General features: G+C 36.4%; 3 protein-coding genes, 1 long non-coding RNA gene and 2 pseudogenes across 5 annotated transcripts in view; 3 read left to right on the forward strand and 3 right to left on the reverse strand.

The window, feature by feature from the left end:
• Positions 1–1,709, forward strand: part of LOC113322406 (ABC transporter C family member 10-like) — a 5,140-nt gene extending 3,431 nt beyond the window's left edge. The window contains exons 6-10 of one of the 2 annotated variants that reach the window (XM_026570486.1): positions 1–262; positions 349–654; positions 770–833; positions 921–1,160; positions 1,251–1,709. The exon at positions 1–262 is cut by the window's left edge and continues 332 nt beyond it. In XM_026570486.1, coding sequence (XP_026426271.1) covers positions 1–262; positions 349–654; positions 770–833; positions 921–1,160; positions 1,251–1,360 — 982 coding nt within the window. In that variant the 3' untranslated portion in view covers positions 1,361–1,709. The remainder of the gene's footprint in view (positions 263–348; positions 655–769; positions 834–920; positions 1,161–1,250) is intronic. The other variant, XM_026570487.1, reaches the window with a different exon arrangement.
• Positions 1,677–5,878, reverse strand: LOC113322410 (annotated as a pseudogene).
• Positions 5,879–28,132: 22,254 nt separating this feature from the next.
• On the forward strand, positions 28,133–28,801 carry LOC113325225. Its single transcript, XM_026573435.1, has one exon. It carries the CDS (start codon positions 28,133–28,135, stop codon positions 28,799–28,801), a length of 669 nt encoding a protein of 222 aa, XP_026429220.1.
• Positions 28,802–29,111: 310 nt separating this feature from the next.
• Positions 29,112–30,446, reverse strand: LOC113325226 (indole-3-acetic acid-amido synthetase GH3.5-like). The gene is made up of 2 exons (XM_026573436.1): positions 29,801–30,446; positions 29,112–29,479 (listed from the first exon to the last, which is right to left on the reverse strand). Exons 1-2 carry the CDS (start codon positions 30,444–30,446, stop codon positions 29,112–29,114), a joined length of 1,014 nt encoding a protein of 337 aa, XP_026429221.1.
• Positions 30,447–56,008: 25,562 nt separating this feature from the next.
• Positions 56,009–60,682, reverse strand: LOC113322407 (annotated as a pseudogene).
• Positions 60,683–67,613: 6,931 nt separating this feature from the next.
• Positions 67,614–70,086, forward strand: part of LOC113322415 — a 3,109-nt gene continuing 636 nt past the window's right edge. The window contains exons 1-4 of the long non-coding RNA XR_003347135.1: positions 67,614–68,215; positions 68,347–68,410; positions 68,496–68,735; positions 68,889–69,458. This is a non-coding gene — a long non-coding RNA (uncharacterized LOC113322415). The remainder of the gene's footprint in view (positions 68,216–68,346; positions 68,411–68,495; positions 68,736–68,888; positions 69,459–70,086) is intronic.

The following is a 70,086-nucleotide window of genomic DNA, read 5'->3' on the forward strand; positions in this document are numbered from 1 at the left end:
TGGATTGACTAACGGACCTTATGATTACCAATCTTATGATATGGCAGGGTTTGTCGGAATGGCGTTGTCATATGGTCTCTCGTTGAATATGACTCTTGTATTCTCAACTCAAATCCAGTGTATATTAGCAAATAATATCATTTCAGTGGAAAGGCTAAGCCAGTACATGAACGTCCCTAGTGAAGCTCCTGAAGTCATAGAAGGAAATCGGCCCGTACCAAGTTGGCCTGCTTTGGGGAGAGTTGAGATCCACGATTTAAAGGTAAAATATGCGAAGTTTGTATAGAACTTTATAGAAGTCTTGTTTAAAGAAGATTAATATTCTAAGAAATTTGATGATTTAAGCAGATACGTTATAGGGCGGATACTCCACTTGTTCTTCAGGGGATTACTTGCACATTTGAAGGAGGACACAAGATTGGAATTGTTGGCAGAACTGGCAGTGGGAAGACAACTCTAATAAGTGCTTTATTTCGTATAGTAGAACCATCCGGAGGAAAAATTGTCATAGACGGCATTGACATCTCAATGATTGGACTGCATGATTTAAGAACACGGTTGGGGATTATACCTCAAGATCCTACTCTCTTCAAGGGAACGGTGAGATATAATTTGGATCCCCTGTCTCAACATAGTGATCAGGAAATTTGGGAGGTATGTTTGCTGTTATCTTTTTGTTGTTATTTCCTATTAGTTCCTAGAAAAATTGCACATTTTAGGATCAGCACGCTACGTCGCTAAACTTCTCATATTTCATAAATGTGTTAAGGTTCTCGAGAAATGTCAGCTTCGAGATACCGTGCAAGAGAAAAAAGAAGGGTTGTCTAGTCTAGGTACGAAATTGTCAGTACGTATATTTTCTACACTTTCTTTACACTACCCCTGAACATTTCTCTTATATGTAACTTTTGATATCGCAGTCGAACAGGATGGTGTAAACTGGAGCATGGGACAACGGCAACTATTTTGCTTGGGCAGAGCTCTTTTGAGGAGAAGTCAGATATTGGTGCTTGATGAAGCTACTGCTTCAATTGACAATGCGACAGATTCTATACTTCAAAGAACTATACGTACTGAGTTCGAGAGTTGTACAGTTATTACAGTAGCTCATAGGATACCCACCGTGATGGATAGCACAATGGTTCTTGCAATAAGTGACGGTGAGTTTTATACATACTCATAGAACTTCATTCTAGTTCTTGTGTTGTTATTTAGTCTGACAGAAGGTAATGTTGTCTTTATATCTGCAGGAAAGATAGTGGAATATGATGAACCAACGAAATTGATGAACGAAGAGGGATCGTTGTTTGGTGAGCTTGTAAAGGAATACTGGTCACACATCAACTCTGCAGATTCATAATAAGATCTTAGTTACTGACTACTAATAATATATGAAACACGTGTGATGCTCGAAAAAATTAAGTTAACTTGATCCATCAAGCTATGTTGTATTAAGCGCTAGGCGAGGCGAGGCGCCAAGCCTAGCGCCTAGCGCGCGGCTGAAAAATAAGAAAACTCATCTTGCAGGCTTACTTTGGCGCCTGGACGCCTTTTTTTTCCAGGGCGCCAACCCCGCGCTTAGTGCGCCCTTGGCGCTTAAGTTCTAAAGGCGCTCGCCTTTTACAACATAGCCATCAAGTACACTAATATTTAGTCGTTGCAGATTGTACATACAGTTGATGCAATAATGGCTAAAGCAAGTTTATTTAGAGCTGAAAAAACTAAGCATCTGTGGAACAATAATGACATACTCCCTCCGCTTCTGGAGAAGAGTTATTTATAATTTTTTTCATTTTAACCGAAAAATAGGTCAAATTGGAATAGCGATGGTTGAAAAATAGGTCAATAATGGCTAAAGCAAGTATATACTACAAAGGGAGTTTACACCATGGATCATGTTAGTTTTCCGTTGAGGACTAATGATGCATGTGTTATGGCTCTAGAGGCTCTCCAAATTTCATGTTGCACCAGGCGCCATGATTCCAAAGTGTTCAAGGTCTTTGCCTTTTCAATAGCATCATCTACCCCAAGAAACGATTTGGATCCATAATCATTGTACTTTGACGGTCCATAAATCTGTGAAAAATCGATCAAACCCGACAAGAAAAAAGCAAAATGAGAAAAATTATACTAACAAGAACCGTGAGTTTGAAAATTTGTTGTTAAAAAAATGAGACACGACATGGATACCAAATGCTTGTACCATGGCCTCCCAGGGAGACCGTCTCTGTCAGTGAATGCTCGTTCTGCCATCATTAATCGATCATTCAACTCTCTTGCTTTCAAAGGATCTCTTGGCAACAACGATGCCCAACCTTTCCTGTCTTCCAACACCTAAAATTTGTTCTGGTATGTATAATTAAGTTGGATATTCTCTTAATAAAAGACTTTTTGTGAATTCAAATGAGTACCTTTTTCTGTTTATCAATTTTAATAGCTGCTTTTTTAAGCTCTTGGATTGATCTGTACAATGGTTGGAAGCTCACACTCTTGCCCTAGATTCTCTCTTCTAGATCCCTTGTGCTTGCCTGCCATAGAAAATAAATTGGTTGATGATCGATAGTGCGAAATAAAAGATATGAAGCGGATTCTTTCCTTAATGTGACAATGGTTATGAATGTAGATATATATTATACCTGCAGTTCATTTGCATAGAACATATAATTAAAAGGTAACAACTCATCATCGGCAAGACGAAGAGCAACTAGTCCCCAAATGCTAGCAGCTGAGTGAAAAATGCGAGTTATTCAAAGCAAGTTTAAGTGAACAGAAAATGCATCCAGAAAGGAAGTAACATCGATCTACAAGCCGAATGGCATACATACCAGCTACATGTCTTTTGAACATAGGATCCCCAAATTCACTCATCCACGTGAAGTCATCATACATAGAGTGGTAGACAGGGTACCCTATACGTACATTTGAAGCATTTTCCGTTGTAAGAAAATTCCAAAAGACATAATTACAAGTTTGTAGGCCAAGATGCAACGCATGCAACAGCTTATGAATTGATCGAAACTAGTACTAGCTGGATTCCACCTAAAACTTGCCGTTTTATCTCTCAATCCGAATGGTTTAAACAATACGAGAAAAGAGGAGTGAAAAAATACCTCCTCCAAAGGACATGTCAATGGTAGAGACTCCAACATGTTGAACAAACGCTGTGTAATCAGACCCTCCACCTCCTAACCTCCCAAACTTCAAAAAGATCGAAAACATTGGGACTGACTGATTCATTCTTAAGCAAGTTCATAATTCGGCAAGATATTTCGATTACCCAAAATGAAATTAGTCATACAGAAACCAGTCAATCGTTTAGAGCAGCCTTACAGTAGGGATGCCTTTGGAACCACTCCATGAATCATATATGGTTTGCGAGGAATTATCCGGGTTTTGAACCTTAAAAAAGAGGGACAAATTACTTATTTCTTGGACCAAATTCTTTCTTTGAGGACTCAATTTACTACTATTTCTGTAAAATTGCCCAGCAGTATGGATGTCTAGCTGCAATCTATGTTGTAAAAGGCGCTAGGTGAGGCGCCAAGCCCATCGCCTGGCCTGGCCTAGGGCTTAAGCGCTCCCTAGGCGCCCAGAAAAAATTAATTTTTTTTTTTTGGGTCATATCATCTCGCCTTGACGCTCTTTTTTGCTAGGCGCTGGTACTATGCCTAGTGGGCCTTTGGGGATTAAGCGCCAAAGGCGCACGCCTTTTACAACATAGGCTGCAATTACCTGTTGAGCGACTTGTTTGAGTAGCCCATCAAGCTGAGGAGTTGTGGAAGCATGAAATCCTGGTCCGGAGACAGCAGTGCCAATATTCAAGTATGCAACAGCTCTTGATGCTAGCATTTCCCTGTTCTCTTCAACCCATTCAGTTGAACCTATCTGCAAGAAGATCAATATTATTTCCCATGCATGCATGCGAAAAGTTGAAGAAACATTTGTTGAAATCAAAGTTGGAGATCGTTAGAGTGACAGACCAAGCCATACTCCTCAGCATCCCAATTGCACAACATAATCGTTCGCCTTGGTCTCCATCCATTCTTTTGCAATTTACCAAGTCTTCGAGCAACCTGTATGTAAATGACATTTTATTTCCTTCTTAATGATAGGCCTTAAGACTAGTACATATTCTTTCCAATTAATACAAAATTACAGCAAACCAATCAAAGAAAAATCAAAATTACGTCTAGTAGTACTGCAGTTCCACTGTTAGGATCCACTCCCCCGAAGGTCCATGCATCTCGGTTATTACCCAAAATCACAAATCTGCAAGAAAGTCGCCCAAAAAAAAACACGGAAATTCGTCAAAATGTATATATATTATACCATTATACACTGTTTCTAGTATGTCAAATTAAGCTCAAGTGCAGTACTACTCGGCCACGATCGAAGAGGCATCATTTCGAATACAAAGTACAGATGATGAAGTTTGTTACGTACATTACCTATCAGGCTCTTCAACCCCTTCAATGACAGCAATTACATTCTCTATTTTGCTAATAACATAATTTCCCTGCCATATAACAAAAAAATCAAATTCAACCTGAAAAAGGATACTACCAGTCTACTACCGTGAAGCCACAAATAAGTTATAACAAGTAACATCTTATTATCAATGGGAAAGGATATATTGATTTGGTCATTCTCACATTATCTCATAGTTTCGGCGCCAAATTTCTTATAAAATCTAAACGAACAATGAATTTAAATTTAGCCTTCTGGTGATATGTTCTTGTCAGAAAGCTACACGTTTCTACGAAAAATGAGTTCAAGTAAAGTTTTTATTTACTCGTACTTACATTATAAGTGAGGTTTAAAATCCCAGGGCCAGGACCAACTCTATAAACTGGAGCAGAAGAATCACCTTGCCAATCATCATTTGCCACTTGCCCATCCAGCGACCTTAGGATTAACTCACCGTCATCAGCTGATATAGGTAAAGATGGAATCAAAGGAACTTCACCTCCTCGTTCAATCTCATCCGTCGATAATCTCTCACAGGAAGAATCTGTACTAGCCCATCCTGGTGTTGATGGGTCACCGGCCCCTCTGTATACTGTACCAACCTGGACCCCACTTGGCGGCATCCACTTGTCATCTGGAAAATTCTTGAGATCGACGTAATCTTTCCTATCTGTATACAGCAAAACTCCCAATGCTCCTTCCTCGTAAGCGTTGCTTATAATATCCCCACGGTAAATCCTCCCATACCTCGCCAACACAACCGTACCCAACACTCCGACACCCATCCGTCTCAGCGTTTCAAAATCCCCGACGCTCCCATAATTCGCATAGACGACGCATCCAACTGCAGTACCGGACTTGGCGTATGCGTGGAACGTGGGTGCCACCTCGTGAGCATAGGGGTTATTGGAGTAATTTTGTGGGGCGAGATTGAAATATGTTGGTGGGTTGGGGTGTGGACGTATCAACGTCAGTGTACGTGATGTGGGTACGTTAAGGATACGTGGTAAGATACGATGTGGGAATTTATATAAGGGGAGTAGGAATTGAAAGCAGAGAGAACGTAAGAAGCCGCATCGGCGTTTTGTAATGAACCAGCTATGTGAGGCCTAGTAGTTAGGATTTGAAGGTTGTTTGAAATGGATGAGTTGTCTGAGAGTGAAGTGTAGAGGTAGTGATGATGATGGGTAGTGTAATTTTGTAAACATGGGGAGAAGAAGAATAGGAGTAGGGAAAAGGTAAGGGAAATACTACAAGTGATTAAGAGAATAGTTGTAGGTACTTTTGGATTGGAGAACATGATTATCTGGAATCATAAGGATTTCTTGATGATTTTGATTTCGGATAGAAAACGAGAACTCATAGGAGAATAATGTTAGGTGGAGGTGTTTTTATCAAATATATCCGTACCCCATCTATAATCCGAACCTAAGAATTCAACTGAGCTAATAATGCTTACCATAATGAATAATATATTGCATAGTGGAGGTGGAGATGTCATGTCATGATGTGCTGCTCTTTTATTTAATTAGTAACTTTTTTTACTTTGAAAAATAAAAAGGAAAAACAAATCAAGATTAAACTAATTGATATGCATCTTGTGAAGATGAAAATGATCATAAGATTTGTGAAAATTATTTAGAAAGAAAGTTTTATTTTCATAGAATCGTAATGTCATGAACAGACCGTAGTTATTGTAGGGTATATACAGAAACTGTATAATAAGTACACACGTGACAGAGAAATGTGTGACAGTAAGACTTTACTCAAACAGACTTGACCTGATTATTCTAACATACCCCTCAAGCTGATACTGACTAATTAGTAAAGCTTGAAAAACAAAAAATAAAGAAAAACCAAGTTTTTGAAAGAAAACACAAAGAACAACTACACAAACTGAGTTGTAGAAGTACTAGCTACACCAGAGGAGCTAGAGCCAAGTAACTTTGCCAGCAACTTGGAGAAGATTAGATAGCAAATACCCTTTGTGAATAAATCTGCCAACTGCTGTTCACTTGCAATATGATGAACCTGCAAGAACCCATCCTCCACCAATTCTCGGACTGTATGAAGTTAACAGAAGACAATGCTGAACCATCTCCAAATACAACGCAAGTAAGGCAAACACCAATGAATAAGAAGGTAACATAACCAAGTGCTGCAGTTTCTCCAACTAAATGTGCAACAATAACTCCAAAGCGTCGTCGACAACCTAAAAGTGCTAAGTTGTCGTCACCAACTACAAAGAGACAAGCGACTAAGAAGAAGAATGTGTTAGAGCAATCTGAAAGTGCTCAACCTTCACATTTAACAACTACAAAGTCTCAATATAAAATCTCTAAAGGAGATACTGAAATTATGAAGTGGGGAAAAAGAAAGTAAAGCGAAAACTGGACACAAGCAGCACAGGCCCATGTCTGAATGTTCAACTTAGGAATCCAAACGACACGGTTGCAGATTTGCAAGAGGAAGAGGAAAGTCTACGGGCCCGTATAGATGTGGAAGAGGACAACTCTAATCCAGAAAATGTGGAAAAAGAGTTGGATAATGATAATCGTAATTATGATGAGCCTGAATTGGAGAATGATTATACTTCTGATAATGAGGAAGGTGAAGAAGGAAAAGAAGCGAAGAAAAGAAGGTATGTTCCACTTGGCCCAACAAAGATACATGCTTTGAAGTTAGATTCCGTTGATCCGAAGTAAACAGTTCCCTTCAACACAAATGAACAGCCGATTGGTGATCATTTTTTTCAACTGGCCAGCGTGCTAGGGTTGCTTGTTCGGAAACTTCCGTTAACATTCAGGGATTGGAGAGTTGTCCCCAATCAATCCAAAGAAATCATATGGAAGATCGTCACTGTAATTCATAACTCTTTAACTCTTTTCGTTAGTCAATAACTATTTAACTCATAGCGTATTCTAATTCAAATTATTTACTTTTATTTGCTGAGCCGATTCATGGTGCATGAGTATTACAAAGACTACTATTTTAGAAAAATGGGAGCTTATCTCAGAGAAGCTAGGTCTAGGAAAGCTATAAGTATACTACTGACTCTAAAATCTCTACAAGTTGGATGTTTTATACAAATCTGTACAAAAATTTTGAAAAAATTCTACTTAAAAAGACTAACAACTTTGTATGCAAAATACTTTCCCACACTTAAATTTTACATTGTTCTTAATGTAAGTGATTCATCCGAAGTAATATTAAGGTGGGAAATCAAAAATATGATATGAAAAATAATAAAAACAAAAGATAGAGATAGAAATACAAAGCTGATGGGTTGCCTCCCATGTTTAACGTCCTCAGCCTGACCTTCTTGTTATCGTCTATATACCAACAATCTGGAAATCTGGTAGTCCAATCAGAAAATAATATGTGATTTTAGTAACAACTTCACACAATAATTAACATAATATATTAATATTGAAGTTGTTATATTATACAAGTTTCCCCCACACTTAGTCATTTATACACTCGGAATTGGATAGCAACATAGATCACGTGAACTTCAAAAGTTTCCTCATTGTGAACCTACACAATGCTGGAATCAAACACATCAAGTGGTGGATACTTAGAAACAAAATAATTCGTTAAAACTTTGGAAGCACACAACTCTAATCATAAGTGATGTGGATCAAAAGATTTAGAAATATGCATAGGATTAGAGAAACCTTCCACAATCTCGTGTATTACAGGATCCTCGTTATTCTTAAAGAATTGCAATGAATTGTTTTCCTCATGTATATCATGGTCCTCTATCAATCTATTTAACCATTCTTCTTCAGTTTCCGTTTTGATTAAAATCTCAGCATAATTATAATCCTTGGCTAGCTCAATTGGGTCTTCCACGAAATCGGTCAGTTTGGTTTCATTTTCAATCACCATTTGTACAACACTTTCATCATCAGAATCGGAATCCTCTCCCACAAAGTCTAGTTCATTAGTACAAATCCTAAAATCTTCGTTCGAGTACGTTACACCATTTATAACAACGAAGATGTTCATATCCATTCTCCTCCTTTTGAATAGGCGAGTGGTCGTTATAATGATCCGGAGTTGGAGTAAGTTTATCATTAGTACAAGGAATTTCCAAAATTTGTTGATATTCATCAGAGTCTTCGTCAACCTTATAATCTTAAATATCCTAACGACGTTGAAGTTCCGTTCGTATGACCTTGTCAAGAGTATTTTCTGATGCTCCATCTTCTTCTAACTGATTATATTGTTTAATTTTTTTTCCTGATATATATATATATATATATATATATATATATATATATATATATATGTTTTCCGCCATTACTCACGATAGAATCTCTTAATCGTATCTCTTCTTTTGGAATGTGTGCAAAAGAACATGATAAAAATGAGTAGGTCTTAATTCAGTATCATAAGTTTTGAGTCCAAACTCTCTCACATTTGCACATTACTAAAAACACAATTGATCAAATGTATAACCATCCTCATATACGTGGTTGCTCACTTACATACCCTTCACAAGGTTGTTGATATGCATGAGAATAACCAAAATGTTTTACTGTGGATTGATCATGGCCAAAAATTTGGTTTTGATTGTACCTCTGGTATGGTTGGTAATTATCATAGTACTGAGATTGAAAACCATATTGACTAGTGTTAAATTGGTTACCACTATGATATGATTGATTTTGTACACCGTACATGTTATTTCCAAACAGAAACATGACAACGATACAAAATTATAAGAACTAAAATTAATTAAAATAAAAATAAAAATTGTGCACACAAATCGTTTATGAAATTTACCTCTCGTTCTAGAAAGGCTATAAATAATCCATTGTGGACAAAATAAAAATTATAAAAAATTATAATCTATGATACATAAAAACAAGTCTCGAAAAATAATTAAAAACAAAAATCTAGAACCCAAAATTATAAACAAACTAAAAAAAGTAACAACTAAAAGCTACCGACTGCTCCCCGACAGCGACGCCAAAATTTGATGCGTGTCGTTTACACAACAAATTAGTTACTTCTTTCCACACAATTAACTAGTAATATAATGGAAAGGAGTTCGTTCCCACGAAGAACATGGAGATTTTAGTTGTTATAAAGTAACCAAAAGGGGGGTTTAAATTGTAGTTTAAAATAAATAATAATATGAAATAATAAATAATGATTTAAAATAATGAAAAGAAAGATGACTAGGGAATTCTTCGTCGTCACTGAACCGAAACTTAATTAAATGCAAGTTTATTTATTGTTGAATTCATATTGTTACCAACCGTAGAATAACAATGAACTATGTTATCACCGGAATTCCTGTTGTCACTGGATACAAAAGCGCTCGACTACAAGATTCTATCCAGCTAACTCACCAAGAATAAGCTCTCTAGGTGTAAATCAGTCGGATGATCTATGTTTTGTGAATAGGTCGATCCTAGCATCAGACGCATAAGCTCGATCTGCTTACTAGTGTCATCTCTATACACAATTACTTAACGGAATCCCTCTGTCAGCTTTTCCGATTTACTACTTGTGTAAAGAGCTGATGTAACAATTACACGTTTCACACAACCCTAAACTAGTAGAAGAAATTTATATTGGTTTATTTGGTTGATCACTTTAAACAACCCCTCAATATTCTTAGATGATAAAAACAATAAAGATAATCAACAATAAAAATAAAATTCAAAATAAACTTGATTTTAGAAATTAAAGCTTCATTATTCAGGACTTTGAAATCATCCCTGATCAAAGAAATAATTACCTAGACATAATACAAAGAAAGGGGAAAAATAAGAAGAAGTTGTAGAGAAAATTGAATGTGAAAGTTGTAACTAGTCTCCCTTTATATAGGTTTTTGTAACCTCCCCTTGATGTCTATCTAACTAGGAAAAAGTATTTCCTTCCGCCTACTCTTGATTCTTATCCAATTAGGGTACTTAACCTACTCAAAATCCACCAAAAACCCTAATTTTCACGTCCATAGCAAGCCCAAAGCGTATCCCTTTTCTTTTTTTCGCGCAGGCCCAATAAGGCCCAACAGACTAATCCAAGTTGGTTTCACTATTTTGCTCATAACTCCTTCATCCGAATTCGGAATGACCTCATTCTTTTTGCGTTGCCTTCGTATATAAATTCCCTTCAAGATAGAGCTTTAAAATTATTGATTTGAGAGGGTTGAATTTGGTCTTGACCCTTCTTCTTTTATAGAACTTGACTTCTTTCACTACACCATTTTTTCCAATTCGAAACGGTTTTTGAGCGTTACGAATCGGGGTTGTAACGGTTCTTGGCCGTTACGAAAAGGGGTGCTATAATTTTTTCGCAACGGCCCAGCAGCCGTTACGAATTCTTTTCGTAACGGCCCTTGTAACAGCTTGTAGCCGTTACTACGTGGCATTGTCGTAACACGCCCTAGCCGTTACGAATTTATTTAGTAACAGGATGTTGTAACAAGTTCAAGCCGTTACGAATATTTTTGTAACTGTAAAAAAATTACTGCCGGTCAACCTTGACCTGGTCAAAATCAGTCAGCAATGGCTAATTTTGACCAGATCAAGGTTGACCGGCAGCTCATTCTCGGCTGGAATTCGCCGGAATTCCAAATAACCACTTGCATACACCTTTCATTTGTCCTTCACAATAAACAATATTTTCTTCAATCAAATTCATCTTCATTCAATCAATTCTTATCACATTCAAATTGATTCATACACAAAAGAACTTGAATTCTTCTAAGTACCAAATTTTGTTCTTCTAATTACTCAAATTTTCTTCTAAGTATCAAAAACTAAGGGAATACACAGGAATCCTAAGTTCAGTTCATAAAAATTCCTATGTTCACAAATTCATCTAACTGAAGTTTGTTCTATCATCGAATAAAATTTCAACCTAAGTTCAGTTCTTACAAACCAAATTTGCAGCTGCTTTTCAACCTAAGGACTTCCTTGTTCTCCAACCTTTCTGCTCCAAACTTGCTGCAGCAGAGCATCATCCAATTAACCTGCCAACCTACACCTCGGCTGAGAACAAAAGGTGGAAAAAGAGTTGCGCACGGGACCTCGAGACTGCGATGTAGGCTCAAGTGAACTGCAATTTATCAAAAAAAAAAAAATTGTATAAGAATACAAGCTCTATATTCTGTAAAACTTAGATGAGCATCTAGATTCTGATGGCCATGATAACCATATATGAAGAGCAAAACTAACCTCTACGAGATCGATAGATATGTTCCCTCAACATGAGTTTTCATTACTACTAAATATACTCCCTTATCTTTTGATACCTCCCATGCTGCTCATTCTGCCACTTCTTTTCCATAGCAACACCAATTCTGCAATAATATCACAGATAGTACTTGTTAGAGATTGCGTAACGATTCACCTTACAAATCAACTGGTCCAAAGATAATTTTTCATAACATAAAGCTACCTTGTGCACCTGGGTGAAAGGAACGATGTTAAAGTTTCATTTCAACACTCATAAATGAAAAACAATCAGAAAAAGCAAAACATATCACTACTTACATGCTCTTTTAACAACGACCGAAAGCCTGTAGTTGACTGAGACATAAACGCATTGCAGAAGTGTTCTATTTTCCATTGGATGTGGCCACAAACTGTGAAGTGCACATTTAGAAGTTGAAAAAAGATACCCAGATGTCAGTGACTGAGTTTTATTTGCAGTACATATTAAATATGAGTGAGAATGAAAGAAGTAAATAAAGTTGGCGCCGATGCCACTGAATCATTGGAACTAAAAAAGTTAGAGAAATCAAATCATTACAAATTAAATATTTCATAGCAACACACTCATCTACTAACCTGCGGCCAAAGAACACTTAAAAGTAGGAAATAAAGTAAGCTATCATCTGTGAGAAGACACACACAGAAGCACTAGAAGTTAAAGATTTTCAATTATAAATCACAACTATAAACAATTTAGTGATTTACCATTTTCAAGATAAGTATTAAAACACTTACCTCTCTGTTCGCTCTATCCTCTGCCAATGCTTCAGCCTACTTGGAAGCATTTAAACCACTAGTGTAAAATTATTTTTGAGCTGCAAGTTCAGATTGATGTTTCTCTATGATTTCTTGCAGATACAACCACAGAAAAACAGAAAACAATGAACAAACAAGATAAAACAACATTATTACCTGAGCTCCGTTGCCTGCTTATGAAAGAGTAATGTAAGTTCCCACCTTAGTTTGCAAAACAAACCTTAACCTCCGTTGCCTGCCTATCGAATCCAAAGATACCTTAATCGTGTAGAAGCTAAGTTAGAAAACAGAACAACTTCACTGGAATATAACTACATGAAAAAAATCAATTGCGGTCAGTAAGACTAAACCAAATTGTACGTGTCGGTAAAGAACTTAAGGCTAATTTAAGGTACTGAAATGTCAAGTTTGTAGAGAGCAGAACTGCCAAGGTTATAGAACGGTTTTCATACAAGCTGACTAACTCATAAGGCAAAAAGATGTCACAGCAACAATGTAGTCACGCTGGAAGTTGTTGTTCACAGAGGTATGATTCTCAAGAAGACATATTAACCTAGTTCAGTACCGAAAATGCCTATAATCAGGCCCAAAATGTCACCAGACGATACATAATAATTCTGAAAAGATGTTGATTATTTCAATTCAACAAATCTGCTTAGTAATACCCTGTACAGTAACCACAAAAATCACAACAAACCCTAAAGTTCCAATTCATAACCTGTCTCAGTAATAAAGAGGTTTGAACATCAATTCCAAATGAAACCCTAGGTTCCTTATTCCTAAATTGACCAAAGTTGATAATAGTTGAGTAATTGAATCAAAGAGGACAATCAATCAGTTGGAACCATAAAAATTAAGGTTGAAATCATACCTTCAATCACCAAATAAGGAGGACACGGAGAACCCCTTCTCAATTAGTTTCAAATCCCCATGAAGGTCAACCAAAAATGAACATTAAACCCACCACTTTCAATCACTCTAGGAGAAAACACAGTTGGGAAGGGTTTTTTTTCTAAACCTTGGTTGAATTTCTTTTCAGTTGAGTCTTCTCAATTTTCTTCTCTTGCTACTGATGGTGTTTGGAAGAAGACGTGAACTAGATAAGTACGTTTCTTTTTTTTCTTTTTTATTTCCTTTACAACATTCCCTTTCAAACATATCATAACATGGTAAAATCAAACCAGGAGGTGGACCCTAGGTGTCAATGAAAAATCCCACCACATGTCTACCAGTTCTGCAAACTAGGTCCCTAATTTTCTGATTTGCACTATCTCATACTATTAAGCTAATCTAAGATCACCAAACACAAGGAATACAATGTAAACAAATTCTTATCACCCTAATTCCAAATTACAGACAACCACTCAAGAGTTACCCAACCGTATGGTTGGTTTAATGTAAAACATGAGCATAAACAACACAATTACTACTAATTGTGCTTTGATAAATCAATAATCAAAAGATAAATTATTGGGATGCTACAAATTGAAATCCTAAAATTGAAATTAAATAAATCAATTTATACTAATTAAAATTAAAAAAAATCAATTCATATACCTTCAACTTCAGAGTTCTTCAAATACCTTCAGTTTTTCAAACCCTAACATGAAATCAGATTAGATTAGTTAGTATATATCCTTCAAACCCTAAAATTTAATTTAACATACGATGAAACAAATACCTTCTTCTTCAAAGTTCTTCTCCAGAGACAAAACCCTAAAATCAAACCAAAAAAAAAAATCGTATTAGATTTATCCGAACAAAAAAAACCTAAAATGAAATCAGAGATAGAAATGAGTTGGTGAGATTTATCAGATGAAAAAAAAAACTAATGAAAAAACAGACGATCAAATGAAAAACCAACTAACAAATCGAAACTAACAGATCGAAAAAAACTTATGACTGAAACTAACATATCGATCGATGCAACTCTCTAATCTCTAATCTCTTTGATCGAAACTAACAGATCGATATAATTGATAAAACCCTAATATCTGCAGAGGCGAAGAGAAAAGAAAGAGAAATGAAGAATAGAAATTGTTGATGAGTTTACTCGATAGGTATACTTCTCTTCAGGGGAGGAATAATCCTCTAGCATTAGTAAACTTGGGCGGAAAAAAGTTGCACACGGATGAATGGCACACGCGCAATAATATCCTGTTACCAGCTCTAGTATGACCAAGCGTGTGATTAGCACACGTAAAAAATTAGCATGTTACGATTCGTAACAGCTACCTCCTGTTACGAATCTGGAAAAAATTTCGTAACGGCTTTCGCCTGTTACGTCTAGGTTGTAACGGTCTTTTGTAACAGAAAAATTTGTAACGGCTGCTAGGCCGTTACGAATTTTAGTTGCGATTAGGGAAAAATGGTGTAGTGTTTGTCCATTTCATGTCGCAATGAACTCTTTTCTTAGATTTAGACACTCACACTTGGATACTTGGATACTTGGATTACTTCACTTCTTAAATCTTTTATAGTTTTTTTTAAATTATTTTTGCATGATTCACCTCACAAAATACATAAACTAGAAAACAATCATAATACAAGGTAATATGCAAGAAATATATCTAAAACAAGTATGGAATTGACACTCAAAACATGCAAATAAAGCACTTATTATCAGTTTGAAAATACTTGATATTTGTAGAAAGAATGTATTCATTAAGCGACTTGAAATGTTGAAATCATATGACACTCTCATCTCAGGTGGTCATCCAACAAAAATTTGCTAAAGTTATCCACAAAAAGTGTATAATATCTATCTATATCCGAAAGTAGATACAGTTGGTGTTGGACACCAGATATCATAGTGGAGGAGCCCAAGAGGTGCAGATGTAGTTCTTGTAGAAGCAGTAAATGACAATCTTTTACTCTTTCCCGGCTGGCAAGAATGACAAAAGTGAAGCAAGATCTGAAGTTGTAACCTGAATCTGTGAAGTAAAAAATATATAACCTCTTAAGTATATATGGCATTTGTTGGATGACCAAATCTAATTGTGCCAAGTGGCGGAGGTGGCGTGAAGAAAACATTTGCTTCAACTGTAGAAGTTGGTGAAATAACGATTTAGATAAATATTTCTGTGAACTTTTCCTTCAGCTAGAATCTGCTTAGTCTCAAGATCATTAATTTGATAACCCCATGGAAAAAACTCAAAAGAGCAAGACTGCTTCTTAATGAATTTACCAACAGATATAAGATTTATATGTGGTGTAGGAATACATAAAGCATCAGGTAGATGAAAAGATGCAGTATTAGTGTGTAGAGTTGAAGTACCAATCATTGTAACTGAGAGTTGTTCTTCATTACCCACCAAAACTCTTTCAGATCCAGTGTAAGAAGGACGATTTTGAATTATTGAGATACATTAGTCATGTATGGAGTAGCTCTTGAGTCAGGAAGCCAGTCACAAGCAGCAGGGTAAGTAGATTCTGTAGGATCAGATTCTCGCAACAATTGTGTCTCAGCGAAATTATCAATGGAATTGCACAATAGCGTCGCAGAACAGTTTCAGAAAACAACGTCAGCAAATATCATGGGAAAGATGTGATAGTCTTGCGAAAATTAGAGACCTTGCGAAGTTCACATTTGTAAGGTTGCGAGAATATCGCGAACCATATCCGAAAATAAAGGACAGATTAGCTGTCATCCACTATGTATTTCCTTATAAATAGTCATTCGAGTTGTAAAGGAAGGGGGGATCTTTTTTGAGTGAGAAATAAGTAAATAGGAGAGAGAAAGTTGAAAGCAGAAATCATTCTTGATTTCTTTATTTTCCTTGTAAGAATATTCAGAAATTAATCAATAAAATTAAGAGTGTAAACCTATTAATAGGCTGATCAACGATAAAATCATATGAGGGGTGTATTGTAGGATTTCTTGCAACTACATAATGGCGCTAGAAACAGGGACGATTGAAGATTGAAGATTGAAGACTATTCTAGAAAAAATCGAAGATTAACATTGAGATTTGTGAAAATTTAAAGTAGTTGATTAAGAATTTTTCATAATTTCTTGAAACACTGTTAGCATTGAAGAAATGGCTAGAAGAAGAAATACATCCGAACAACCAACTACTTTTAGAAGAAGCAAAAGAATTGCTGGAAGAGAAAGAAGTGAAATGGGAGAATCTACTAGAAGGACAAATAATAGAGAAAATATAATTCAATCACCAATTCAACAAACACTAGTTCAAGAGAGGAATACATATTATGACAGAGTGAGCGTACACACTTGGCGATCAAATTCAGCAGAAGAAATAGAAGAAGAGCAACAAAATAGAAATTACAGACAGGAAGAGAGAAATCAAGAAGCAGATGAAGGAACAATTCATGGAGATGAAGAAATTGGAGCGTTAGAAACATTGAGATGAAGAATACATGAGGAAAGAAGAGTTGAGGCGGAAGAGCGTGCAAATTTAACAAGACAAAATCACGAATTAAGGATGGAGAATATCAGATTGGAGAATAGAAGATCGAGAAGTATTACAAAATCATATTCCAGATCAACTAGAAGAGAAATGAGGCAAAATTCACCTACAATCAATGTTGGAAAAAATATTTAGGAAGAAATGTCAAATCCTAATGAAGAATATCGCGAAAATAGAGAAAGCATTGATGATCGTTACATTCCACAAAATGAAACTTTTGATGATATGCAAATTAAAGGAAATCAAGAGAACGGGAAAATTCAGAGACAAAGTAACCAAGATGGCGAAGGATATCAAGAGGAGGGAAGAAGAATTTTACATGTGAGAGAAAATCAAAGAAATCAACAGACAATTGAAGAAGAAATTGAAAGACATAATGCTGAACAAGCACGTTTAATCTGCGAACGTGAAAAGTTGAGAGCGGAAATGGAAGAGCAAGAGATTCAGGAGACAATTCACCAGAACAATCATGACAACCGAGAAAGAAGGCGTATACAAAACTGGAATAATGATAATATCAATGAGGAGTATGATAGAGTGAAGAGAATGGCTGAAAGACAGCGAATTGAGTTGATAAGAAATGAACAAAATCATGGAGGGGAAAATGACGACATCATCACTTGCAAATTCAAGATAGGGATGAGGAAGAGAATCGCAGAATAAGACGAGATGAGGATAATGAAGAAGAGATACAAAATTTCGCAAGAGAAGATAAATGTGAACACAGAAGAAGATAAGCAAAATTAAAGAGACCAATGGATCAAGATTCAGGAGTAAATCAACAAATCTTGAAAGAATTAGAAGAAATGAGAGGAATGATAAATAACAGATGAGAAGTAGGTAGAAGACAATTGGATGAAGCAATAGAAGAAGCTGCAAAAACTCCATTTACCAGAGAAGTACAATTAGGAGGAATACCACCGAAATGCAATTTGCCCGCATTAACCAGCATTTTCGATGGAACAACTTGTGCAATTCAACACATTAAAGCTTATGTGAGGTGCATGTTACAATGGGAAAATCATGATGCGGTATTGTGCAAATATTTCGCATCCAGCTTAACAGGAGAGGCGTTAAAATGGTTTGAATGTATACCAAAGAACACAATAACCTCCTTCAATCATTTGCAGACCACATTCTTGGGAGCATATATAAGTAATAATTCCTCACGACCTGGTATAGAAGATGTGTTTGGATTAAAACAAAGGATTGGTGAAAGTTTGAAACACTTGACTAAAAGATGGAGAACCATGTGTAGCGAAATGGCTGGCCGTGTAGATGAGATATATCTCATATTATCATTTATCAATGCTATGTTTGCAACAAACCTGTTGTATGTCCAAATTTTCAGAGTCAAGAATACAATTACAATGACTGAATTGCGAGAACTTCAAGAAGAATACATTGCTTTGGAGGAAAGACAAAATGAAATGGAATCATATCCAGTTGTGAATACCATCTCACAAGAAGCGAATGCAAGCTTATTACCCAAGCTAATAAATACAGTGGCGAATACTTCGCAAGTACAACAAGAAAAGGTGACAGGTAACAATCAGCAGAAGTTGGTAGCTATGGGAAGTCGAGATCAAGAAGAGTATGAAAGACAAAGAAATTTCTACAGTCGTGGAGGAAATAACAAGATTCAAAGACTCGATCAACCGCAAGAAACTTATGGAGGTCAAAGACCAAACTCAAATAGAGGACAAGGAGGTCATAAGGTAGTATGGGAAGAAATCAAGATGCCACCTCTAAATGCAAGTGTGGAGAAGATATGGGAAGCTATAATCTTGATGGAAAACATACCAACACCGTGGAACATGGGAACGGAACCACCTCCACATCACAGAAGTCATGAATTTTGTTCTTATCATCATTTTCATGGGCATACCACAAACGATTGCAGAAATATAAAGAGGATTATTTTGAGAATGATAGATCAAGGGAAATTAAACGACTTTCTGGTAGGGCATCCACAACCTCAACCATTACCACCACCACCAGAACATCACAAAGTGAATACAATGAAAAAGAAAGAAACGTTCTTCATAGAAGTGGGTGCAAAAGCAAAAAAATCTATTCTGTCACTCTATCGTACATTCATATAAGACAATTAAAGACTTTCATGATAATGTTTTAAGTCGAGTGTTCACAAGAGATAATAATGGAAAAGAAATTATGAATATTGCGAAAATTTCACAACTAGAGGAATGGCAGAAACAGATAATTTCCTTTACCGCAGAACAAGTTCCCGAAGGAGAAAAGATGCATGACAATCCATTGGTAATAAAGTTAAAGATTAATCCAAAACCAAAAGAAGATGAGGATGATGAAGCTGAAGATTCATGGGCAATCAATAGAATCCTAGTCGATACTGGAAGCTCTGTGAACATCTTATTTTATCATACTTATAAAACCATGGGTGAAAGAGATGATGATCTTATACCATCAACATATAAGATATATGGTTTTAATGGTACTGCAAACAATCCTAAAGGGGAGGTAACTATGCAAATTCCATTGAAGGGAATATCTTCAGAAATCTCATTCTGTGTTGTTGATGTAGAATCACCCTACAATGCATTAATTGGTCGACCTTGGCTACATGGGATTCTGGGTGTAGCTACAACTTTCCATCAATGCATCAAATTCCCTCACCCCAATGGTGTAAGAATCATAAAGGGAGATTGGGTTGAAGGAAAGAAATGTTACAAAACTGAGATAGAATCTTGCGAAGGAAGAGCAAATAAGAAGGAAAACTGGCGACATAAAGTCAAGGATGTACAAAGAAGTGAGAAGTTGATGGTGGATACAATCGAAAAGAAAGGAGAAGAGATGTTACAAAATCAATGCTAGCTCAGGGTAAAAAGGATGAACATACCATTACCAAGGAAGCAGTAGCAGAAAATCATAAAGAAGCAGAGGAGGGCAAAAGTAATAAAAGCAAGAAATGTATGAATGATTAAGTTGTTGCGATAATCTCGCAGTAAGTAAAATTCTCAAAAATACATTTGATTGAACAACAAAATTGAGATTGTGAAATTAAGATACAATATTATGAATTGCGAGACTCTCGCAGAGATAATGAATTTTACAGAAAATAATCAGAAAAGAATGACAAAAGAGAAAGAGGCGAACCTTTATGGCGTACACCCTAGTTCGCGAATAAAATTTCGCAAGAGGTAAATGTAAGACCTAAAGTATGTCATATTAGGGGGTACCTGTTACGTGACTCAGGGAAAAGCTACACCGCCACCGGAACCTGAGTCATGGAGATTTGGGGTCAATAAAGCCCATCCGGGAGAGGCACCTTGGATTCTCAACTTAAGAATATGACTTAGGTTGGGAGACTAAGGTAATAAGAACTCTCCCAAGGAGTGCAGATCTGATCAAGGCGCCGAGGTACACGGTTGAGTCAAGAGTGCCGAGGGCGTTTGAAGCGTCCTTGCCATTCTTGACAAGTCTTGGCTTATACTGAACTCGTCCCGAAGAAAACCCCACTTAGGGTGCAGTCTCGTAACCATAATCCCTATAGGGAAAAGGGATAAGAGGTTGCGAAAAAAACTGGTTGTTGTTAAGACTGGATGGGAGGATCTAACCTTGTATGGTAGAAGTATGCCTCCTTGAAGGGGCAACCATGGGGAAGATAAGGGCGGCACCCTCCATTAGGGAGCTGATAAGTGTCTTAAGACGCAAATGTCATGAGGCTTATTATTCGCAAGGATAATTAAGGCTTGTCATATTTGTGCAACATTCCTGAAGAGGCAATAATACAAAAGGAAAAGATAAGATGAGATCAATGGGTTTTCGCATGAAAGTGCGAAGACGTCCTGCGATTTCATCGCAAAACGGCAATGTCATGGGGATTTATTTTTTCAAGAATATTTAGTCCTGTCATATTGTCGCAATATTCCTGAAGAGGCCATAATATAGAAGAAAAAGTTAAGGCAAGATCAATGGGTTATTGCATGAAAGTGCAAGGACGTCCTGCGATTTTGTCGCAATGACAAGAGGTGGCATAATAAGACCTTTAATTAGGAAGTAAAAATAAGACCACACAGGAATGAGATTTTGAAAATAAACAAAATTCACTTCGCAAGAGCTTGCGAAATTGTACAATAAGAAAAAGTTTATGAAATCTCTCATTTGGAATCAAATAACAGAGGCAAGTATGGGAATGTATGAAATTAGAAAATGCTATTTGTCTCCATATGAGAGATTTACTCAAAAATTCAAGAATTAATGATTATATTGATTAACCGTATTGCAAAGAAGAATTGTTTTAATTTACGCATGCCAAAATGAAAGAAACACAAATATACAGAAAGAAGAAACAAATATACAAGTGCTACAAAGAATCAAAGAAGAAATAAAGACTATTTCTTGGTTAATCCTTCATTATCTTCATCAGACTTATTTCCTTCTTCATCTGCGTCAGAATCCTCATCACCATCAGAACTTCCATCACTATCAGATTCTTCATCGTCAGCTTCACTATCAGAGATAATCAAAATGGGAGTATTCTGTGGGATTTCCTCTAAAAGACAAGGGTAATCAGAATGTGGGATATTATGATCATTATAAACCATCTGGATGGTTTGATTGCGAAAATGCGTAGCATCATTCTTAAAATTTTCAATGGTGATTTTGATTTGATTCTTCAATCTAGATTACTTGTCGTTGCGAGAAGAAAGATTCTTTGAGAGTTCCTCCTTTTCAGCTTCAAGTTCTTAAATCTTTTCACGATATCTATTTTCAGAATCTGCGAACAAAAGACAATCAATTATTAACTTGATGAAAATTTATAAGAAGCAAAAGATTAGTAAAGAAGAGCAATTAGCAACCTTCTCTGTCAGAAATCATGTCTCTAATCAAGGCTGTGTGTTCAACTTGGAGACTAACATTTACGCCTAAATCTTTTCTAGCATCATCTAAAATTTTCGCAGCCCAGACAAATTCTTCCTCACTACTTATGAGAAGACGAGAACGAATTTGATTTTCCCTTTCACAGAGTTCAATATTCTTGCGGTTAGCTTCATCTCGCTCAAGTTGAACTTCAAGGAGAGCCTCTTGGAATTTCGCCAGAGCCTTGGCACCTTGATCATAGATACGATCTTTATCATCTATGAGACCGCTAATCTTGGTTCTCAACTCATTGGTTTTCTCTTTGGAATCAATAATGAGACGTTTAAATCTGTTAGCTAAGCCTAAACTGGATCTATGATCAATTTCTAAGAGGCGAAATTGTGATCTAAGTTCGTTTAGAGAAAGAGATGAAATTCTATAATTAGAAAATCTATTTAAGGAATTGTTAAGACATTCAAGAAGGGTATCATTATCCAAGGAATTAGGAAATGAATGAAGAAGGGTAGCTTCATCAGAAAGACCATAAATGTCTGCAAAAAGGATCATTTAAATAAGATAAAACAACAAGATGAATGAATAAGGAGAAAAGAGAAAATTAATATACCGTAAAGATGATTATTAGCTTGTTAAAGACTATAAATTTTGTTCTTATAAGAGGAAGAATCAATTTCTAATTGTCTATTCTTCTCGCGAAGACCTTTAACTTCAACTTCCAATTCTTCATTCCTTTTGCGAAACTGAAGATTCTTCTTTTCAAGAATTTCGCGTCTTCTCTCTAGATCTGAGGCAACCGCAAAAGAAGCTTTTCCAGCCTGCGAAAAGAAATAAAAAATATTAATATAGAAAGAGATTTTGAGTTATAACAATGAAGAAGTAAAAAGATGAAAGTATACCAAACTATTGAGAGAATGCAAGAAGTCGGGAGTCACTGATCTAGAACCTCCGCGAAGAGAGTTATCACCATCTAGTAAAGGGACATCACAAAGGGTAGCGAGAGATTTGCAGGTATTTGCGAGCTGGCTATCTCCCATTCCTTGTAGAGAATCAGATAAGAGGCCAGAAAGCTTAGTCATAGAAGATTCGGGGGGAGGATTTTCAGTTCCAGCGAGATCATCATTATCCTCATCATCCTTGTCACTTTCAGAATTCTCGTTAGGAAGAACATTTGAAGGAGAAGAAGAACGCACTTTTCTTTTCTTTGGAGGAGGACCAGTTGATTTTTCTCTTCGAAGAGCACCTTTACCTTTATCGCCAATCTTCGCAGCATCAACAGATTCTTCTACTTCGCATACAGATAGAAGTAAGAAATGGGAGCATGGGAATGACAATAATATTTAAAGTCATAAGACAAAATTTCTTACCTCATCTGTATATGAGCGAAGAGCTAACAGAGTACTAGATTTCCCAGTCCTGTTATAACTATCTTTTAGTTTTTGGATCTGCGGAATATCGCAAGAGTTAGCGAACATAATAGTAAAAATCAAATAAAGAAGTATAAAATGAGTTAAATGGGAGAAGTATACCTCCTTATCCTTTTCGGGCCAGGAGAAAACCCAAGGTTGATATGGTGCGAGATTCGCAGGAAGAACGTTTGATCCAGCAATGTAAGGACCCTTTAACATTATAGGAAACACGCACCATTTGTCATATTTGGATTGGCGAGGAGTTGTGTTCTTACCAGAATGCCAGTCAATATCTTGCATAAGAATTTTGGATTCATCAATGTTATCTTTTCTTCTTAATCGAATACCCCAGCGAGTATTCTCTTTCTTCATGGAGATAAGTTCGTAATTTTCAAAGAAATTCGCCACTATATACTTCTCAGCAACTATTTCTAGGTCTGCGAATTTTGGATCCCTAAGTTCACTGGAGTAAAGAGATCCTCTACCAGCACCACGATTGGCGAACTCTAGCATTAGACGGATGCAATCCCCACTTAGTTGGAAAATGGCTCGCGAAAATCCCGGATGAGCGAGAATTTCATAAAATAAAGGAATGTCTGGGTTATAAAGAGGAAGAGGGAGACCTGCGAGAATTTGACCTAACGAAATTATGATTGATTGATCATCACAATTTTGATTGGAGAAAAGCTTGACAGAAAGAATTGATTTGGCATTCACATCAGGAATGGGGGAGAGTGTAAGATCTTTATTAGCAAGATCTTTTTGGACATCTTGAAGATTCTTCTCATATCTATGACCACTTGGAGCCATGATTGAATAAAGGGTATGAGAATGTATGAAAAGTAAAAGAATTGAAGGAAGAAAAAATTACAGCAGCAGAATTTGCAGAAGAATGACAGAGTTGCAGAGATGAGAGAATAAAAATTGAAGAGAAAATAAAAAGAAAAGTGGAAAGAGGGAGGGAGAAGAGTATATAAAGAAAATTTACTTCTCGAAGAAATAAACACCATTAAGACGAAGAGACGTGAGCGGTTGAAAAGTAGCGGTTACAGAAGACGTGTCAAGTATGAAAAGATAAGGAGTTGCGACATTTCTCAAATCATTCTCTACTTTGCAGAGAAGATTTGAGAAGAGGCAAGATGTAGGATCAGATTCTCGCAACAATTGTGTCTCAGCGAAATTATCAATGGAATTGCACAATAGCGTCGCAAAACAGTTTCAGAAAACAACGTCAGCAAATATCATGGGAAAGATGTGATAGTCTTGCGAAAATTAGAGAGCTTGCGAAGTTAACATTTGTAAGGTTGCGAGAATGTCGCGAACTATATCCGAAAATAAAGGACAGATTAGCTGTCATCCACTATGTATTTCATTATAAATAGTCATTCGAGTTGGAAAGGAAGGGGGATCTTTTTTGAGTGAGAAATAAGTAAATAGGAGAGAGAAAGTTGAGAGCAGAAATCATTCTTGATTTCTTTATTTTTCTTGTAAGAATATTCAGAAATTAATCAATAAAATTAATAGTGTAAACCTAAAAATAGGCTGATCAACGATAAAATCATACGAGAGGTGTATTGTAGGATTTCCTGCAACTACAGATTCCTCAGAAACTGAAGCTATTTGACAGTAATTAGCTTGAGGTGCAGGGTTATTGGATGGGTTATTTGGTGATTTTGAAGTTGTATATTTGTAATCGAATTTATTAACTGTGTGACCCTTCTTTTTGAGGATTTGACAAATACTGACATTAGTGATTTTAGTAGGGTAAGAAGTATTGGTATTGTTGACAGTAGTGTTTTTGGAAGGGGTATTGTGAAATTGGGTTTTAGATGAAGAAGATGGAAGAAAGGTATTTTTAGTAAATAAAGCTAAAGACATTAAAATATCTAGATTTTTGTTAATCTTAGTTTCTTGTCATGACAACCATTGTTCATGTTGAGCAAGTCGAGATCTGAAAGCACCAAATATAAAGGGGATATCTCTGTTTTGTATGGATATAATAAAATTATCATATTCACAGCCCAGTCCACTGATAGTGTACATGAAAATATCTGGTTCAGAATCATGTTCATATTTTTGAACAACTTTAACAATAACACCAGGTTTTTGTGTCGTTGTTGGAACAAGTAGAGTGTGAGACTTGACAACTGCACTGTCAGATCTACTTTACCAAGATATGGTAGCAGGACCTGCAAGTGCCTGTGTCCCTTATGCATAGAGAATTTCTCTGTGCTCTATGCACGTTCTTATGTTGTTTTATTCAGAGAAATGGCATATGCCATATGGCTATATAAATTGAAATTCTTTGTACCTTTAAACTTACTATTTAAATATCAAATTGGAAGAATTTTTCTATTTTTATTTTTTCTTGCAAAAGTTATTAATTATATTTTATATAGTTCTCGGAATACTTTTGTCAGAATTGAATACATGGAGACGAAGGAGCACACTAGAGCTGGCAAATGGGCGTGCCGGGTTGACTTGTTACCAACCCGCGGGTTACGGGTCATAACGGGTCCAAACTTGTCGGTTGTTATTTTTCATGGATGGTCATTTCTTCAACCCGCATCCGTAGCGGGTAAAGCTTGCGGGTAACGGGTTAGCCCGTAAAATTAATGTTAAAAATTAAAACTTAATTAATTTAATTATAAGGATTAGTTTATGAGTATATGACATAATTTCCAAATTAATGGAAGGGGTTTAGCCCAAAATCAATTACATTTAGTTTATGACTTAAACTCAAAATACTGAAATCAGGTCTTTGCTTTCCCAAATCCAACCATAGCACGACAACCTTCTTGTTCTGTGAATAACTGAGCATCACCTCCACTGAATTCTCAACTAAACCCACTTTTTGTCCCCATCCAACTCCATCTTTGTTGTGCAAATAATCAACAGAACCAAGAGTTCATGGTGACTAATTTATACCTATTCAAGGTACCAGTAACATCATCACTACCTTCCATTAAATCATCCAGAACATCCAACCCCATGTCTTGTTGTTGCCAAATAAAAATGCCCAGAACAGTACAGCTTCGCATCAAATAACTCCCAATTAAATCCCATCGTTGTTGCCTTAAAAACCCATCTCAGGCCACAATTTCATCTCCCTCTATGCCTGAAATAATGCCATTAAATCCGATACACAAAACCCATTTGTGTAATACACTCATCTACACTTCACTTATGCCCTATTTCAAACCATACGAGACCCCCATATCCATTTTTGCACTAGAGAGGCCACCACAGTCACTAACATTTCAGACATCTGATTCTTCCATCGCGAACAATTAACCCATCACGAACCTGATGCCGTTGATGATGTTTCTCAATTGAGAAATACCAATCAAATCGAACCCATTTGTAGATGTTTCTGTTAAAAAATGTCCTCAAATGCAACAAAAAACTCCATGACGTCAATGATTTAAAAAATCTTCATTGTCTTCTCTACCAACACAAAGAAAACCCTAACTTCTTTCTTTTTCAGTTCACGACTTCTTCATCTTCTTTTTACTTAATTAACTTCAATAACACCATTACTAACACCAACTGAACCTTTCCCCTAAACTATGGGTCTCAATCTCTCGTTATAATCTCTAATTCTCCACCAGCCGAAGAACATAAAAGAAGAAAAGAGAGACGAAAAAAGAAAGATGTCTCTTCATTTAGTTTTAGGGCTTAATAATTTATACCTTAAACATAGGGATATTATTAACCCTAGATAATCCGAAGGTCAGGATTAAATATATATTACTAATTAGTTATTGTAGACGGGTTGTACCCGCTGGTTTACAGTCCGGGACGGGTTTATCCGTTTTCCCACAAGACGACATTTCTCCAACCCTAACCCGGCTTGTTTAGACAACCAGCCAAGACGGGTGCGGGTTTTTATGGGCCGGGCCGGATAAACCCGCGGGTTTTGGCTTGTTTGCCAGCTCTAGAGCATACCCAAATAAAGTACACCGACCTCTTTGACGCTACAAAAATGAAAAAGTAGACTTCAAATTTATTTTACATTTTTATCAGGCCGTTAAGATTCCCACACGAATGTCATTATGGAATTGTCATAATATTATAAGTTTTTTTTTCTCCCTTGCTCGATTGAATCTCTTCGTCGAACTACCATTCACAAGAACAGACAAGTGAGAAGGAGTTACACACCATCGAATCCATGAAATCCATTTGTCACCAAAATCATCAATGGTGCAGTGGCAAGAGGATAATTATCAGGATTTCAAGTAGTGGATCACGAAACCGTTATTTCCCACTTACAGTTTGCGGATGATACATTGACTTTTTATTGATGCAAGTGTGGAAGAAGTGAGGAGGCTTCTAATAATTTTGTCCGTATTTGAGACGATTACAGGGTTGAAGTTAAATTTAGAAAAATCCACTATGATTAGTGTGGGAGAAGATACTGTAATTGATGTTCTTACCAGGGAACTTGGTTGCAAGTCGGAGAAGATACAATTTACTTATCTTGATATGCCTATAGGGGAACACTGGCGCAATACCTCAGTTTGGGAGCATGTTTTTGATAGTATGGAGCAAAAGTTGGCAACATGGAAGAAGAGAAAATTGAATAAAAAAGGTAGACTTTTTTTTTAGCAAGAGTTGTCTTGCTAGTCTTCCAATTTATTGTTTGTCTTTGTTTCATTTATCGGTCAGTGTGGAAAAACGAATGGTTAGAATCATGCATAATTTCTGATGGGGAGCGGTCGAAGGACGAAGGAAGCTAGTGTGGGTTGCTTGGACAAAGATATGTTTGCCAAAAGAGAACGGTGGTTTATAAATGAGGAATCTGAGGAGAACTAATCAGGAGTTGTTGTTTAAATGGATTTGGAGGTACTCCAAAAACAAAAGTGGTCTATGTAAGAAAACTGTGCAAGATAAGTTCAAGAGGATCAACGGTTTATTAATGTCGGACGTAGACTCTAAACCCGAGTCTAGAAATCTGTGGAGAAATGTGGTAAACATGGTTCCTACGGTTCAGAACATGGTACAATTTACAATTAATGACGGTAACGGAATCGGATTTTGGAATGATAAATGGCTTGATGAAGGATGTTTGCAAGACTTATTCCCGGAGGTGTTTAAAGTAGTAAAGGAGAAGGACGTTTCTATAGCAGCGATGATTGAGAAACCCAATATGGGAATTAGTGATTTTAAGAGACCTTTGAATGCCAATGAGAAGCTTGAATGTGACTTGCTTAGGCGTGATGTGCGTATCCCTGCCCTTAGAGAAAATGGAGATGTTATGTCTATTATGGATAACTTTATAACTAGCAAGTACTATGAGGATCTTGTTAGACAGCTTGAATCACGTAACTTTGCGAAGCACCTATGGAAGAACAACATTCCTCACAAGGTTAATTTTATTATTTGGGTTTCTTTTCATAATTCCCATCCAAATAGAGACATGTTGAGGCATAGAGGAGTAGAGATGGACAGTGATTTGTGTGCTTTTTGCAACTCTGAAAGAGAAACGACAGATCATATGTTCTTGCATTGTTCTTATTCTTTTGAGGTACGAAATTATTTCATAAAAGCATTTAGAATATCGTGGCCAATGCCAAAGACTTTATTTGATTTGTTTGAAGCTTGGTCTACAAACCTCTTACAAGGAAGAGGAAAATTAGTATGAAGGGATTATCCATTATGCTATTTGTTAGAGACTATGGAAAAAAAGGAATTTGAGAGTATTTGGGGCTAGGAAGAAAGAAGCGACGGAAATTGTTGATCTTATCAAACAATTTGTTGTTGTTTGGTCTTGTGATTCTGATACTTTTAAGTTTATTAATCCTAATTTTATTTGGAACAATTGGAAGACCCTCGTGATTGTGTAACTTCCTTCGTATTGTGTAAGGTTGTAAGGTTCTTTTCTCTTTAATATAACCTTTTTCTTCGAAAACAAAAAAATAAAAAAGTTTTTTTTTTCTCCCTCTTTCACTCCCTCATTCTGAGTTTAGATTGTTGCCAGAAACCCAATATGGGCATTTGGGACTGAAGTAATTGATAACAACCATGGAGTTCATTAGATCAACCATGGAAATTGATTTCAAGCATCCGGGAGTCTTGTACTGGCTTATTGAAGTACCTATACTCTTGGCGTGTTCCATCATCTTCCTAAAACTCCCTTGTTTGACTGCTTTAATCTCTAAAGCGCCTATTGCTCCAGCAAAATGGTGTGCACGGTATACATAGTTTAGGGACTCTTCAATTGTCATACAACAATCTTCAAACACCGATGATGGGATATCATTTTGGGTTGCTGCATGGCTATTTCCGATAGAGTGAAGCTCCCAGTATAACACGTAGTGGCCTGGAATAGTTCATGGATCAGCATAACTTGTGTAGTGTTCAAGTGATACCTTCAACGGTACGAGATGCTTGATGGTTGCATTCTGAATGGCATTTTCTAGCTCGGTTTCATCGGTTTTATCAGCATCAATGCTCAAAACTACTCCTCTTCGGCATACGAAGTTGAATTGAGGAGCGTTGTTCACAAATCCAGTTACGCGGAGCACATCTCCAACCCTGAAACGATACAATCCTAAACAATATATATGGATGGATCAATACACATAAATAATGAATGAAAATGTTTTCAAATTATTCATCTTTTAGATATACATATACATACCAGCAATAGTGGTTACAACTAGTTCATACTCTTGTCCCAGCTTAACATCGACGAGATGAACTAACTCTTCCTGTGCCTTTTCTCTATGCTCATCGCCGACACTGTTTGGACTATTGTTTACCCATATGTCATTTTTTTCGACAGGCAAGAACTCGAAATAAGCCATGGTAGGGATGAGGGTATAAGATATTTCATTAGGTTTACATAGAGGATTCAAATTTAAACTAAAGTGACCCTCACTTGAACAATACCTAGCAGAAACAATTGGAAGGCCGTTGCTGTAATAATCAAGAGCTGAAATATACTTAGAATTGCTCCCAGTTACTATAGTCTCTATATACTTTGTGTTAGGCCATAACCTAGGTATAATCCCTTTCCACGATGATGAGTTATCCGTATTACATTGCATTTCGATGAAGTCTGCCAATACAGGGTTCGGATTAAGTAATATGGCCCTCATGATCCCTTGCCGAACCAATGGATCACTAATTCGCTTGTTTATCGTTCCTGTTCGAATATCGTTGCAGAGAAGGGTCCAGTGTTCTTCTAGAAACCTTATAACTAAAATCAAACCGTAGCAAAAAATTGTTCCAACTCGAACAACAGTGTCATTTTGATAGATCCCACAAAGCAGTTGTGAGTACATTTAGGAGTATCGCACACGTTAGTAATCAAGCGAAGTAAAGGATACAATCTAAGCGAAGAGCATCACACACAACAAAGTTGAGATGACGCACCAGATGATGTCAGCAAGTCACTAGTAAAGTACGAAGAACTGTGTGAAGAGGTATTCTATGCGAAGATGAGCGATTGTATATGAGCGAATGTGTCGCATAGTGATCCCGAAAATAGCGGGTGTCTTAGCTGTCATCCACTATGTAAAATCCTATATAAAGGAGAAAGGCCATTGTTTCTGGGGGAAGTCTTGGTCAAGAAATAGAGAGAGAGACAGAAAGTAAATTTAGGATTCAAGTAAAATTGTTGTAATACTTGAATCTATCTTGTAAACATTCTCAATATTCAATTAATTAAATAAGAATTCATAATGATCACTTAGAAATTGGATTAGTTTTAGTGGAGTGTAGTTGTAAGAAATCTTACAACTACATTTTTGGCGCTAGAAACAGCTCTGGATAATAATTTCTGTTAATAGATCTGAAACTTTTAGGGAAATTGAGGAAGAATCATAAGGAATCCATGAAGACAACACGAATCATACAAATTCAAGGAACATGCGAGGATGTACAGTGTAATAGTATAACTAGAGTATCAATTTCTGAGGCAGATTTTCAAGCAACAATAACAGGGAGAATTCATAAAAGAAATTATGAAGGCAAGAAGATAGAGACGGAAGACAAAGAATTTCCATTACAACAGTGGGAAAAATTAAAGATTTACTTTGCGGCGGATGAAATTCCAGAAGAAAATTTACAGCGAACAAATCCATTGGTCATAACGGTCACAGCTGCACGAGAAAAAAATATTGCAAAACAAAGGGGATTTGAAGGATGGGCGATCGATAGAACATTGATAGATACATGCAGTGCAGTTGATGTATTATTTTATCGCACATTCAAAGCAATGGGATATGAAGATGCAGAAACGATACCTACATCCTATAATGTTCATGGGTTCAATAGAACAATTACAAAGCCAAAAGGAGAAATTGTTATGCGAATATTACTGGGAGAGGTTCAAACAAAGATAACACTGTGTGTGATTGACATTGAGTCACCATACAACATGCTGTTGGGACGACCATGGGTCCATGGACTCAAGGCTGGAGCGTCAACATTACATCAGTGTATTAGATTCCAATTCCAAGCGGTATAGGTGAAATCAGAGGAGATGTTAAGGTTGCGAATACTTGTAATCGAATAGATGTGTGAAATTATGAAGGAAGAGCAAAGAAGCGAAAAGATCAATGGAGAAAAACAAAAGAACAAAGGAAAGAAGAGGAATTTCGAATATACATGATCAGAGTGAAAGAGGGAAAAGGAATACCAGGCGAAGAACCAGCGAAGGAAGGTGGACAAATTAAAGAAATCAAGAAACCAACATCTATGGGGGAACCAAAAGTGAATTTTACTGCAGCGGAACCAACAAAAGAAATAAAGGTAGGAACTGAAGAAGAACCAAGAATATTAAGAATTGGAACTATAATGGATAAGGAAGAAGAGGAAAAAACGATAAGCATTCTGCGAAAATATAATGATATTTTCGCATGGAGTATGGAAGAAATGCCAGGAATAGATCCGTCTGTCGCATGTTATAAATTAGACATTAAGAAGAATGTAAAGCCGTTCAAGCAAAGGATAAGGAAGATTGCAACTGATTATCATCCTAAAATAGAAGCAGAATTGCAGAAGATGTTAGATGCAGGAATTATAAGAGAGGAAAAATATCCAGAGTGGATAGCAAATTTAGTGGTGGTACCCAAAAAGAACAACGGAATTAGAATTTGCATAAATTTTATAGATCTAAACAAAGCGTGCCCTAAAGACAACTTCCCTTTACCCGACATACCTCAAATGGTGGAATCCGCATCAGGGAATGATAGAGTCACAATGTTAGATGGGTATAAAGGCTATAATCAAATTCCTTTGGCAGAAGAAGATCAAGAACACACTGCTTTCTTCGCACCAAGAGGTTTATATTGTTACACGAAAATGTCATTTGGATTGAAGAATGCAGGTGCGACTTATCAAAGAATGGTGCAGAAAGTATTCGAAAAATGGATACATAAAACATTAGAAGTCTATGTGGATGATATGATAATTAAAAGCAAAGAGGAGAAATATCATGTTGATGATTTGCGAGAAATATTTGAACAAATGCGAAAATTTAATATTAAAGTAAATCCAGAAAAATGTGTAATTGGCGTATCATCAGGAAAATTCTTAGGCTATATTATATCCAAGGAGGGAATACAAGTTGATCTGGAGAAGGTACAAGCGGTTAGAGATATGCCACCACCTACGACAGTCAAAGATGTTCAAAAGTTAAATGGATTGATAGCATCATTGGGAAGATTTATTGCAAGATCTTCGGACAAGTGTCGACACTTTTTTAATATACTAAAAAAGGGGACCAAATTTGAATGGACAATGGAGTGCGACAAAGCATTGCAGAGCATAAAAGATTATTTGGTAAACTTATCCATTATGCAATAGGCGAAGCATGGAGAAGAATTGTTATTATACCTAGAATCAACATCTCATGCATTAAGTGCAGTACTGTTACGTTCAGATGAAGGTGTAAAAAAACCAATACATTACATAAGCAAGACATATAACTCCGCAGAGAAAAACTATTCAAAAATTGAAAAGTTGATTCTCGCACTGGTATATGCATCATTGAAACTTCACATTTATTTTAAAGATCACAAAATTAAAGTATTAACAAGAGTCTCAATTGAAAACGCAGTGAAGAATTCGAAGAGGTCAGGAAGAATAGAGAGGTGGAATGCACAATTAGGAAACTATGAGATTGTTTATGAAATTTTATCTTCACCTAAGTCTCAAGTTATCGCATAATTTCTTGGATAATTTCCAATAGAGGAAGATGAATATGTAGAAGAAATGATGAAGGTGGATGAACAACATGGAAATCCTAATGATTTATTAACTGAGCGAAATCCAAAAAGATGGGATATATTGGTGGATGGATCTTCCAATGGAGAAGGAAATAGAACTGGTATTGTATTCATTTCACCAACAGGAGCGAGAATGGCTTACTCATTCAGATTGGACTTCGCATCCACAAATAATGAAACTGAATATGAAGCAGTCATCCACGCAATAAGATTAGCAATTGAAATGAAAGTTGAGGATGCGCGAATAACTAGTGATTCCCAATTGGTAATTCGTCAGATAGAAGGCACATATAGTACCAATGAACCATCTTTACAAAAATATAGGAAGTTGGTCATGGATTTAGCAATGCAAATTCCAAAACTAAGCTGGAGACATATAGGGAGAAAAGATAATAGACTTGCAGATGCATTGACATTCATACCATCAATGTCAGTAGATCCGGTTGCAAGGGATATAAAAATACAAACAATGTTATTACCATCTATAGAAAAGGGTGAAGAAGTGCAAACAGATGTGATGCTCATAGACGATATACAAGAAGAAAGTGTGAGCGAAGAGACGGATTGGAGAACTGAGATACAACCTTATCTAGAGAAGGGAGAATTGTCGAAGAAAAGATTAGAAGAACACAAATTAAAGAGTCGTGCGACAAATTATGAATTAAGGGATGGTGTTCTTTATAGAAGATCATTTCTTGGACCTTCATTAAGATGTCTTACGCGAAAGGAGGGAATTGAAATTCTAAAAGCATTATACTATGGCGATGCTGGCAACCATTGTGGAGGAAGATCACTCGGATATAGGGCAAAAATACAGGGCTATTACTAGCCATATATGCATGAAGATGCAAAACAAGTTTCGAGGAGAAGCGAAGAATGTCAACGTCATGGCAAGAAGATACATGCACCCGGGGCTATGCTTAATACATCAACAAATGTATGGCCTTCGGAAAATGGGAAATAGATATTGTTGGACCATTTATACCAGGAACGGGGCAAAAAAGATTTCTAATTGTAGCAACAGATTATTTCACTAAATGGGCAGAAGTAAAAGCAGTTCAACATGTTCGCGATAAAGACATCTTCACTTTCATTTTTGAAAATATCATATGCATATTTGGCATTCCTGCACAATTGGTGTCCGATAATGGGAAGCAGTTTGAAGGCGAGAATATAACAATGCTGCTCAATGCATTCAAAATTCAAAGTGGCATATCTACTCCTTTGTATCCTCAAAGTAATGGACAAGTAGAAGCTACAAATAAAACAATCGCAGACAACCTGAAGAAAAAGTTAAAAGGGCACAACAAAGGATGGTGCGAACAAGTACATAATGTAGTATGGGCTTACAGAACTACAAGAAGAGAAGCAACATGAATGTCGCCTTTCTGTTTGACATATGGAGTAGAGGCAGTGCTACCAACAGAAGTTATCATTTCTACCACAAAGAGAGAAGCTTGGGAAAAGAATTTAAGTACGGATTTGATCTTAACAAAATTGGATGATTTGGAGGAAGTAAGAGAAGTCGCTTTATAGCACATGGAAAATTATCAAAAAAGACTAGCTCGAGAATACAACAAGCGGGTTAAAATAAGAGAATTCCAACCGGGCGAATTAGTGCTACGCGAAATTCCAGTGTATCAAAAAGGAAAAGATGGAAAATTGGAGAAAAGATGGGATGGACCTTATAAAATAAAAAGAATAGTTGGAGAAGGAGCCTATGAATTAATGGATCGACCTTGGAATAGGCAGTTCTTGAAAAAATATTATCCATAGTCACTTATGAATTAACTCGCATGGATAAACAGTTAAAAATCTGTAAGATCATATTTTTGAACAAGTCTGTAATGCGAATATTTCGCTTGAAAGTTACGAAATTATATAAAAGAAAAGTAAGACCTTGGTACAAGGCTACAGAAAATGATATTTATTATCAGATTGGCTAGGAATCCGAATGTGACGTGCACCCTAGTTCGCTCATATGCAAGAGGCAATATAGTAAGACCTATCGCACGTCATAATTGGAAAGACCTAGAAGGCATGACTCATGGGAAGGCTATACCGACCCCGGAACTTGAGTTGTGGAGATTTGGGTGGAGAATTAAACGATAATTCCCATCCGGGAGAGATACCTTAATTTTTCAGTCTAAGATAATAATCTTAAATTGAGAGCCTAAGGTGAGAAAGGATCTCCCAAGGAGTGCAGAAACTCGATCAGGGCGTCGAGGTACACGGTTGAGTCAAGAGTGCCCGGGTAGTATGGGTACCTTGCCACTCTTGACAAGTCCTGACTATGATGCACTCGGTCCGAAGATACCCCACTTAGGGTGCGGTCTTGCTGCCATAAACCTTATCGGTAGTATATGCGAGACTGCGAAATCAACTGGTTGTTGAATAACTGGATGGGAAGAGCCATAATCTTAACCCGATAGAGGTAAGCTTCCTTGAAAGGGAAACCAGGGGGAAGATAAGGACGACACCCTCCATTAGGGACCTGGATTGTGTCAAAATACATAAATGTCATAAGGCTTTTACTCAAGGGAGTTTAAGACTTGTGATATTTATGCGACAAACCTGAATAGGAAATAATACAAGCGAAAAAGATAAGACGAGATCAATGGGTCGATGTACTAAAATGCAAAGATCGCCTGCGATCTCGTCGCACAAGAATGAGGCAAGATAAGACCTTTACATAGGAAGGCAAAATAAGATCTCCCAAGTAAATTAAATATACTAATGATAAATTCGCACAATTGTTTCTTACAAGAAAGATAATAAGAGGCAAATATGGAAATTAAAATAACGATGTATTATCCTTCTTACAACAAACAAATCTGAAAATATGAAGGTTCAAAATACGTCAAAATTAAGAAAGGAAATCAAGAATGCTCAACAACAACATCTTATTCAAAATACTTTTCAAATCTTAGTACTGGGTCCATGATTTTCAATCTCAGTAATGACCTCATCAGCAGACTTCTCTTCTTCTTGCTGATTTTCAATCTCAGCATTGGCCTCATTGAAAGACTTCTCTTCATCTTGCTGATTTTCTTCTTCATCTTCATCCTTTTCATCATCACTTAAAAAGTCATAATCACTATCTGGTTCAGGATATTCTTTATCCGCACTCACGTTGCATACATGGAGTTTTACTCCTGGGAGAGAATTGCTTAAAAGAATTCCGTCAATAACAGATTGGGCACTAGAATGACCTTTGCGAATAACAGCTCTTTCAAGATTTCTAGCATTTACCTCTAAAAAATTCTTCTGATATGCGAACCTTCTTCGCGCTCTGCTTCGAGAAGCAGAAAGGGAGAGATTAAGATTTCCACGAGATATTTCCAGATTCGCACATTCTATGCGAACCTTGGATAATTCAGACTTCAATTGAGTAACAACAGACTGGTGCGATCTTTCAGAATCTACAAAAAATAATAAATAGACATAAATAAGAAACTTTTAAATCAACATTGTGCGGAGAAATACCAAGAAATCATAATAAGGCAGTCAACTCTAGCTGATTACCTTGGAAAAATTTAGAAAGAGTAAGGGTATTGTCCTTCATACTTTCCATAGCCTTATCAAATCCATCACCAACTGAACCATTGAGGCGAGATCGAATCTTCTTTTCTTCAAAAGAAAGAGATTTGTTCTTTTTCTTAAGAACATCATGGGAATTCTTCAATTGACTATATTTTTCTTGAAACTGATTCTTCTTCACAGAAAGACTTATATTATTTTGAACAAGTTTCTCATTTTGGTAGCTTAAATCTTTAAGTGAAGTCTCGTACTGTTCCTTCAGTACGTGAAGAGTTCGCGCTTGATTTTCATTTATTTCATGAAGAATTGAATACTGATGTGAAAACATTGCTTCTTTGTTCGAAAAAGATAGCTTCTCTCTAGAAAAAGTATGGTTTTCTTCTGATAAAGTTTGATGTAATAAATCAGCATCGTGTGATAATTTAGAAAAATAGGATATTTGATCACTAAAAAACTCAATTTTTTGAGTAAGCTGGTTATTCTCATGGGAAAGATTGTTAATATGATCAAGTGAATATGAATATTGATTATTTAATTAGCTCAGTTGGGACTGCAACTTCTCATTATTCGCTTGAGCATCTTCAGCAAGGAATTGAAAGTCATACCTCTCATTCGTTCGCTTCCGATTTAAATCTTAATAAGTGCACGAAGAAATTTACAAAAATGAACGTGTGCGAAAGAATATAGAATACGATAAATATCTCAAATATAATAATAAATACCTCTAAGTTTTTGATTCTCGTTGCGAAGAGTTTCAGCATCAAAACTCGAAACTTGGAGTTCTCCTCTCAGCTTTTGTATTTCCTTGTCCAAAGAAAATTTTTTCTGCGAAAGTTCCAACTGAGAGCAGCTAGATTCAAAATGCTTTTCATCTAGCATCACGCGATGATGAGAGTCCTAAAGAAAAAAGATGAAGTTAGTACAACTTGGAAGTAGCATAAAAGAAGATAGAATTAAGATGTGGAAGGTAGATACCAGAACATCTAGAGCAACATGGAAGCTCAGGTCAATTTGGGAAAAGACCTCATCCCATGAAGATTTATCAGCGGGAAATTCACATAGATGTTTGCTTAAGGCAGAACAGGAGCGAAACTTGCAAGGATCATCAGGTTTGAGCAACAAGTTTTACACTATCCAAAGCTTTCTTGTTCAAAGGAAAAGAAATTAACAAGGAAAAAGGAGTAGTAAAATCTGTTGGGACAGGGGATTTATTTTGAAGAAGGTTTGGTTGCGATCTATAATTAATGGGTGAAGGAAAAACTTGATTTGCATGCGATGAAGTCGCAGAGGAAATGGGAGGAGTACCTTTTATTCCTCAATTAAGATGAAAATCCTTATTTACAGGAGACTCCTTTTCAAAAAAAAAAAATTTCATCATAAGTAACATAGGCATTCTCATCTGTAAGATGGATTTTTGGTGAAGGAGTAGCAGGAACATTCTTCTCAGAAGCTTGAGATGGTGTAGGAGTAATATGAACATTTTTCTCAGAAGTTTGAATTATTGGAGTGATAGAAGGATTAGTATGCGAAGGTTGAACTGTAGTTATAGGGACAACGTCTGCAACATTAAAATCTAGAATATAAAGATTTGAAGGGATTGGTATGGGCTCACGAGGCCTCTTAGCTTTTGGCTTCTTTCCATCAACCATCTCAGAATCGGAAGCCTGTGAAAATAAAATAGATAAGAAATAGAGGCAACAATATTGTTTTAAATAAATTGGATATTTCTTACTTCTTTATTGTGCGAAGTCTTCCTCTTATGAGATTATTTATTATCAATTTTTGGTTTCTTCTTATGCGAATCTTTATTTTCATCCGACGAAGATTTGGGTTTTTACATGATTCGAAGAGCGCTAATAGAAGAACTTTTCCTGCGAAAGTATGGGAATTAGGTTAATAAAAAACTTAGATGAGAATGGTTAAAATCAATAATAATCATTATGAGGAAAGAAAACAAACTTCGATTCAGAGTTCATGGTGGAAGAACAACAGTAGAAGAAATCGGTGACAGCAGCAGCAAAAATGTATAATAACGGATGAAGATGAATAGCAACAAGAGAGAGAAGAAAAAAGTGTAGAAGTATAGTTGCAAAGAATAAAAAGAAAAGAAGGGTTATTTACTGTTGAAAAACCCTTATATAGGTGAAAAGAAACAACCGGTTGAAGACAGTTCAAGCCGGTTAAAGAGGAAGAAAATCTATACGTATGGAGAGAAACTTGAAACCCGGGAAATTGTCGAAGAAATAAAATGAACAAAGACAAGCATGTGCGATTTACAAAAGGGGAATTTCTCATATCGCTCACTCTGAAGAATAAACGAAATGAGAAGAGGCAAAATGTAGGAGTATCGCACACGTTAGTAATCAAGCGAAGTAAAGAATACAATCTAAGCGAAGAGCATCGCACACAGCAAAGTTGAGATGACGCACCAGATGATGTCAGCAAAGTCACGAGTAAATTACGAAGAACTGTGCGAAGAGGTATTCTATGCGAAGATGAGCGATTGTATATGAGCGAATGTGTCGCATAGTGATCCCGAAAATACTGGGTTTCTTAGCTGTCATCCACTATGTTAAATCCTATATAAAGGAGAAAGTCTTGGTCAAGAAATAGAGAGAGAGAGACAGAAAGTAAATCTAGATTTCAAGTAAAATTGTTGTAATACTTGAATCTATCTTGTAAACATTCTCAATATTCAATTAATCAAATAAGAATTCATAATGATCACTTAGAAATTGGATTAGTTTTAGTGGAGTGTAGTTGTAAGAAATCTTACAACTACACCTATCTCCTGATGATGTACCATAGCTGTGCGAATGACCATTATGCCGTGGGTTTCTAATCATAGAATAAAAATTACTAAATAAAGCCTAACAACTTAATTCGCCGATATCATTGTAGTTCAGTGTTAAAGTCACTGGGTGATGAAGTACCAAAGCTGTGTGAATGACCAACCGTTAGAACTGTCGGTTTATAATAATAGAATACAAAATTACTGCTAATAGCGCCTAACAACTTAATTGTTACTGTAGTTCTTCGATAAAATCACTGAATGATGATACCAGCAGGTGACTTGATTTCGGAACTTGTCAGCATCAACACCAATTTTTTTACGGATCAGGAGAAAAGGAAAAAAAAAAATTCCAACTTCAATTCTGCCAAGTGATTTACTATTATACTCCACAAAAAAATAAAGAAAAAAAAGTGATATATTATTATTACGTAGGTACCTAGCATAAAACTCTGAAATAGGTTGTGAGTAGAGGATGGGTGAAGTATCACCGTTAGCAATACGTTGGATATCTGGCTTGAGATCCTCATAAGTGATGACTGGGATGACTTTCTTAAAGGTCGTCTCTCGGTGATCTGTATGTATGCCGTTGACATCAAAACCATGTCTCTGCAAATACTAGACATGAGCATTAAGGGATAGTATTTCAGAGAGTAGACGCTTCTGAATTTCACCGGCATTTGTCGTTACATCCTCTATGAACTGGAGTGCTATCTTGTTCTTCTCCTCCCAAGAATTTTCACGAGTAGTAGTAGTGTTGTGTTGAACCACCATTGTTACGCGCTTTTGATCTTCTATAGGATTCATTCTCTTTAGTTTGGTGTTTTCTTTAGGAGCATATGTCCATGAACATATATAGCAATTTAGATTTCTTTTTCTTGAGAATAATTCCCAAAATCACAAGAAAGCAATGAAAATTTAAAATCCATACCAACTAGTTTTAGGGGTACCAACTTGTTTTGGGGTGTACCAAAATCCATAAAAATCGAAACATACTTCAGCATTGGATTGGTTTACGCCAAAGTAAAGTGGTACCGCTTATTAGCAATGTTGGACAATAAAGGGATAATCGCGGGGGAAAGTGAAAACTTCAAATTGATTTTTTTTTTTTTGAATAGAACTTCAAATTGATTCCTTTCCGACAAATAGTTTTAAGTGAAAGGATATTTTAAGTATTCAACTACCACACTTCTTTTTCTTGAATTAACAAGCTAGATGCAACCACCATTCCTCAGTTCAACATGTCGAACAACTTTAGCTAAAGCATCCGATGTTTCGATACAAGAAGCCACACATGAGAAGTGGTAAATTTATTAAAAACAACATAACGAAGTGGTGCAGTTCTCCAAGGAGGATTTTTATGGTTTAAAAGAAAATTACTAATACATAAATCATGTCTCAAAGATGATCTTAGGCTAGCCATCCGACTACTATTTTTAAGAAAACGCAAAATCATACACTATAAAGTAAATCATAATTATGTCCACAAAAAGATATTAAAAAAAAAAATCCCGAAGAATATTACTAATCCCTGAATTCTGCCTTCAAGGTGATCTTAGACGCATAAATAATAAGTATGCGAAGTAAGGATTATCTGATGTAAGCGAGGATTATCGCACATGGCAAAGTTAAAGTGACGTATTGGGTGATGTCAGCAAAGTCACGAGTAAAGTGTGATGTTCTATGCGAAGTATAAGCTGTGCGAGAATGAGTGAGTGTAAATGAGTGAATGTATCGCACAATGATTCCGAAAATAGTGGATCTCTTAGCTGTCATCCACTATGAGGAATCACTATATAAAGGAAAGAGGTCATCACGTAGGAGAGAGATCTTTTAGTGTGTGTGAGACAAGAAACTAGGAGAGAGAAAGTTTATTTGGAGAGCAAGTAAAGTCATTGTAAAGTCATTGTTATCCATTGTATCCAATTATTATCCTTGAAAATTAATAAAGAATTCATTATGATTACTTGAGTGATTATTTTAGATACATTAGGGTGTAGTTGTAGGTTTTCCTGCAACTACATTTTTGGCGCCAGAAACAACTTTGGGTGATAAATCCTGGTAGTAAATTCATCGAATCTTGGAAAAGGTAAGATCTGGAAATTGAAGATGGCGAGTCTTGGATCTACTATTGAAAAGGGAACATCAGCCAGGAGGAGCAATAGAATTGCTGAAAGAAGAAGAATTACAAATCTTGATCAACAAGAAGAAAGAGTAAGAGAAAATCAAGAAAACAAAAATCCAATTGGACCTCAGTGTGAACAAGAGCGGAATAATGATATTGATTATGATAGAGTGAGCGTTCATACTTCGCAAACAAGTTCAACTGAAGAGGAAACACAAAGAACTGGGGATACAGGAAGAATTGAGGGGAATGATGAGAATATAACAATTGCAGAGCTTAGATAAATTTCATTGCAGAACGACAAAGAGAAGGTGAAGAGCGTGCGAATTTGATACGTCAGAATGATGAATTAAGAGAAGAAAACCTTAGATTGCAAGAACAGAGATCGAGAAGTGCCACACGATCCAGGTCGAGATCAAGCAGGAGTTCATCAAGGCAAAGTCGATCCAATCAAGAAGATACTAGGCGAAGACAACACATGGAAGCTATTGAAGAAAACATGCAAGTAGATGATAATCCACAGGACCAACAAAGGAGAAGGGATGTAGCTCAAGATTTGGGAACTAATCGATATGAGCATCCGCGTGAACTTCTACATCACACACATAATAATTTTGAAAGAGAAGAAGAGGATCTGAGGCAAGGACAGATGATATTGCATGGAAGAGAAATGTTAAGAGAAGAGAACGAACGCGAAAGGGAAGCTACTCATGTGAGGAATGAAAGAGACAGACAAAGAAGAAGGGAAGAAATTGAAGAGAGAGAATTGCAAGAAGCATTGCGTCAAAATAATCATGATAATCGAGTAAGGCGGCGCGAACGTCATCGCATGGATGATATAGAGAAAGGCTGGGTTGCACCACAATAAAGAGAAATGTCAAGACATCGACATGATCGCACAGGTGAAGAGGAACGACATGATAGAGCACAGATCGAAACGAACATTGACAGGCGTAGGAGAAGAAGAGAAGAAGCTGAAGAATATGAGATGCAAGAGGCAATACGTCAGAATAATCATGAGAATAGACTGAGACAAGCAAGATTAAAAAGACCTATGCGAGAAGATATAAATCAAAGATTCAGTGAAGAAATTCTAAAAAAAATTGCGGAATTAAGAGAAATGATGACTGCGAAAAGAAATGGTGGAAGGAGACAACTAGAGGAAGCAGTGGAGGAAGCTGGGAAAACTCCCTTTACAAAGCAGATTCAAATGGCAGTGATATGTACCGTCTAAGTGCAATTTACCAACATTCACTAGCATATTTGATGGAAGCGCATGTCGACATTCTCTTTTATCCTACATACAAAACCATGGGTGGAAGGGACGACGAATTGATTCCTTCAACGTATAAAATTTATGGCTTCAATGGAACTGCGAACAAGCCAAAAGGTGAGGTGACTATGAGGATTCTTCTTCAGAATATGCCAACAGAAATTGTATTATGTGTTGTGGATGTCGAATCGCCCTATAACGCTCTAATTGGAAGACCATGGCTGCATAGTATCTTGGGTGTGTCCTCAACATTTCATCAGTGCATAAAATTTCCTTTACCTCAGGGTGTTGGTATTATAAGAGGAGATACAATTGAAAGTAGAAATTTTCAAGAAATTGACATTGACAAGTGCGAAGAAAGAGAGAGTAAGCGAAGAAATTGGAAAAAATCATGTTGCTGATAGTCAAAGAGCTGAGAGGTTAATGGTGGACGCAATATATAATGTTGGACAAACAGATAAGCAAAATACTGAAGCAGGGTTTTCTGTGAGAGATGATACTAAGCGAACCAGAAATATTAGTTCTATAGAAACCGAAAGAATGCAGAGGCAGAAGTTTTGTTTTCAAGACAAAAAAGAAGTGTGTGACGGTTATGGCACATAGGAGATTGAAAGGGTTATGCGAAATAATATTCCGAAAAGCATATGCGAGCTTAAGAAGATACAAAAAATGAAGGGGATAAGTGAGTAATATGAGGAATGGACATGTCTTTCTGAGAAACAAGTCAATAAGAAATCTATGTACCAGAGTTGTATAAACTCAAAAATTGAAAATGAAATGATAAATTCTAATTTCATAAAGTGATACCGTGTCAAGAAGAGAAAAATTAGAATCTTTATAAAGACCTTAATAAAAGGCACCGGAAATGATAATTTTTATCAAGATAGACTAGGAATCCGGATATGGCGTGCAACCTAGTTCGCATACATTCAAGAGGAAAAAAGTAAGACCTGTCGCACGTCAAAGTCGGAGAAACCTAGAAAGCATGATTCAAGGGAAAGCTATACCGACCCTGGAACTTGAGTTATGGAGATTTGGGGTGAGAATAAACAAAAATGCCCATCCGGGAGAGGTACCTTAAATTTTCAGTCTAAGATAATAATCTTAGATTGAGAGACTAAGGTGAGAAAGTCTCTCCTAAGGAGTTCAGAACTCGATCAGGGCGCCGAGGTACACGGTTGAGTCAAGAGTGCCTGGGGCGTCTGGAGCGTACCTTGCCACTCTTGACAAGTCCTGACTATGATGCACTCGGTCCGAAGATACCCCACTTAGGGTGTGGTCTCGCAACCATAAACCTCATTGGTGTTGCGATGTGAGGCTGCGAAATCAACTGGTTGCTGAATTAACCAGATGGGAAGAGTCATAACCTTAACCCGGTAGAGGTAGGCTTCCTTGAAGGGGCAATCAGGGGGAAGATAAAGACGACACCCTCCATTAGGGAGCTGAATTATGTCAAAAGAAGTAAATGTCATAAGCCTTTTTACTCAAGGGAGTATTAAGACTTATCATATTTACCTGAAGAGGAATAATACAAGAAAAATATAAGATGAGGTCAATGGGTCGATACATTACAGTGTAAAGACCGCATGCGATCTCATCGCACAAAATTGAGGCAAGATAATACCTTTACATAGGAAGGAAAAATAAGACCTTGTGAGAAACATAAAATTTTATACTAATTTTGTTTTGCAGGAATTTACAGGGAAAAAGGAATACTGCGAACGCATTCACACCAAATGCATGAAGAACTATAAAATAGAATTAATCATACTAAGTCTATCAAAATGTGTCAACTAACAGAGGCAAGAATGGGAATGCAAAGGGAATGTTATTTTCCCCATTTGATAGACTCATATACATGTGAGAGAATGATATTTTGGACGCGAATGCGAACAAAGGGAATTTATATTAAAGGAGTGAAAATTAATGCTCAAAAAGTGCATGTTTTTAAGGAAAAGAATTTACAAAGAATTTACAACAAGTGAAAATGATTAATCTTCATCTCGCTTAGCCTCAGAACCACTTATTTCTTCTTCAGATTCTTCATCTTCTCCCTCACTGTCTGAAATATCAGTAATATGTTCATTATCAGGGATTTCTGGAAATTTATACTTTGTAAGAGGGATGTTATTCTCAACGCAGACTTTCTTAACAGCAGCTTCGCGAGCACGATTAGCATCATTGATATTGTTTGAAACCATGATGATGAAGTTCTTCAATTGCTGATACTTAGAGTTGCGAGAAGATAAATCTTTTTCTTCAGAAGCTAAGAAAATTTCTAATTCTTCAATCTTCTGAAGATAATTCTTCTCTCCCTCAGAAGCTAAGCGAGTTTCTAATTCTTTAATCTTCTGAAGATAATTCTTCTCCTTGTCTGCGAAATATGAATAAACGAGTTAGGATATATAAAAGAAGATGTTCTTCCCAAAGAAAAGACAAGTATTAAAAGAGCAATATTTTACCTTCATAATTGGAAACAATGTCTTTAACCAATGCGGAATGATCATCCTGAAGACTCACGTTTATAGCTAAACCCTCTCTAGCATCATTCAGAAACATAGCAGCCCAACTAAATTCAGCTTCGCTTTCTATGAGAAACTGAGAGCGAATTAAACTTCTTTCTTCAACAAGTATGTTCTTTTTGCTCACAACTAAATCACGTTCTTTTTGAACCTCAACAATGGATTCTTGGAATTTTTCTAGTGCTTTTGCACCCTTAAGAGCAATATCGTCATTCTCATCAATAAGCTTATTCTTCTTTGTTTCCGAAACTTGAATTTGTTCTTGGCTCTCATGAAGACGATGTTTAAAGTTATTAAATGTAGTCAATAAAGATCTATGGCTTTTTCTAAGAGCAGCATATTTCAATCTTAATTCTTCCAAATTCAGATTTTCAAATCCTTGGTTGGGATAATTATTTAAAGAAGAATTAAGGTGTTCTAAAAGGGTTTCACCATCAGAAAGATTGGCATCCTCATCCGAAAGGTTATACAGGTCCGCGAATATAACAAAATAAGAAATGCGTATTATCGCATAAAAATAGAAGAACAAGGAAAATAAAGGCTACATACCAATCAGTTCATAATTTATTTCTCGGGCTCTGCGAATCAAATCAGAATTGGTTGAATTCTCATCTTTAAGCTTGGCATTTTCTTTCTCAAGTTTAGTAAGTCTCCTTTGGTAGTCCAAGGAGATTACATAAGATAAACGGGCTCCCTGCGAGAATGAAGGGAAGTATTACTATTAGGAATAAAGCAAGACTAAAGAAAAGACAAATGGTAAAGTTACAAATATTACCAAAGAGCCGATTATGAATTGGAGGTTCGGATTTATCGCATGGAAAGCTCCACGAAGAGATGGATCATCTAAAGTAGGAGCATCACATATTTTAGAGACCATTCCAAAGGCACGATTTAATTCTTCATTATCAACAACAGTCAAAAGATCTCCAGCAAAAAGATTGGACAAGTCTCTCAAAGAAGAGGGAACTGATGAATCCTCAGAATCAAGGATGTCATCCTCACTAGACTCCGATCTTGAAGAAGAATCGTATTTTTTACGCTTCCTAGAGAGATCATCCATTGTAGATGTCGTTGTTGATGAAGATTTAGACGTAGGCCTTTTAGGAATATACTTACCTTAACTTGAAGTCTTATCACCCAAAGATTTCACCTACGCGAATAATCAAGATAAGAAACAGAGTCAACAATATTGTTATAATCAAAAAGAATGTTTCGTACTTTATTATTCTGCGAAGCTGATGCATTGTGTGAAGTTTTGTCCCTCTTAGCAGCCTGCAAAAAGTGGGATTATTATGCAAAATTGAAAACATTTATACGAATATAAGAAATTGGAAGAAATTATGCGAGATTGAGAGCATTTATGCGAAGCCCCCATACCACTTTCTTTGTCTCAGCTTCGGAAAGTACAAACTTCCAAGGTTGGTAAGAAGAAAACTTTTCAGGAAGAGGAATATCAGAACCATCCTCATCTTTACCAGAAATATAAGGACCCTCTAGAATGACAGGGCAATTAAGCCAGCTCGAGTCATTAGATCTGCGAGCAGAATTGTTAAATTTGTCATTCCAATCAACGTCTCGCATGATCATATCATCTTCAGCAATACCATCTTTTCTTCTTAAGCGAATGACCCATTTAGTTAAATTGATTTCATAATTACAACATAGTAATTTTTGAATAAGTTATCAAGAGTATATTCGGTAGAATCAATGACTTTATCACGATGCGATTCTTTTCGCACCTCATAAGGATAAGAGGATTCTAGCCCAGCTGCGCGACGAGAATATTCCAGTGCTATTCTAATCGCATCACCACTTAGTTGGAATATTCCCCGTGCGAATCGATCATCAGTAAGAATTTCATAAAATATGGGTATTTCGGGGTTGAACAAGGGAATTGGAAGAATAGAAATTTGTCCCAATGAAACAATAATTTTTTGATTGTTCCATTGATCGGAATTGATCAAATCAAGATTAAGTTTGGATGAATAGTCAGATGATGAGGGAAGAGAAAGTGAGGAACCTCTCGAATGGAATTCGTTCTTCAATCTATTGAATTCTGTCTCCATCTTCTTACCAGCAGGAGCCATTTTTAGAATGGGAATGAAGATGAGTAAAAGTAGTAAGTTATTTGATGAAATAAGTTTAGTTTTAATCAGAGAAAGCAGTAGCAGAAAAGATGAAACAAGAAAGTATAAAGAAGAAAGAAAAATACGAAAGAAGATATATAAGGAAAGATTAGTCTCATTTTTCAAGATTTCATTAATGCGAGGAATGAATGGATAAAAACAGGCGATTAAAAGGACGTGTCAGATAATAAATGGTTAAAAATACACGCGTAATTAAGGAAAACTGGAATTCCGGAGGAATGTCGGCAAGATGGAATACGAAAAGATACATACATACGATATTATAGGATGAAAAATTCTCATATTGCTCACTCCACAATGTAAGCGAAATGAGAAGAGGCAAAATGTAGGCGTGGAATATCGCACAAATAATAAGTATGCGAAGTACGGATTATCTGATGTAAGCGAGGATTATTCCACATGGCAAAGTTGAAGTGACGTATTGGGTGATGTCAGCAAAGTAAAGTGTGATGTTCTATGTGAAGTATAAGCTGTGCGAGAATGAGTGAGTGTAAATGAGCGAATGTATCGCACAATGATTCCGAATATAGTGGATCTCTTAGCTGTCATCCACTATTAGGAATCACTATATAAAGGAAAGAGGTCATCACGTAGGAGAGAGATCTTTTAGTGTGTGTGATACAAGAAACTAGGGGAGAAAAAGTTTATTTGGAGAGCAAGTAAAATCATTGTTATCCATTGTATCCAATTATTATCCTTGAAGAATAATAAAGAATTCATTATGATTACTTGAGTGATTATTTTAGATACATTGGGATGTGATTGTAGGTTTTCCTGCAACTATACTATTTTTAAGTACAATGAATCATTCCATTGCTACAAAGAGACATCCAAACAATTCTTCTTCTTTTTTTTTCTCAGAGAAAATTATTACTACCTAGATCATTTGTTCACCAAAATGACCATACACTAGCAAAATTACCCAGTATGAAGTGAATCACTCTAGGCCAAAAAGACATCCAACCTTTTTTTTATCTCGGAGAATATCACCAATGTCTTGACAATTTGTCTCAAAGATGGTTTACATACCAACCATTCAACTTGTAGCGCAAAATCATGCACTGTTAAATGAATCATTCTATGCCCACAAAAAGACATCCAACATTTTTCTTATCTCGGAGAGTACTATCAATATCTTAATAATTTGTCTTAAAGGAGCTGTTTTCGAAGGGACTTAAGAAAGGGTGGTATTCCACATTCGTTATTAGAATTTCCAAAAGTAACACTTTTGACTTTCGACAACGGTTTTATACCGAATTTGTCCCCCACGATGAACTTTTCGCAACGGTTTTGTTAATAGAGTTCAGTTAACTTTCGTCCTTGACCAGTTGTGCCCAGTTGACCTGTCAAGGACGAGGGTGCACATCGAATCTAGTGTTGTTTTGTCTTTTTGGGACATAATTTTCTGTTTTGGAATTTACGAGGACTTTAGGAGGATGCAATTTCACTTTTTTAAGGTTCCCTCCTTGCAATAATCTCGTCTGGAATATGGCAACCATTCAACTTGTACTCTTAAGGACATGCTAAATCATACACCATGAAATGAATCATTTTATGCCCACAGAAAGACATCCAACCTTTTTATATGAATCCTATTATTGGGGCTTGAAGCTTTTGGAATTTGGGGGCTTGATATGCTATCTAACATACTTAGGGGTAAGGGGACCTAATTTTTGTGAAAAGGCAAATATACCCTTGATCATTATTATACCTAAAATCAAAGTTAAATCAAATTTCTAAACCAAAATTAATTCACCTAACCTTTTTTCTTCTTCTTCTTCTCAAAGTCAAACAAAACCTTGAATTTTTCTTTATCAAATCTCCATCGATTTTCAAAAATGTTTATTAAGATTTATTCTCAATAAGACAAGATCAGGACGATTTGGATTATCATAAACTTGTTATGATTCTATTGTTTATGAAGGTGTTGAACCACAAATTGAAGATTGAAGATTAGGTGAATGAATCTGTCCAAACACAATTAAAAATCCTCAAGATGCTAAGAATTCAAAAACCCACCATTTATTTTGCCTTTAAATGGGTTTAATAGGTAAGATTGAAGAATTTAGGGTTTAGGAAAACTGGTTCTGGGTGAATTACGGCTAGGTGTTCTTTCCGACCTAGCCGTAAACGTGCATAAACGGTTGGGACTCAAAGAACTCCCAACCGTAAAATATCTATCACGGTTGGGACTTTTTTAGCCGTTAATTGTTCTGTATCTATAGAAAACAAGGAAATTATACAAAATCAGCTGGGAATTCCCAACCGTAACCCAAGGTTCCCAGTCGTTCTATTAGTTTCCCAGTCGTGAAGTTTTGTGTCGGTCGGGTTATAAAATTTTTCCAGCCGTGATGTTTTGTGTCGGTCGGGTTGGATAGTTTTCCCAACCGTTATGGTATATGTCGGTTGGGTTGGAATGTTTTCCCAGCCGCTCTGGCTTATCTCGGTTGGGTTGGAAGTTTTCCCAGTCGTTATGCCTTATGGCGGTTGGGTTGGAAAGTTTTCTCAGCCGTCGATTGACAAACCGATGGGTTTCGCAACCGTAATTGTCTGAATGAGTGTTTCTTTGATCTTGTATAATTGTGTCATTTTTGGGAACCAAGGATGGGAAAAACCATACATTTTTCAGTGAAACGAAAAGGAATACATATTTCATAGAATAAGTTTTCATTACATTGCAAACATGGGTCTTAACAATAGTGGAAGAAGTCACCGTAGATACTTTCTTCCAAGACATGATAGCAAGCCTGAAGTTCAAACTTCTTTCCATGGACATCCTCATATTCAGCTTCGTTCATCTCCCACTGAAAAACAAAACAATTTCTTATAAATTGGTTTTTACATAAAAAATTTTTTGATGGGCCAATTATTGACAAACTTACTCTAATTGTGCACGTGGCATATTGAGATTGTTTTCCTTTACGACTTCCATTTCGTCTTTGAAGGCTTCCAATTGTGGAAACATCTGCTCGAGTCTTTTCTTAATGAGTTTCATCGATCTTCCATTACGATTTCCGTCTAACACCACAAAAACAATTCGCACACGGTTCCAAAGAGCCTTTTCGATTTCATCTATGAAAGGAGTGCATCTTCAAAATGCTTTGATACCGTCAGCCACGCTCTGACGATTGTAACATCTTCTTTAATGGTGTAGCGAGTAACCATGTTTCTTTCTTTTTTTTGCTACAATTGTGAGAGAGATAAGACTGTCAATATCTGTCTGATATCCGGAATCCTTTTACGAGTATTCGAGATCCTATAGGATTTTATCAGTTTTATCGAATGTCGGATATCGTATCGCATATTATATCGTATATTTCTTCCTTAATATATCAGAATCGGATTAGGCTCCATCTGAATTGTTAATATCCGATGTCCGACAGAACAAGGACTTATTTGTGATTTACCTTAACCATATTAGAGTCGAGTATAAGAGTAAGGAAAAACATCTGATATCCGATATGAAATGTTTGAGAAATTGAACTTAAATTTAAATTATGAACATGTTTTATAGGGTTCAACATTTTTTTATCGGAACCGGATATTATCAGATAAATATCCGATATCTGATAGATTAGCCTATCGAAATCGATATTTGATTTTGATATCCTATAGGATATCATCGGATATCGAATATCCGACAGCGCTTAACCTATCGGATACGGATTTCCAAAATATACGACGGATGTCTTCCATTGACACCCCTAGATAGAGAGATAGAGAAGCAGTGTATTTTGTGTGAAAATTTAGATTGGAGAAGAGTTATTTTATAGCAAAAAAATGACCCAACTGATAGTTTTTTCAAAAACTAATCGTTTCTCAAAAAACGCAACGCATTAACTCAATGCAGTTGGAGCATTACGACCACGAAACATATGATCTTCTGGCCAATATTAGGGATTTATGGCTTGGAATTTCAATTTTTCCCTGCCGTATAAGGTGGTTACGGCTTGGTAGTTCCATGTTTCCAGACCGTAAATATGAACCTTCCCAGAACTTCCCAGCCGTTTTCAATGCGTCCCATCCATAAATGCGTTACAGGATGGTTATTTAATGTTTCTTGGCCGAAAATCTTAACAGAAATATCACAGATGAATTTTTGGCTGGGACGCATTGAAAACGGCTGGGAAGCTCTAAGAAGGTTCAGATTTACGGCCTGGGAACATGGAACTACCAAGCCGTAAACCCTTAATTTCGGCCATAAGATTATATGTTTCCTGGCCGTAATTCTTCAACTGGATTGAGTTAATGCGTTGCGTTTTTTTAGGAACGAATAGTTTTTGAAAAAAGATACCCGCTGGGTCATTTTTTTGATATAAAATGACCCTTCTCCAATCTAAATTTTCACACAAAACACGCTCACTCTCGATCTCTCTCTCACAATTGTAGCAAAAAAAGAAAAAAAACATGGTTACACCGTACACCACCGAAGAAGATATGGCAATCGTTAATGTGACGCTCACGGTGAGAAAGCATGAAGAAAATCAAGGCATTAACGCGGGAGTAAGTGATGATTCTCAATTAAACCATATATTTATGGTCGTTGTGGCCATAAATGGTAATCAAAATGGAAGATCGATGAACCAAATAAAGGATAGGTTCAATGAGATTTATCAAGAAATAGAAATTTTTAGGGTGCAATTAGCACGGGCGAAGGGGATGATTCCGGAAATGTCTTTTTTCAATAGAGTGAGTATGTGCAAATGTTTTCTAATCAAGTAAGTTTTGAATAAAATACTAACTTTATTTTGATTTGGTTTTTAGGTCGCCTGGGCTCTTGGCCGTTACCAAGTTATTCGTCGCAAAGAATTTGAGCATCATAAATGTTATTGGATCACGAGAGAGTTTATTGAGATTTACAACCAACCTTGACTATTTAAGTGTATTACTCCATGTTTTATTTTTTGCATTTGGGTATAACTATTGAATGTAACGTGGCCTAGCCAAATTATGTAATGATAACATTATTGCTGAATGGAAAATGAAAATTTTGATTGAATACGACTACAAATTTACAAAATCAACCATAGTTACGGCTGGATTTACCAGCCGTAAGTATCTGTAATTATGGGAATCTTAATTAACGGCCAGAATATCCTGCCGTAAACTGTTAAATTCTAACCGAAAAACCAGCTTCCAAACCAATATATCAATTACGGTCGGGTAACAACGGAAACCCAGCCGATATGTTGTTTACGGTTCGGTCGTGGTTCCTTGTTCAATCGTAATTGATACACAGAAGACTCTGGTTAACTATTCGGCAAGGATTTCATACTAACCCACCCATGGGTATGAATTATGGCCAGATGTTCTTACTAACCTAGCCGTGAATGTATATTACGGTCTATAACGCTTAAATTTCGAACCGTAAATACTTATAAAGGCTGGGACGACAACATTTTCCCAGCCGTAACCTGTAAATAAATTCGGATTTTTTCCGTTTCAAACGGATTTGAATCAATCAAAATTTCAAATGGGGTTGATTACAAGGTTTTCTATACTAGTTTCAGGATAGGTTTCATTAGTTTTTCTTCAAAGTTTTCAAAACAGTTCATCAAAATCATCCTCCTCCTTCTAGTTCAAAAACAAAAGGAAAAAAAAAGTTTTGATTTTCAAAAAATTGATCATTAAATTAGTATAATCCATTTGCTAATCGTGATTAGTTTACTTAATCATCATAATTATCGCTAATCAAATCAGGGGTATACTGGAAATTATTTAAATTGGAGGATAAGGGGTTATAAAAACTACTATTTCATGACCCATTAAGCCCCCAAACAACCATCTTCCCTACAGTCCCGATAATAAGATTCTTTTATATCTCGAAGAAAATTATCAATATCTTGGTAATTTGTCTCAAAGATGGCTACACGGCAACCATTTAACTTGTATTCTTGAGGATACAAAATCATACATTATCAAATAAATTATTCCATATCCCATAAAGAGACATTTAAACATTTTTTTTTCCCGAAGAAAAGGAATAATATGTCTCAAAAATGATTTTGAACTAGCCATTCAACTACTACTCTTAATATGTCTCGAAGATATTTTTGGACTAGCCATTCAACTGCTACTCTTTAGGACATGCAAAATCATATATTATGAAATGAATCATTTTATGCCTACAAATAGAGGTGTAAAATGTGTCGACCCCGCACAACCCAGTTCACAAAATCACGTGTTTAGCGTGTTACGTGTTGTGCTGGGTTGTGCCAGAGATTCAGATGTGTTGTGCTGCGCTCTGCTAAATGGCGCGCGTGTTGTGCTGTACTGTGTCAGAAAAACAATCATGTTGTGCCGTGCTGCGATGTACTAGCCTGTTTATTTTATAGTTTCCAAAGTATACGATATTTTAGTTAGAGCAAGTCTTATGGTGGAATCCAATCTAATCCAAGCTTGGAAAAAGTGTGGAATGCCAAGTCTAATGGCTTCCAAGTTGGTGTCATCTACATTTTTTCCAGGCCATGCTCCATGATTTTGTGGAATGATTTGTGGAATCCAAAAAAAACACTAATCTGATTGGCATACTAAAAGACAAAAATCATTATCTAGAATAGCGTTTGGCGCTAATCAAAATAGGTTTTATGCTATTCTATTTTATTTTATTAGAAAAAGATATCCCATTTTATGTTCACAGTTTATATCTGATGTAAACAGTAGTATTTCCTGTTTTATTTAATTGTTAAAATAGATGAAATCTATCCACGTGTCGACGAATTAGTGGTTGAAAGAAATCAGGTTCTTATTTTCAAACTAAAAAACTAACTATTTATTGTTATGTGATAACGTGGCGACTAAATAATGCACGATTTATAAAGGGGATACCAGTCCTACTAAGTGTTGATATCATTTCATCGATCCAACGGCCATGATCGATAGGATCTTTTTGTCCTATATGAAACGGTGTCAGTACTTAGTAGAACTGGTATCCCCTTTATAAATTTTGAAATGATGGTCGAAAGATATCAGTGGGGTCTTATTTTCAAACTAATAAACCAAATATTGATATATATGCCGGACATATGGATTATTTCAAACCATTTTTTTCTTTCTAAAAAATGCTATTTTAATTAGTGTTTAACGCTATTATTTTTTGGCGTTTCGGAATTTTCCAATCACCAAACTATTTCGATTTGGCTTCCATGGTCTATTTCAAATGCTGAGGTGTCATGGAATATGGAATATGGAATTCTTACACCATAAGACTTGCTCTTAGTATATGTATTATTATCCAAATTGATTAGTATAAAGAAAATAAAATGTCAAAAACTGGTTAAAATAAAGACTTTCTTGTGAAATATGCATGCAATGTGATGTATTGCATTGTATTTTATGTATGATTTGGCGTGATTTCTTCGTGCGTCGTGTTGTGTTGTGCCGCGTGCTTTCACGTGCCACGTGTTGTGCGGTGCTGATGTGCCTATTTGTCTGGCACATCACAGCACACTAAGCTAACGTGCTTTGCCCGTGTTGTGCCAGTTCACATGTTGTGCCGTGCTTTGCCCGTGTTGTGCCAGTTCACGTGTTGTGCCGTGCTGTGCTCGAATTTTAACTTGCTGTGTTGTGACATAAACATACTGGGCCGGCCTAATTTACACCTCTGCCTACAAAGATGTATCCAAAAAAAAAGAAAAAAATCTTGAACAAAATCACGCACACCTAAATCATTTGTGTCAAAGATACCTAAGATCATCCATTCAACTGCTACTCTTAAGGACATAAAAATCCGTCGCCCAGATGATTTTTTTTCTACAAACAACCTTCACATAGAAATAAAAATTTCTGATCCCGATTTGGCCAGTTATATCTAAAAGTTTCTGGGAACTGATGTAAGGGGAGTAGGAATTAAGAACGTAAGAAGCGGCATCCGCGTTTGGTGATGTACCGGTTGTGTGGCCTTTCAATTCGAGTACCAAACCTCACCATCTACCGATCTTAATTTTAATCGTTAACTTTTAACGACTGATATTCAAAGGGATGGATGGTGGTATTATACATCTCGAATTGTTCTCATTTTTTGTAGGAGTGTATAGTCTTATAAGAGTAACATATCATCTAAATATTAGATTCAAATTCATTGTTATTTGAATTTTGCGAAAAAAATGACGCAAATCATATATGATAGTGTCCATCTAAGAATGTGCACGGATCCTCTCATGAAATTTAGACCAAAATTAAATCATCCTAGTATTCATAGAATTCTTTGGTTCTTTTGATCCTCATATATATTGATGAATACAAAGAATCAAACAATAACTTTGACAAACACCCTTTGCTTAGTATATAGTAATACATTACATTGTTAGCTTGATCTCATATTGATTTCTTATCATTATCATACAGAATGACAGTGAGACCAATATTCATTGACAAGTTGCCCAAACAGCGATCCTTCCTCCTTCATTAACTTCATGGGTTCATCATACTCTACGATTTTCCCTGTAGAATTACACAAAAAACTAGTGGTTAAAAATCAACTAAAATTTCCAAAATAAATAAATTTGACGTAATATATTGAACACACATACCGTCACTAATGGCGAGCACCATTGTACTGTCCATCACGGTAGGGATTCTATGCGCTACTGTGATTACCGTACATTTTGCGAATTCTGTTCGTATGATTTTCTGTAGAATGCAATCTGTTGCATTGTCAATTGAAGCTGTAGCTTCATCAAGCACCAAAATCTGACTTTTCCTCAACAATGCACGGCCTAGACCAAATAGTTGCCTCTGTCCCATGCTCCAGTTAGCGCCATCTTGTGCAACTGTAAAATCATTTTTTTTTTCAAGAGTCGAAATATGAATGGAAACAGTAATTCTGAAAGTTCCAATCTTACCTAAACCATCCAAACCCTCGTCTTTATTTTGTATAGCCTCCAGAAGCTGACATTTACCCACAACCTTCATAGGTACAGTTGCATAACAAGTCAGTATATGTATGGACAATTTTTATTTACAAGGTACTAACAGAACACCACATTACCTCCCAAATTTCATGGTCTGTGTATTGGTCTAAGGGATCCAAATTGTATCTCACTGTCCCACTAAAAAGAGTGGGTTCTTGAGGTATGATCCCTAAGCGTGATCTCAGGTCATGGAGTCCAATCGTGGAGATGTCAATGCCATCTATAACGATCTGTCCCCCTACTGGATCTACCAAGCGAAACAAAGCACTTATTAGTGTTGTTTTTCCGCTACCGGTCCTCCCAACAATTCCAATCTTGTGCCCTCCTTCAAATGTGCAAGAAACTCCTCGAAGAACAAGTGGAGTATCGGCCCTGTATCTCATCTGCTTGAGGTCATTATCATATTCGTTCATTTAGTACCACCAAGACTTCAATAAAGACGGCCTAAAGCTGCAAATTTAGAAATAGGTAATATAGGTACCTTCAAATCGCAAATGTCCACTCTACCTGCAGTAGGCCAATGGGGTGTCGGCCGATTCCCTTTTATGACTTGTGAGGCTTCACTAGGAATGTTCATGTATTGGTTTAGCCGTTCAACAGAAATAATGTCATTTTCTAGTGTACACTGATTTTGAACGGAAGAACCAAGGGACGAGCTCAATGAGAGACCATAAGCCAGTGCCATTCCGATAAAACCTGCTTGTGGCCACATATAGCAAAATTAATTGCTCACATTAAAAACCGAATATGGCATACAAGAAGAAACAAAAATCCTACCCGAACTAAAGGTTCCCTGGGGAAGCAACACCATCACAAGTGCTGAGCAAGAAAGGACAGTCGCACTAAGAGTTTCTAGACGTTGTAAAAGCCACTGAGTTGTGGAAAAAATGTGAAAAGAAGGACTAGCATTTTTGTCGATGAGACTGAGATTCTCAGCAAAGAATCTGTCTTCCTCATTGAAAGCTCTAATAATCATCGCTCCTGCTATGGATTCCCCAAGTTGGTTTGCCACCGACGATTTGGTTGTCCCATTAATCCGCATCAACTCATTTGCAGAAGCTGAGTAGTACCTCTGCCAGCAAAAATGTGCATTGCATTTCATTAGTTAATTACTTATCTTCCTTAGATTTCCTTGAAGCGCCGGAATAAACAAACCAAGTTTTACCTGCAAGTATATTACCAAGCATACCATGGGTACGGTGACAAACAAAACTTGCCAGGTAATAACAGCCATTACCCCAAGACTCGTATAAGTATTAAGGGTTGTTGCAATTGCAAAAACCAAACTGAATGGAACATCAAGGTCAACAATGGATGAATCGGAAGACATCTACAATTAAGAAACATAGAAACATCAATTAGCATCGTGCGCGTAGTTATCACCGGTCAGTAACACTAACAAGGTTTTAAAACGTAATCGTGCATTGTACTTACTCGACTCAATATCCTTCCCAATGGTGTAAACTCGTAAAAAGATATGGGTGCATGAAAAAGAGATTTCAATAGCTTAGAAAACAAGGACTTAGATGAATGGATACCCATAGCAACTGTGGAAAGAGATCTAACAAGCAAACAAAATATAGAGCTAAATCCGATCAGCAAGTATACTTCAATCAGGCGTAATTTACTGATCCGAGGGTTCTGAACATTGGCAGCCATCCAAGAGTTCTGTAAAATTTGGCTAACAACAAACATAAGTTGCGCAACAGTTGCCAAAGAAAAGTAAAAAATGGCTTTGCCTTGATTTAGATATTGTAGGTAGGGCTTCAAACAACTTTTTCCGGATTCTCTCACTTCTTGCTTAATCAACTGATTCTCAAATGCAACTGGTTCTACAGTTTCTTTAGCAATCGGGGCGTCGGTTTGCCAAGAATTCACCTTGGAAGGTAACCTGTTACAGTTGACAGTATCTTTGTGTGCTTTGGCAAGGTCACAAAATTCTTGGCTAGAACTCATTAACACATCAAAAGAAGCCGCGTGTTGGATTTTCCCATGTGACATCAACTGCAAGAAAACCAAACGTTGATCCCCAAAAGAAATTCTGATTAGGGAAAGGAAAAACCAAAGAATCACATTCCGAAAGATATTATACTGAAAACTTACCAAAACAGAATCAAATGTAGGAAGGAAGTCGACTTGGTGAGTAACAAGTAAGACTGTCTTTCCTAATAAAGCCCCCATTATGTATTCCTGCACAATACAGATTAGCTATAAAGAAATAAAAACATAAGTTGCAGTTAAGTGAAGAAATGAAATTTCACATTAAATAGGCTTGTAGCAGTAAGGGCGTCAACTGCACTGAATGGATCATCAAGGAGATAGATATCTGCGTCTTGATAGAGCGCACGAGCAAGTTGAATACGCTGCTTTTGGCCACCACTTAGATTAATTCCTCTTTCTCCAATTTCAGTTAGATCACCATAAGGTAACATCTCAAGGTCTTTTACCAAGGAACACTTTTCTAGTGTTTCTTGGTATTTTACCTTATCCATTATGCGACCAAACAGTATATTCTTCTGTATGCTTCCTGACTGAATCCATGCAGTCTGGGAGACATATGTAAGTTTTCCTTGAACTTGAATCTGTAGAGGAAAAAAGAATCAGTACTTCACATGACATGTTTATGATTTAAGAAGGGGGAAAAAAGCACTTACGGAGCCTTCAACCACTGGTACCTCGCCAAGAATTGCAGCTAGGAGGGTTGATTTACCTGCACCTACCTCTCCACAGATGGCCACTTTCTCACCAGGTTTGACCTCTAAATTTATGGATGTTAAGGTAGGCTTCAATGGATTCTTTTCCCACGAAAATGTAGCCAACTTCACATGTATGGCATGGTTATTTTGTGGCTTTTCTTTTCTAGCATGCCTGATATCTCGACCCAGCAATTCTGGTTCAGCAAGAAACTTTGCAATCCGTTGCAATGCAACTTTTGCATGAATCACTGCTCCAATAACCTGAGGGATTGGTCTCATAGAACTCTGAATGATGCGTAGAGTTGCTATGAATGTGAAAACATTTGTAGCACTGAGAGGAACTTTAAGAAAGTAACAAGCTACAAAAGTTGCAGATGAGACTAACACGAGAGCGGACCAAAAGAAAAATCCGTTGTATGCCTTACGCAACTGCAAGGCTGACAACCACTTGTATTCAACTCTCCTCAGACGTATAATAACAGTCTTGAAATGTGTCTCCCAAGCATACAGCTTCAACACTTTCATGTTCAAAAGCGCTTCCGACATTGCCTTTAGCCTCCTATCCTGAGCGACCGCAAGCTTAGTCTGGAATCTAAGCTGTGATTTGGCTAAAGGGCCATTGCATAACACGGTGAGTATTAGAATGACCAATGCTGCAAGTGTTGCAATCCCCACAGCATGGACAAGAATTAATAATCCAAGACACGTCTGCAGGACCGTTGTCCATGTCTGATGCAATAAGTATGAAGATGCGCCTAGTCTATAAGCATCTACCGTTATATAATTTATTATTTCTCCGGCTGAATGTGTAGTCTTAGCAGCATTAGAAATCCTCAGTTGCTTTCGGTAAATAGCTGCCGAGAGCAAAGACTTGAGTCTGACTGCCATTAAACCGCTCTGAAAGTACCACTGCCTCATCGATAGTGACTCCAAGAATTTCATCAAAAACAATGCTATAACCAGTACAAGACCTTCATGTTTAAAGCTTCCCTTTCCTTCTGTAACCTTAATTAAGGCACCGACAAACAGGGGAGTGGTCGAGAGAGTGAGAACCTTAAGAAGCGCAAAGAAGCCGGATATCAGAATTTCTTCCCAATAACATAAAGCAAGTGCCCGCAAAATTGATGGTTTGGTTTGTTTTTGTTTCTTGAAGTTCTCCATGAACAACAAATAACATGTTTCTGCTCTCTCATCCTTCCGTAACATGGGTATATCATCATCTTCGAGTTGCATTTTCCTCTTAGCTTTTTTCATGAATGGATTTAACCACCAAAAAGACATTCTACTAAGTAATCCAGCATTGGCGAATGGAGTATTTAACTCATTCTCAAGATTATGGTTATTATTCATCTTGAATTTTCAATGAGCTTCAATCTTTTAGAAAATCCACATACATGCATATGGTAGCAACATAAATGATAAAGAATCAATGTTTTACTTGCCTTTTTTCAGCATCAACCAAAATGCCAATTTCATATGTATATATATTTCAATAGAATATGCTTAGGTTCTGACTAGTTTCCAGCTTATCATCACCTTAAAGACATCGACATGTCATAACTTCATTCGCTACATCCAGATACATATATAAAAAAATTCTTCGTTAGGCGGACGGTATGGTGTGTATACCACCAAGGGACCGTAGAATGCTCTCAGATGGAGATAAAAGATGCTTATTCATCGACTGCAACAAAAAACATTATGTGACAAGCAAAAAAAATATAATTGCATGGTGCTTAGACAGTTGCCTCGTGGGTGTATTTCAGATTTGCGGGTTCAGAACAAATCTCAAGTCTAAGGTTTGATCATCTCTAGATTTACCACATACCCATAGGGCCATAGTTGTATTAGTTTGAGGTGGGGGTTAAAATATTGCTAGTAATTTGCACCAAACCAAGTTTGAAAAATTGCCGGTGACTGTAGCATTTGTAAATGCTTATTTGACGCGGCTTTCAATGAGGATGTCACTGTAGGTGGTAAAATCTTTAGTTCTGAGTTCAACTCATCCGCATAAAGAAAAAGAAAAAAAAACTTTAGATAAAAAAACTCAAGGTGACCAAACCTATGGTACAAAAACTCCACTCAAATGTTAGGATTCATTACAACTTCATCTTAAACTAAATTATATAAAAACCCCAAAATTTTATAAACTTGATATAAAAACCCCAAATTTCAAAATTGCTTTCATCAAATTTTATGATGAAATCAAAAATTGGTTTCGTCAAATTTCTACGAGGTTTCATCAAATTTTATGATGAAACCAAATTTTGGTTTCATCAAAATTTTGTTTTTTGAGGTTTTTGTGTTACTTTTGTTTTGGCGGGTTTTTTGTGGATAAATAGTGACTCCTTTGGGGTTATAACTCGCGAACCGTAAAAATTAATCAACAGTTTTTCAGGCCATTTTAAGTATTAACTTTATGATTTTTCTTTAGTGAACCATCGAGCGGTTTGATTTGATGGTTCTCATGCTCCCTCCCCTAAGGAAGATAGGGATTCGACCCTTGTAATAATAGCCTAAAACTCCTAGGAGTAATATAGGGACCATTGTTCCATGGAATTATCAACAACAAATTTATTATTGTTAGTATTTTTTTTAGAAAAAAAGAAGAAGATCAATTTTATCTTATAAAAACTGCCACACGGGGACCTATTATTAAAACACAAAGAGTAATTTGCATATAAATGGTTGGGAGCGGGCAACTATCTGTGCAACAACTCCTTTCTAGATAGTCAAACCTATCTTATGAAAGAGAGAACCACCTATTGTTAACATCATAATAACTAAACAGTTCTTCAGTCTCTTCAAGAAAACGATCATATCATCTCCAAGTTCACCCAAAGTCGTGAAGGCCATGATGCCAAAACCATAACCATGAGACGTGCATTTGTCCAAGTATTTGTTGTGTTTTCTTTAGAGATTGCATGTCTTGATATGAAACTGCGAATTCCCCCTCTGGAGAAGAGCGAGACTTCCGTGACATCATAACATGTATCTAAGTCGTTATCTCCATTGTACACAAGTATGTCAGCTGGCTTTAAGGCAGAGTTGTTAGATAAAAACCCAAAGGCACTTCCTTTCTAGCCGCAACTCCAACTCGATATCAAATGTCCATAACTACATCTCTAACCAAATCACGAAGAAACTTGAGACCGACTTTGCTAGCACAATGAAGGGCATGATCACCGAATATGTCCATGTCGCGTTTACAACAAGCACAAACACTATCTGCACTCTGCAGAGTGGTATGCCAAGCCGATATTGGGCTATTGCCCTGAACTGCCGAGGCCCAGTAGTCTGGTTCAGCCCAGCAATGGGGACATCCTTCATCCTTAGCCTGCTCGAGCTTATTACCCAGCCACAAAATTGCATCTCTAGCCGATAAACTTTTTGTCTTTGATATAAAAATTGTTCTTGTTTTAATTTTTTCAGAAAAAAAAAAAAAGAAGATTATTTTTATGTAAACTAGAGAAAATAGGGGACGAATTAAAGAGCTAGACTTGAAAACTTATTGTATACTAGGATCAAGTAGGTGATAACGTGGTTACGATGGTCATGGATTTTTTCCAAAATGGTCAGTTAGACACACGACTTAATAGAACCTAAAAATTGTATTCGTTGAACAATTAAGGAATATCGGCCAATTAGTTTGTGCAATTTCACAATCAAGATTATCACTAAGATTATTGCTAATTGATTACGACCTCTATTAGATAAACTCATATCTGATAATCAGAATGTTTTTGTATCTGGTATATCGATTTTTTACTCTGCTATAGTTTGTAATGAGATTATCCATTTCTTTAAGCATAAAAATAGTGAAAAGGATGGATGGCACTTAAATTGGAATTTCATAAGGCCTACGATAGAGTCAGTTGGCCTTTTATCTACAAATTATGCAGTGTTTGGGGTTTAATGATACTTTTTGACATTGGATTGAAGTGTGTTTTATCAATTCAAGTGTTGATAAATGGTTCTGCTAGAAAGGTTTTAATCCTTATAATGGACTTAGACAAGGGGATCCTTTGTCTCCGTTCCTTTTTATTATTTGTTTGGAGGCCTTGTCCAGACTCATCAATAAAGAAATGGAAGAAAATGAAATTTCAGGGTTTTCCATTGCTAGGGGCGCTCCTGTGGTCTCTCATTCCCTTTATGCGGACGATTGCGTTGTTTTTCTTAAGGATACATACAGAAATGCTTGTAATCTAAGGAAAATACTTGATAAATTTTGAAGGTGGTCATGCCAGTTGATAAGTGATGCTAAATCTACTCTCCTTACTTCTGGCCAAGGTTTTTAAATCGTGAATCGAAACGTGAATCGTTTTTTCATTTTTAAGAATCGAATCGTATGTTGAATCGTGAACCGTAGATTCCATGGTTTATTTTTGAATCGTATGTTTTTATACAAATAATATTATTTACGGGAAACATTAGACAAAAGCCATAACCATTTTTGATATTTGTTGCATTAGTATCATATAAAATTTATATAGTTTCAATATTTATCAAAACAAGCAGAGTAGTATAGTAGTTAGGGGATGTGTGAGTTAACAGGTGGTCTGAGGTTCGATCCTCGACTTCACTTATTTTATCACCTTTTTTCCCTTTCTTCCCACCGCATAATAAAAGTCAAAAGAAAAACGAAAGTCAAGAATCGCACCAAAAAAAGAAAGAATCTTCGTGATTCAATGAAGATTCGTTTCAAGTAAACGAGTTGAAGCGAACTGAAAATATTTGACTCGAATCGTACGAATCAACTCGTGACTCGTTCGAGTTGACTTAATTTTCTATTTTTACCGATGTCACTCATGGACGAGCTTGTAAACCAATTTATATTTCGATGTCACGATCTTAGCAAGTATAATTTATCGTCCAAATAAATTACGGGGAATATCTCCACCAAGATAAATTGATTGATGGTAATTTTCTATTTTTACCGATATCACTCTTGAACGAGCTTGTAAACCAATTTATATTTCGATGTCACGATCTTAGCAAGTATAATTTATCGTCCAAATCTAAGTTTCCGGGGAGTATTTTTACTGAGATAAATTGATTTAATTTTCTATTTTTACTGATGTCACTCATGGACGAGCTTGAAAACCAATTTATATTTCGATGTCATGATCTATGTTAATTTTCAATTTTTACCGATGTCACTCTTGTAGTTGCAGGAATTCCTACAGTACGCCCCTCATATGATTTCATTATTAATCAACTCATTTTTAGGTTTACACTCTTAATTTTATTGATCAATCTTTGAATGTTCTTACAAGAAAAGATAAAGAAATCAAGAATGATCTCTGCTCTAGACTTTATCTCTCCTATTTACTTGTTTCTTACTCAAAAAAGATCTCTCTCTCCTTTACAACTCGAATGACTATTTATAAGGAAATACATAGTGGATGACAGCTAATCTGTCCTTTATTTTCAGGTATGGTCTGCGACATTATCGCAACCTTACAAATATTAATTTCGCAAGCTTTCTAATTTTCGCAGGATTATCACATCTTTCTCGTGATCTTAGGTGATGTCATTTATTATATTCTTCCTGAAATTGTTCTGCGACTCTATTGTATTGTGTTGTTGATAATTTTGCTGAAATATTGTTGTTGCGATATTCTGATCCTACATCTTGCCTTTTCTCATATCTTTTCTGCGAAGTAGAGAATGATGTGAGAAATGTCGCAGCTGTTCTCCTCTTCATATTCTGCATTTATCACACGTATTTTTTCTTCCATTTATTTCTCGACACGTCTTTATTAACTGTTACTTTTTAACCGGTTATATCTTTCCGTATTAATCGTGTTTATTTTCTCGAGGAGAAATTCCCTATATATATATTCCTTTTCACTCTCTTCTTCTTTCTTTTTATTTTCTCTGCAACTTCATTGTTCTTCTGCAAATTCTATTATTACAACTTTTCTTCTTTCTTCTTCAATTTTTTTTAAGTTCTTCTTCATCTTCATACTATTTCTTCTGCAAATCTTCATAGTTCATAATTTTCTTCGAAACAATCTCCCTGCTATTATCTTCCATGGATTCATCAAGGTTAATTTTCTTTTTTCTTCTTTATGAGTTTTGCTGAAATTGATCCTGTTTATTGCCTTATTTGATGTTGTTTATGTGATTCCCATACTCTTGTTATTTCAGCAAAAGCGCCTCCAACACTAGATTTACAGTTGAGAACCATAACCTTCCCAAGTCGCAGCATAAGGTTGTTGCGCATAAAAGAAAGTCTGCAAATGAGAAGGTAGTAAGAAACACTATCCTTTTCTAATAACAATATTGTTGCCTCTGTTTCTTATCTGGATTGTAATTCGCAGGGTGATAAAGATGTTAATAAACCAATTAAGAAATCACGCCACCTTAAAACTGTTCCAACTTCTGTTCCCTTCCACTCACTCATCTCTTCTAAATCTTCTGCGACATCTTCGCAAGATAAACCTTTATCTCCAATTCGCGAAAAAGCTGCCTCAGACTTCATTTCTTCAGCTGGCCTCTCAATGATTGAAACTCCCCTTGTTGATCCTGCTGTGAATGAAACCTCTTCTCTTCCCATTGAGAATATTTCTCAACCTTCTATCTCTACCAGTTCTCTACCTAAGTCTCTTCCTCTTTCGAAAGAAACCGTGGAAGGGATAGATATTTCCTTCAAAGTTTTATCTGAAGTTCTGGATGATGTCAAGAAGTCTTCTATTGATCCTATCAAGTCTAATGTTTGCGAAATTCTGAGCAAGCATTTGGGTTCTGACAGAGCTGCTTCGCAGACAGCTTTGGAAAAAGAATGTAATGCTCTTCGTCTCGAAAATCAGAAGCTTCAGAATGTTTTACTGGATTGTGACAATCTTCGCAAGAAGAATGATGAATTGAATGGTATAATTTTCTTATTTGTGTCTTTAATGCTTTTCGTCTCGAAAATCAGAAGCTTCCCATATTTAATTATCCTTGAAATCCCTCTTTCGCATGTTAAGCTTTAAACCAGAAACGAATAATGGAGAGATATCAATTTGAATATGCTGTTGAAGAATCCCGTGTTGATAAAGAAATCTTGATGGATCAATATAACCAATTAGATAACCTCTATTCATATTCTCTTGATCATATAAATAATCTTACCAATGAAAATACCCAATTAATTCGAAGACAAGATTTATTAAGTAATGAAGTATCTCGTCTTTCTTGATTCGCAAACTTCAACATATTTTGCGAATCAACCGAACTGGGCTTATATATGCATATATGCAATTAGGCAAACGTTCGGTTACTACGAAATTTATTTCTTGGCGAATTAGGTAGAGTTCAGTTATGAAGTTTCAAAGATAGAGTTCGGTTACAAAGAAAACTTAACATTTTTGCGAACGAATCGAACTTGTGGACTTCTCATTATTTTCGTAAACTAAAGTTCAGTGATATCATTATTTTCCTAACGAACCGAACTTATGGACTTGTGTTGTTCTAATACAAAGAGTTCGGTTAAAAGTATTTTTTTGCGAATCAACCAAACTCTGATTTCGGTTAAGAAAAAATTAATTCGTGATAACCGAATTTTTCTCTGAAAAAAAAACCTCCATTAAACCTCTCTGCAACTTCCATTTTCAACTCATTTTATTGATTACTTCTCATTTATTCAACCAAAAATGAATGACAAGTAATGGGTTTGTGAGAATATCTTTGTTAATGTTTTAAATTAAGTTATATATATATGTATAGTGGTGGTGGTGGTGGTGGTTGGTGGTGGTGATAATCGGAGGTGGTGGTGGTAATCGGTGGTTGGTGGTGGTGATAATCAGAGGTGGTGGTAATCGGCGGTGGTGGGCGGTGGTGGTGAATCGGTGGTTGGTGGTGGTGGTAATCAGCGATGGTGGGAGGTGGTGGTGGGAGGAGGTGGTGGTTATATATATATAGGTGGTTATTGGGTTGGTTTTAAATTAAATTAGGTTAAGGATAGGTTAGTCATTTCAATGCTTTAGGACACCCCTTATAACTATAGGGAAGGTGGCCTAATAAAACCATGGTCCCCTCAAAAAAATCATGATCCCTAAAAAATCGTTCAAAAAGAAACCGGCTCCCTAGCCTAAGATTTGAATAACATTCGAAATATATTGGGCTTCCAAGCCCATTCTAGTTTACTTGCATCCTAGAAATTTTGTTGCTTCCACTTAGATGTCTGGCTGGATCCGCCCTGAATTTTTGTCCGTCTAGAATTGTTGTTTGTTGTTGGGCATAAATGATGTATAAGTTCGTGCAGTGTGCTCATTTGCTGACCAGGTGGATTCAGGAAGGCTTCCCAAGTGACCCGCCTCAGCTAACATTGGAGAAAAAACAATGCTCTGTCTACTTGTTCCGACCAAATTTCCCAACCAAAATACCCAGTTAACTAATTTTTACTATAATGGGTTTCATCGTGATGGGAAGAAAAGACTATTATTCACTAGGATGTTCATCTCAGTGGTACTCAGTTTCATTGATTCATATTCACTTATCAAAAACATTAGAAATAAAAAATTGCAGTTTAGTTGTTCGTCAAAATATTCCAACCAAACAAAATATATTTCTAAGTTTCTATCGCAAACAATTTTGGCTCAGTTTTGAATTCTTATCACTATGAGGTATCACCAGAGTTCAGTAAGCAGTGGAAACACCGAATCTCACTCTGGGTATCAATTCATTTTTCATCCCGGCACTAGTTTTTGGATTTCTTCATGGATATGATATCCTTGTCGTTTTGATTTCAATGCTAGTGTAGTTTACAGCATGGTTGATGTGAAATGAGGGATGGTTGTTCAGTGCTCCATCCAATCAGTTTAAGAGGTAAGTTAGTTACAGCATATTGACTTGAAACAATAAGGGATGGTGCTTATATGCTGCGCTTTGTTTTTAAAATGTTGAAAATTGCTTTATGTTCTTCAATTAATTGGATTTTCCAATGCATGCATATGCAGGTTCTTGGTAAATGTCAACTTCGGGAAACAGTGCAAGAGAAAGAAAAGGGTTTAGATAGTTCAGGTATATAGTGAAGCTTTGCAAGCAAAATACCACTCTTTCATTTCTTTTCTTTAGTTCAGTTTATGATCGTTGAAAACTTTTATAGTTCAACAAGATGGTGTAAACTGGAGTATGGGACAATGCCAATTATTTTGTCTGGGGAGAGCTCTACTGAGGAGGAGCAAGATATTGGTGCTTGATGAAGCTACTGCTTTAATTGACAATGCAACAGACTACATTCTACAGAAAACCATAAGGACAGAATTCGGAAAATGTACTGTTATCACCGTGGCTCACAGAATACCTACTGTTATGGACAGTACAATGGTGCTCGGTATAGGTGATGGTAGGTTAATTTGATGCACTCTTGTATTATGCTCAACATTTACTAGTAACATCAGATGGAGCTATCCTCTCCCAGCGAATCCTATCAATTATGGAATCAGATTTGTAATGTGATTAAAACTGATCACCAGAACTGTTTTATTTTCTTCTACAGGGAAGATTGTGGAGTACGATGAACCAATGAAGTTTTTTTTTTTTCGGTTTTTACACAAATGAACCAATGAAGTTGATCAAAGGAGAAGGATCGTTGTTTGGGCAACTGGTGAAGGAATACTGGTCTCACAGCCACTCTGCATATTCATGATAAATTGGGTAATTACAGCATAACACCTTGTTTTGGATCTGAATCTGACTCTGTGTCTGACTCGGCCCAAGTCGGATTGTTTGCTTTTTCATTTTTCTATTGTCTGATTCGAGGTCTGACTCAAATGTATTCAGTCAGATTCAGAAGAGAGTCGGTTGAGTTGGAAAAAAAACAAACAACCTGTAAGTATGTGTGTGTTACACAATGTTGGCTGTTGTTTACCATTGTGTATGATCTGTGCTCATCCTAGAGCAGATTAATGAATCTTATAGATCATAAAGGCTTTGTTCAATTTGTGGAAATTCATCATTTTACTTTACTGATGATCATATCCGATACACATAAGGATTTCTACCTGCATTCTTGCTACTGCTGTACAATGGGGGAAAAACCCATGAATCACATTCATATATATCTGAGGTATGTTAACATAACTAGGTAGACAGTGTTGAGCCTAGTCTGCATTGTTGATACCCCATTTCTTCAAAATTGAGGAAATTCGCATCTCATTGATTTTAGAACTTACAGGATAATTGATTTTATCTGAGGTTTCTCCATGCTTTCGTTTCCGTTTTGCTGATTAAATAAATAAGAAAAAGATATCGTACGTGTTTAGCATGATTAATTAGTTTATAGAATGTTAAGATGTTTGATTTATCGCCAACCAGAGCATGTGATGATCTTCTTGTGTTAGTCTGCTGAAACATTTTATGGGTAATGCCCCACTATGTAACCTCATTTTGATGGGGGAAGTCATTAAATCATTCAGCTGGAGAGATTGTTAACTATGTAACTGTGGATGCCTTTAGAGTAGGGGAACTTTTTTTCTGGATGCATCAAACATGGACATCATGCTTCACCGATTCACAATCACTTGTCAAAACATTAAAGTTCATTTGTATTTTAAAAGGGGGTTTCATCAATTTTAGCACTAGATGTGAAGAAAAGAGAAAACTTTCAGCGTGGAGGTTCCGAAACAAAACATTGCAGTTTAGTTGTTCGACAAAATGTTTCAACCAAAAGTTTTTTTTTTTTTTTTTTTTTTTTT

The sequence above is a fragment of the Papaver somniferum genome, chromosome 11 (genome assembly GCF_003573695.1).
Source record: "Papaver somniferum cultivar HN1 chromosome 11, ASM357369v1, whole genome shotgun sequence".
Taxonomy (NCBI): domain Eukaryota; kingdom Viridiplantae; phylum Streptophyta; class Magnoliopsida; order Ranunculales; family Papaveraceae; genus Papaver; species Papaver somniferum.

Bases quoted from the DNA above. Each gene is read 5' to 3' on its own strand.
- LOC113325226 (XM_026573436.1), bottom strand. From the start codon at position 30,446: ATGTACTCACAACTGCTTTGTGGGATCTATCAAAATGACACTGTTGTT. The intron at 29,480-29,800 runs GTATGTATATGT...GAACTATTCCAG, and splicing joins AGTTGTAACCACTATTGCTG to GCCACTACGTGTTATACTGG.
- LOC113325225 (XM_026573435.1), top strand. From the start codon at position 28,133: ATGGTTCCTACGGTTCAGAACATGGTACAATTTACAATTAATGACGGT.